This window comes from Amia ocellicauda, chromosome 6, assembly GCF_036373705.1.
Source record: "Amia ocellicauda isolate fAmiCal2 chromosome 6, fAmiCal2.hap1, whole genome shotgun sequence".
In the NCBI taxonomy this organism is placed as follows: Eukaryota; Metazoa; Chordata; class Actinopteri; order Amiiformes; family Amiidae; genus Amia; species Amia ocellicauda.
Genome location: NC_089855.1, coordinates 34,679,522 through 34,751,610, shown reverse-complemented (window position 1 = coordinate 34,751,610; position 72,089 = coordinate 34,679,522). Strand labels below are relative to the sequence as shown.

Here is a 72,089-nt window from a genome sequence, read left to right as displayed (position 1 = left end):
ACCGTCAACTGGAGGGGAGAGAGAAACCATGTTCAGTACTGTTACATAATTAACAATCGGTGCCATTGAAGTTTAATATTGCTTATAAGGGGGAATTGCTTGTTGCTGACATTTGTGGGTGGGGTTGGATTAAGGGAGATTTTTAAGCTTTTTATAGTGGCCAGTTATTTTTATTAATTTATTTTAGGGGTAATCTAGGCTTTTATTTAGTATTAATACATACCCAAGCTATTAAAAGTATTTTAGTGTTCTTAATTAGAATAATTAATTATGTCCTTCAGACTTGTTGTATTTGTATTGTGGTGTATTGTGGTCTCCATTTCCTGCCCATCTGTTTAATTGTGGTGCTAATAAACTTACCTGTCCTTGTTGTGATGCCCTGGGGTCCTGAGCCGAACCTGTGTGAGGAAAGAGTTGTGTCAAGCCCCTCACTCATAAACTCGAGGTGGTGTAGTCATTTGGAAGAGTGTCAAGCTATACACCCATAGAGTGTGACACCAACACAGAGGTACATACACATAATTTAGTAGAAAGTCACTAGTAGACTATGCTGCTGCAGCCTGGCCTGTGTCTGGTCTACCACTACAATCCCAGTGACTCTCAGCCAGTTGGGTGCTGTCACAGTTGGGTGCTGCCGCATGTTTCGTATGACACGTTTTTGATTCTAGAAACTATTCTCCAGAATGTAGGGCACTTCTTGGGATCTGGGGCTAGCTAAAGTTTGGTTTAATGTGCAATTCTTCACAGCCTTACAGCCCAAAGTCTGCATCTTGAATCTTGACTCAGTCATTGACATGCTAGTATACTATCTATAGTAGTAATGTTGATTCATCTCCATTTAAGTTACTTGTTTGATGCCTGCTAGTGTGGTAGACTTGATCATTTCTGCATATCAGCCACAATAAGAGGGAGGGATCAGTTGATACTGATGAGAAGGGAATGCAAGGAATTTGTGACCATGAAGGTTATACATTACAAAAATGTGTTGTGTTGAAAGTTGGTGAAAATGCAGAAAAAGTCAAACTGGAGAAACTACAGCTATATATATTCTTCATACTAATATTTTCACTATTTGAACAACACCCTCAGCTGCACACACAAGGTAAGTGTATATTTTTGATACACCCATGACACATTGTATAGATTGCCTGCGATATTACTGCTGTCATGCAATGTTTCAGGATTTTCCACATCTTATGACCTCTCCCAGTCATACAGGTAACACTCACCCAACTCCTGTACGTTACATAACCATAGCTAATTGAACACCTGTTCTGTATGAAACCTACAGTGATGATTACCCATTTCCTATTGAGTGGAGCACCTCTGTTTTCTTGGACTGGTTGTGATTGAAATTATGTACATTCAGAGTTATTGTGTGTCCTTGCTTTACATTTGGATTATCTTGTTCTTAAGGACTGGTGGCCCTTATCTTTAAGTTTGTAGGCAAAAGCAATGAGCATCGGACCTTTTCCCTAACCCACCCCGGCCATCCTGCAACATTGTGAAATGTTGTAAAGAGTCTGTAGAGAACACAAGTGTTCTCCATCGGTAAGGAGAAACTCTGTAAGCCAGTGCACCTAATTTTGTGAAACTGGAAGCATTACCATTAAAACAGAATGTCATTAGTGTGACTGGAATATACAATGTTCAACATATACAAAATATTGCAGGGGCTGCTTGTATCGAACATTGTATAATAGAGATCACATTCAAATGGCTTGTGAAACCTAGTTGACATGGGTTAAGTACCTGCTAACTAAGTACTACTAATAAAGATATGAATAAATAATAATAATAATAATAGTTGATATTCCTTGCCACAGAGTAACAGAGAGTTCAATACACATACAAGTAAAGAGTGATCATGCACACATGACTGACTCAAAAAAACCAAGTGCTTTCTGTTCGGTGATAAATGTGTGGTTTATACTTCAGAAGATATCAAATTTTGAAATGGGGGAAACTGACATCCTAAACTTAGCTACACATTAATGAATGCCTCGTGATCCACAGCCACCTCAAGGCTCTCAAGCTGTCTCTGTGATGTACTTTTACACTGTATAAATGGCTCCCTTTCTTCCTGGAGACCAAGCGTCTGTGGTGACATCCATAGGGACTGACCACAAGCCCAGCAACAGACCACTTCTATATGGTCACATTGATCTTGCATGGCATTCATTATGCATTTTTCAGATAAGAAGATGAACTGAGGTCCTGACAACCCCGTGGTCTTTATAAGAACATAAGAAAGTTTACAAACGAAAGGAGGCCATTCAACCTATTGTGCTCATTTGTTGTCCATTAGAATCTAAGTGATCAAGAATCTTATCTAGTCTAATTTTAAATGTTCCCAAATTTTAGCTTGAACCACATCGTTTGTTCCAGATTGTAACAACTCTCTGTGTGAAAAGTGTCTCCTGTTTTCCGTCTTGAATGCTGTGAAGCCCAATTTCCATTTGTGTCCCCGGGTCCGTGTGTCCCTGCTGATCTGGAAAAGCTCTTCTGGTTTTATGTGGTTAATGCCCTTCATGATTTTGAAGACTTCAATCAAGTTCCCACGTAGATATTACATTGTATCTGTAGGATGGCTAAGAGAGCAAACCCTGGGATCCTGACTAAATTCCAAATCAGGCTTTCTCAATCTGACCTACCTAGGGGGGCAGGCCAGGGGGACTTGTCCCCCCCAATTTTGAGAAACCATCAATGTGTCCCCCGCTTTATGAAAGACGCAATAATTCTAAAACATTATTTACGAGGTGTGCAACTGAAATTGTTCCCCCTCACTCTTTGACATACCCCCTCACTCCTCTGCTCAACATCTTAGCAGTACTCCCACCCCTACCATTGGACTCACAATAAATGCACCCCCACTTCTGAAACAAAATGTATGCCTGTGCCTACCTATCACCTTTAGTTTACTTGGCTAAATCACTCCTAATTTTTCCAACTTTTTGACATTGGGGTGAGATCGTGGCATAGAATGGCTGATGTGCATGACCTAAGTGGGTGCTACAGCTCAGTGGCAGATTAAGTGAGACCCATGTCATTTTGCAAAGTGATGTGGCATCTGTCTATATACAGTGCAAGATATGAATGTGCCCTGCTTGCATGTGTTACAAAAGAGGTTGGATGCATGCAGCAGTGCAACAAGTTTGTCTGTGGAACTACACATCTCAGGGCTGCTTGTAAATTGGTGTTTCATGTGATGTTTTTGTATCATGTTTCTTGTGCTTTGTATGTAAAGTAGCAAAATTTTGTATCATGCTGTACTGAAGACAATTTCCACTGGCTTGGTTGTGTGGCAATAAAATAAATAAAATGAATGAGATTAAATTAAATGATCAGGGTTTCCAAACCCATTATACTTACACTTTGCTTTTTTTTTTTTAACTGGTCTCCTTTGTGCATTCTTTCACACTTAAAAGCAAGCTTAGATCTGACTCAACAATCTGGTTTGTTTTCACTGCTCTGAGGGCACTATCTGGTAGGGGCACTGCATGAGCCACTTCCTGAAGAATTCTCATTTGTTTACCCAGGTCTATAACCATCTTCCATTCTTGAGCTGTTGGCAGAGCTCCCTTAGCAGCTGATACTTTGCTTTGCTCTGAAGTTCCAATCTTAACAAAGCAATCTAAGACTCTCAGTTGAATTGACCTGGCTTCATATCTACATTCACTGCTTTATCCTTCAAAAAATGTGTGCCAAATCTTTTCTTTTCTTTTTAGAGTTTGAGGGGTATAGAGATTTACAAAGTATCGAGAATGTGTTTACTACAAATTAAAAAGTACTCTGCATAATGAGAAAATGTGAACCATTTTTCCACTGTGTGAATGGAACAGTAGAATTATATACTGTATTAGATTGTGTTTTATTGCATCTCAAGAGGCAATAAAACAACAGATCTTTTAAACAATCATTACAATCAGTTCAATAGAGGTGAAAATGCTTGGTATCTCATTAAATTGTGTCTATATTTGTATCAATGTTTCTATAAAAGATTAATGTGATGAAGTGTGTTGGCTCACTTTACCTTTTCAGAAAATGTGGATGTGATTTTGGTAAGGGTGTTTTTTGATATACATACTAAAAGTATGATGTAATTCTTGCATGTTTTTTTATTTAATGTTTGTGTGCTAGTTCCGATGTCACAGTGGAAATTAATGGTAACTGCATTTTCTAAAACATTTCCCAGTTGATTTATGGTCCAGGGAATAAAACATCAAAGCATTCATGACTATTTTGACAAATATATATAGCAAGATGGTTAGAGCAACAGTAAGAGTTGTGACACAACTGCATAAACTGGTATGTCCACTTCAAAGTGAATAAATTGGACATGGTTGTTAACTGAAAATAAAGGAAGATAAAACATAGATTGTATTGCCTTCCTGATAAATGTGCTCTTAAATGCAAAAATCAAAAATAAAATCAAAAACAAAAAAACAAGAACAAAATGCATATTTGAGGCCTTGACTGTGTTTTCACATAGTCTTATGTTATAAGAGGTTATCTGTCTTGGACATTACACTGTTTAAAAACAACAACTTCTGAGCTGTACATTTCAAATGTATTGGCTGCAAATCTTTTCCTTAAGCCCAGGTAATGTATAAGACATTATTTCAACACTTCAATAAAAGCACAAAGAAAATACCTCAATTGATGTCAAATCTCACATTTGTCTGCAAGAATTACACAGCAAGTATTGTGTTGGGAAACAAGATTTGTTGAATTTGGAGACATTGAAGCAGTTCAACCCTATTTGTTTTTCCTTTACTTTGGCTGGCTTGGCAAAGGACCTTTCAATCTTTATTAAATTAGCAGAAAATGGGGGTACCCCAAACCAATTTGACTGTTTAGCTCTTCAAGCCATGTTCCAAAATGTTTAGGGTGGCTATTAGAGACATTGTTTGTAAGGGATAAGAATCTGCCAACAAACAATAAACAGATAATATATATATGTACAATACATTAATGTACCATTCCAGTCTAATAGGATTACAACCCCAATTCCGAAAAAGTTGGTACAGTATGTAAAATGCATAGAAACAAACAAAAAGAGTAATTTGAAAATGCAATTCACCCTGTACTATATTGAAAACACATTATTAACATATTATTTGACGTTTTACTTTGTGAATTTAATTTATTTTTGAAAATATACACTCATTTCAAATCTGATGACTGCAACACACTCCAAAATAGTTGACTGTTTACCACTGTATAACATCACCTTTTCCTTTAATAACACTTATTAAGCGTTTGGGCACTGAAGACACCAGTTAGTTCAGTTTAGCAAGTGGAATTTTTCCCCATTCATCCATTATGCATTTCTTCAGCTGCGCAACTGTACGGGGCCTTCGTTGCCTTTTTTGCACTTCATAATGCACCACACATTCTCAGGTCAGGACTGCAGACAGGCCATGCTAGCACCCGCACTCTCTGCTTACGCAACCATGCGCTTGTAATCCGGGCAGAATGTGGTTTGGCGTTGTCCTGCTGGAAAATGCAGGGACGTTCCTGGAAAAGATGATGTCTGGATGGCAGCATATGTTGCTCCAAAATGTGTACATATCTTTCTGCATTAATGGTGCCCTCACAGATGAACAAGTTACCCATGCCATGGGCACTGACACACCCCCATACCATGACAGACGCTGGCTTTTGGACCTGACGCTGATAACAGCTTGGATGGTCCTTTTCCTCTTCGAGAGGAATTCGAGAATTCGAGCCAGGGGCAGGAATTGAACATCTGTGTGACTTTTTCTATCTTCCTTAGTATAATCTGTTTCCTTAGAAACGCAGTAAGTGGCAGCACTATGAATAAGCACAATAAGAAGTGGAAAACCAACAACGCATCTCCTATATATACATAATAATATGAGCAGGTAAACTATTGCTTACGATAAACAATGTAAAGAATGTATATGACTATGATATTGGCTATAAATAAAAAATTGCTGTCAACAATGTAAATATACAATGCCTGGAAAAAGTATTCATGCCCTTCCCTTAAAGGGTAATATACATTACAGTGAATATCAGCAGAAATATGTTGATTGCATAAGTATTCAGAACCACTTACTATGCTCCAAATCCAAATAACTTTACAGATCTTTATATTAAAGTGTTTAAACCAGGGGTTCCCAAATTGCGGCCCGGGGGCCAAATGTGGCCCTTGAAGATGTTTGGTGCGGCCCATAATTTTCTGAAGGTTAACTATATTTTTACACTTAATGAACATTTTCTGTTACAAATTGCACATGTAACTCGGGGGAAAATAATAAAACAACAATTAAAGTTAAGAAATGTTCCCTAACAGAAATGTATAGGAAATAAAAGTTAATTTTGTACGGCAACCCCCCCATCCCATGCAACCTCAGGAAATTGGCTCTCCATCACCAGACATTGGGAACCCCTGGTTTAAACAATGTTTTCCATGCTTGTTCAATTAACCATAAACAATTAATGAACATGCATCTGTGGAACGGTCTTTAAGAAAATAACAGCTTACATACGGTAGGCAATTAAGGTCACAGTTATAAAAACGTAGGACACTAAAGTGACCTTTCTAGTGACTCTGAAAAACACCAAACGAAAGATGCCCAGGGTCCCTGCTCATCTGTGGGAACGTGCCTTAGGCATGCTGCAAGGAGGCATGAGGACTGCAGATGTGCCCAGGGCAATAAATTGCAATGTCCGTACTGTTATACGTCTAAGACAGCACTACAGGGAGACAGGAAGGACAGTTAATCATCCTCGCAGTGGCAGACCACGTGTAACAACAACTGCACAGGATCGGTACATCCTGTGTCCATTCAGGACATTCAGTTTCTAATTTTTAAGCCACTCCAGTGTAGCTTTGGCCTTGTGCTTTGGATAGTTGTCCAGCTAAAAGGTGTAAAAAAAAATCTACTATTTTTTGATTATTTTAAAATCTAGGTTAGCAGACTGAAACAGGTTTTCCTCTAGTATTTACTCATTACATTTTCCCTTCAATCCTAACAAGCTTTCGTCATAGACCTGCTTGTCTAGCTGCCCAGTTTGGAGGGACAGCCTGATCTAGACAATGTCTGGGTGTTAAAATGCACCCTCCAATTCTTGTTGATTGAGTAGACTGTGCTCACAAGGATATTCAAATACTTCGATATTTTTGTACCCTTCTCTTTGAATGTTCTTTTGTCTTTTCTTGAAATTCACTATCTCACCAAGGAACCTCATAGAGACAGATGTTTTTATTCTAAAATCATGAGAACCACTATTATTGCACACAGACAGACTGATAGTGTGGCTCATTAAGGTAATTTTGTGCACCTGAAATAATTTAGGTTTACATGTATCAAAGAGTTTGAATACGTGAATATTTAAGCACTTTTGATGATGATCAGACATGATTGTAGAATGCTCAAAAAAAAAAGGGAACATCGGATCTTGATGAATGAGATATATTAAAGATCAAAATCTTTACTGTAAATTGTGTAATTTGTTGAGAACAAAATGATGTAATAACAACAATGGAAACCAAAATCACCAACCAATTGAGGGCTGGATTCAAACTCACACAACGAAAAACAAAGTAAACAATTGAAATCACAGGCTGTTCCAACTTGCGTGAATTTCATCACGGCAACTCATAATGTGACTCAGTAGTGTGTATGGCCCCCACATGCCTGATGCACTCACGACAACATCTGGACATGCTCCTGATGAGACGGCAGATGGTGTCCTGGGGATCTCCTCCCAGACCTGGATCAGGGCATCAGTGAGCTCCTGGACAGTCTGTGCCGCTACTTGGTGGCGTAAGATGCACCGATGCATAACATCCCAAAGGTTCACAATTGGATTCAGGTCTGGAGACCGTGAGGGCCAGTCAATGGCATCAATGCCTTAGTCATACAGGAACTGCCTTCACACTTTGGCCACATAAGGCCAGGCATTGTCCTGCATCAGGAGGAACCCAGGGCCCACTGCACTAGTGTAAGGTCTGACGATGGGTCTGAGGATTTCATCCCGGTACCTAACAGCAGTCAGAGTACTGATGGCTAGCTTGTGGAGGTCTGTGCGACCCTCCAAGGATATGACTCCCCAGACCATCACTGATCCACCACCAAACCAGTAATGCTGGATGATGTTGCAGGCAGCATAATGTTCACCACGGTGTCTCCAGACTCTTTCACGTCTGTCACATGTGCTCAGTGTGAACCTGCTCTCATTTGTGAAGAGAATGGGGCACCAATGGCGGACCTGCCAATTCTGGTGTTCTCTGGCGAATGCCAATCGAGCTGCACAGTGCTGGGCTGTGAGCACAGGTCCCACTAGAGGATGTCAGGCCCTCATGCCACCCTCATGGAGTCTGTTTCTGACAGTTTGCACACCAGTAGCTATTGACCAGGAGGTAATTTTGTAGGACTCTGGCAGTGCTCCTCTTGTTCCTCCTCACACAAAGGAGCAGATACCAGTCCTGCTGCTGGGTTGATGCCCTTCTACAGTCCTGTCCAGCTCTCCTCGTGTAATGGCCCATCTCTTGGTATCTCCTCCATACTCTTGAGACTGTACTGGGAGACACAGCAAACCTTCTTGTGATGGCACGTATGGATATGCAATCCTGGAGGAGCTGGACTACCTGTGCAACCTGAATGGGCTGCAGGTACCCTTAATTTTTTTGAGCAGTGTATATACAGTGAGGGGAAAAAGTATTTGATCCCCTGCTGATTTTGTACGTTTGCCCACTGACAAAGAAATTATCAGTCTATCATTTAATTGGTAGGTGTATTTTAACAGTGAGAGACAGAATAACAACAAAGCATTTCAAAAAAGTTATAAATTGATTTGCATGTTAATGAGGGAAATAAGTATTTGATCCCCTATCAATCAGAAAGATTTCTGGCTCCCAGGTGTCTTTTATACAGGTAACGAGCTGAGATTAGGAGCACTCTCTTAAAGGGACTGCTCCTAATCTCAGATCGTTACCTGTATAAAAGACACCTGTCCACAGAAGCAATCAATAAATCAGATTCCAAACTCTCCACCATGGCCAAGACCAAAGAGCTGTCCAAGGATGTCAAGGACAAGATTGTAGACCTACACAAGGCTGGATTGGGCTACAAGACCATCGCCAATCAGCTTGGTGAGAAGGTGACAACAGTTGGTGCGATTATTCACAAATGGAAGAAACACAAAATAAATGTCAGTCTCCCTCAGTCTGGGGCTCCATGCAAGATCTCACCTCGTGGAGTTTCCTCACCATTCTCATGATCATTGAATCAGCCCAGAACTACACGGGAGGATCTTGTTAATGATCTCAAGGCAGCTGGGACCATAGTCACCAAGAAAACAATTGGTAACACACTACGCTGTGAAGGACTGAAATCCTGCAGCACCCGCAAGGCCCCCCTGCTCAAGAAAGCACATGTACAGGCCCGTCTGAAGTTTGCCAATGAACATCTGAATGATTCAGAGGAGAACTGGGTGAAAGTGGTCTCAGATGAGACCAAAATCAAGCTCTTTGGCATCAACTCAACTCTCCGTGTTTGGAGGAGGAGGAGGAGGAATGACCCCAAGAACACCATCCCCACCGTCAAACATGGAGGTGGAAACATTATGCTTTGGGGGTGTTTTTCTGCTAAGGGGACAAGACAACTGCACCGCATCAAAGGGACGATGGACGGGGCCATGTACTGTCAAATCTTGGGTGAGAACCTCCTTCCCTCAGCCAGGGCATTGAAAATGGGTCGTGGATGGGTATTCCAGCATGACAATGACCCAAAACACACAGCCAAGGCAACAAAGGAGTGGCTCAAGAAGAAGCACGTTAAGGTCCTGGAGTGGCCTAGCCAGTCTCCAGACCTTAATCCCATAGAAAATCTGTGGAGGGAGCTGAAGGTTCGAGTTGCCAAACGTCAGCCTCGAAACCTTAATGACTTGGAGAGGATCTGCAAAGAGGAGTGGGACAAAATCCCTCCTGAGATGTGTGCAAACCTCGTGGCCAACTACAAGAAACATCTGACCTCTGTGATTACCAACAAGGGTTTTGCCACGAAGTACTAAGTCGAAGGGGTCAAATACTTATTTCCCTCATTAACATGCAAATCAATTTATAACTTTTTTGAAATGCATTTTTCTGGATTTGTTTGTTGTTATTCTGTCTCTCACTGTTAAAATACACCTACCATTAAAATTATAGACTGATCATTTCTTTGTCAGTGGGCAAACGTACAAAATCAGCAGGGGATCAAATACTTTTTTCCCCCACTGTAACTTAGGGCCAGTGGCATAGCCAGGAATTAGTGTGTGTGGAGGGGGTCAAAATGATGGCAACTAGGAATGAGAAATTTGTCACCAGTGGTGAGGGCACCCCCAGAAAATGTAATTCAATTAAATACCTGAAATGCGCAATTCGGAGTCATTCCGGAGTCTAAAAACTTCTCAAAATCTCCATGAAACCCATGAAATCAGGCAAATTTTGATTCAAACATATCTTTGCTTCACAAACACACATCACTATGGCACACATCCAGTGAAAAATCACACATCAGCCGTCATTATGCAGGAAAACTGGATGTGGTTTCTGGTGCTCTTCAATCAAAGCGAAGTATTCAGTAGAGCTCTGTAATTGAAACGGGTGAGGATGCACAACTTTCAATTTGTGGGTCTGCTAGAAATATACATCTTCGTTGGAAAAAAAGCTGTTTCTGCTGCTGATGTAGGAGTTTCTAGGTGAATGCAAGTCTCCTGTTGTGAAGCGCAAATTCATCACTAACATAAAATAGTTTGAGGTCCTTATACAGGTGCGTGAGCCCATAAAGTCTTCTGTCATAGTGGAGCGCCAATTATGTTTTGAGTAGTGTTAGCGAGAGTTTGAATTTTGAATCCCGAGAGGTGGGGCTCCATTAGCACTTTATTTTTTAATTGCCATGGTCCCAAGTGGACTTCAACCTTAGTCCTGGAGAGCCCATAACCAGTAGGTTTTGGAGGTCGCCCTTCTATCACCAATACACCTGAAAGTATTTAATTAACGATTAACAATTAAGCAGGTGGTTTGAACAATTCAGTCATTTAGAAACCATTGGAGTAATCATCTGAATACCTTCGGATTACAAGAATTCCCTTGGTTGAGTTGCTTAATTGATTAGTAACTCCCATGTGTTACCAGTATGGTGATTTAAGGTGACCTGTAAGATTGGATTGGGGCTCTCTAGGACTAGGGTTGGAATCCACTGGCTTAGGTGTTTGTTTCTGTTCATGGCTATTTACTTTTCATTAATTAAAACATAATTGTGCACAGCCTATACACACTTTTGTGTAGAGAAGTGGAATTCTGGATTCCATTTGCAATAAAAATAGTGTATTGACTAAAATTAATCTGATGTTTGTTTCCATTCTTCTTTTTAATTATTGAACTACTACAAACAATAGATCTAACAATAGGCTACAGTAAACGGGAGTGGGAATTTCCTGCTGGTTTTGAAGAAAATTATTAAACACTTCCTATGCCATCTTTGTTATCTAGACGGGAGGTTATCATGTCTGAGTCCATGTTGTACCCATATGCAATCTTAAGACCCACGTCACATAAGTAGTACGGAATCCATTGTGTGGCTTTGAACTTTGTCATCAGTGCTCAAGTATCAGAACTGCCCGGCTAAAATCTCAAATATCACTCCAATCTGATATCAGGTGTCATCCACATTAAGCTTTAGAATTTGTTGACTTTCTATTTGTCAGATATTAAGCACATCCACTTTTTGCTGTTTTGCATGATAGTCATTGAAGGCATTCTCTATGTATCAAGCCATTCCATTAAACATTGGTGAGTCTCTAATTGGACACCGGGATATGTCTATAGCAATGTCTGGTGACAAATCATATAAGAGGTGGATACCTGTTAAGGCAGAGGGTCCTGGAGAGGAAACACTCCAGTAGGTTTTCCAGTTCCACCAATGAGCAATGAGCAATGTCAATGAGTAAGGACAGGCTCCATACTGTACAGGTGCACCCACTAAGGATAGATGAGAGATAGTTAGTGATATGTTACATGTGAGCTTCAACTCATATCATCAAAGTGATGTCTGGACTTCAAGGTATTCTGGATAGCAAATGAAAATCAGGACAGTTTTTTGTCTATTAAAATATCTTGTGTCAGTCAAATAGACTGACCTCACAGTTCCATTTTGACTGATTTAATTAATCTTCCAGTGACTCCTTTGAAGAACTATGAAATGTATTGATAGATTTCAGAATGGTGCTAAAGTAACAATCTCATTGTGCTATTCAGTACAATGAAGGCAGGAAACCGAACAGCCTTTTTAACAGCCTTGTGAAAAGGAAATCAAATTATTTGTAAAATTATATTAGATTCTTTATAATCTGGAATAAGAGCATACATTATTTGGTGATATAAATTGTCCTCTATGAATGATTAAATGTGTGTGATCTGTTATGTACCGTGGGGCACGGGAACAGGGGAACCCAATTGCGGTGCGTAGATGAGGTGGTCAGACAGGCGTGGGTCAGATACCGGCAGGACAGGGCAAACAAGGGCAAGGCAAGGTCGGGGAGACCAGGCGGAGACCAGGTGGATACCAGGTATGGGGAGAATGCTTGTAATTGTAGACAGAGCTGACAAAACTTGACGAAGTGTGATAGACAGTGAGTGGTTTATATGTGTAAAAGAGGGCAGCAAGAAACCAAGTTTGGAGGTGCAGGGCGAATAGGTGCAGAGGGTGATTGAGCAAGTGCACATGATGTTCAGGAATGTTGATTGACTGATTGAGTGAGGGTAAGGATGACATCTAGTGTGGGAAAGTGGAAGTGCTTAGACAGATGGAGAATGCTGTCCTCTAGCTGTGACAGTGATCAACACAACAGTCAGTCATTCTTGAATATAAGCTATAAACCCCCTTGGACTTGTTGCAACCTGAAATCTTGATGCATTTAAAACAGGATTTTGTATTTCTGATCTACACAACCTACTGCACACTTTCAATGTGGGTAAAAGGGGAATGGGGGGAAAAGGGAAACAACCCAATTCAAAATAAAAAAAACTGAGGAGTCTTACTTAGATAATAATTCAGCCCCTTTGCTATGAAACTACTAAATAAGCTCAGGTGCAACCGACTGTCTTCGGAATTCACACAATAAGTTGAATGGTGTCCGTCTGTGTGCAATAAAAGCAGTTCACATGATTTCAAATTAAATTCACCTAAGATCCTATCCGCAATGATACTACCATGAAGACCAAGAAGCTTTGAATATTATGACTTGTAATATTATTACAAGTTATTGGTTGTTGTGTGGGGGTTTATTGTCTTTATTTTCATTAATAACTTAATTGTTTGGGTTTGTTTTGAGGTTATTGGTTATTCCCCAGTTAACTTAGATAGCCGTTTGCCCTTATCCCTGTATCTGAGCCGACATGGTATCAGCTGCATGGCTTCTCCCCTCTTCTGTGCTGCTTGTGTTCTCTCTGCTCCTTTGTGGGTTGTCCACTGGACTGTGGAACTTGGAATCTGATCTACCGTGTTGTATCCCAACACACTTTTTATAGGGCTAGTTTGCTTATCTTGAACCTCAGGCAACAGGTGAGCTCATTAACTATCCATGGGGAGTAGGCAATGACATATTAGGTGCAGGGTGTCTCTGACCAATGAATCGGCTCAGAAAAGAAAAATACACACATGACAATAATTAAATAAACCAAACAAACCATAATATCCCTCAAATCCAAATTAAAACAACCATAATAATAAAGGCAATAATAATAAAGGCAATAATAATAATAATAATAATAATAATAATAATAATAATAATAATAAACATACCACATGGTAATATTTGTGAACAAAAAAGAAGAAAAGTGTAAAACAAGTGATTCAACGATTAGTGAATAATGAGCCTTATCATGTCCGTGACACTCCCCCCCATCAAGTCGGTTGTCATCCCCACAATCCCTTCCACCCTGCCTAGAAGGAAAAAGGGCTCCCATTATTCTCTATAGCGAGGGGGACTCACACCCAAATTTTGCCATTGTTACTGTCTCACTTCCCCTGGGCAATCTAGGGGTCCAACACCTCCCTGTCCTACTTCTAGCCCTATGGCCCCCAGGTCTGGTTCCCCCACTATTTGCAGTTGTGCTCCATCCTTACCGTGCACTATTGAAAAGGCCACCACCCATACCCTTCCCCGGTGATGCGGACTACAATATCAGGCTCGACCCATGATTAGCCCGATGAGGAAGGGGCGGCCGATCACTGGATGGCCCTAACAGGGCTATCCCATCCTTTAAGTGTTAAACGTTGATAGGTGCATTCGTAGCCATCTCTGCCTTTGGGTCTCACTTGATATGCGAATATACCCTTGCCCAAGGGGACTACTACTATAAAAGGCTCAGGGGACCAATGCAGTGCCAGTTTACCCCTTGCCAGCCGGCAAAAATGTCCCACATACACCCTCTCACCTGGCAACAAGGGATGTACATGCTGGTTTCGAAGCCATGTTGTTGTCTCGTCACTTCTTGCATTTCCGGAGCGTTTCTCTGTATTTTAAATATTGAGTATTTTGGTACTCTCAAAGTGCTAACACACATACAACATGTTTTCTATGGGATATGAACTTTTATCTGATCCAAGACTTGTGGATTGCTGTCCACCAACAATCCCCATCCTACTTGACAGAGCTTGAACAATTTTGCCAAGAAGAAAGGGACAAATACCATGAAAGACTCACAGCTGTAATTGCTGACAGTGGTTCAACCAAGTATTGACTCATGAGGGTGAATACAGTTTATTTTTTCAATAACTTGTGTTTAACAATCAAAATGATCTTGCTTCTTCAAAGTGTTGAGTAGGTTGTATAAATCAAAGGAGAAAAAAGTTGTACCGACGTGCTCAAATGTGTTGGTACCCTTACAGCTCATGGAAATAATGCTTCATTCCTCCTGAAAAGTGATTAAATTAAAAGCTATTACATCATGTATACTTGCATGAAAATTGACACCAGATTGAACAGAAGGATAGTGCGAAGGGCAGAAAAAGAACCAAGGATAACTGCCAGAGAGATATAAGCTGAACTCCAAAGTGAAGGTATGTCAGTTTCTGATCGTACCATCTGTCGCTTTTTGAGCGAAAGTGGCCTCCATGGAAGAAGACCAAGGAGGACTCCACTTTTGAAAGAAAAACATAAAAAAGCCAGACTGGAATTTGCTAAAATGCATATTGACAAGCCACAATACTTCTGGGAGAATGTCCTTTGGACAGATGAGTCAAAACTAAAGCTTTTTGGCAAGTTACATCAGCTCTATGTTCGCAGATGAAAAACTGAAGCTTTCAAAGAAAATAACACCATAACTACAGTGAAACATGGAGGTGGCTCAGTTATGTTTTGAGGCTGCTTTGTTGCTCCTGGCACAGAGTGCCTTGAATCTGTGCAGGGCACAATGAAATCTCAAGTCTATCAAGGCATTCTGGAGCAAAATGTACTGCCCAGTGTCAGAAAGCTCTGTCTCAGGTTGCAGGTCATGGGTCCTCCAACAGGATAATGACCCAAAACACACTGCTATAAGCACCCAAGAATGGATAAGAACAAAACATTGGACTGTTCTGAAGTGGCCTTCTATGATTCCTGATCTGAATCCTATCGAACATCTATGGAAAGAGCTGAAACTTGCAGTCTGGAGAAGGCATCCATCAAACCTGAGACAGCTGGAGCAGTTTGCTCAGGAAGAGTGGGCCAAACTACTTGTTAATATGTGCAGAAGTCTCATTGCTTTTGTCAGTTTCAAGTTATTTCAGAGGAAATTGTGCATTCTTCATTTTTTTTGGAGGGGTACCAACAAATTTGAGCACGTGTGTATAATGTGCAAAAAAGTGGGGTGACTACTTCGTTTGGGCATTGTATATGAATAAAATAAATATTGTGGTTATTAACACTAATAATAATTATATTTTTTTCTTCTTTAATACTGAAATATGTACAATATGTATTTAACTTTATTTTGGGAAAATGTAGGCCCATATCCATAAACTTTTAATTTGACTGTCACCACCTATGGGTGCTAGGGGTGACCATGTGAATGTGACTACGCCACCTCATTTACATAGGGTGAGGAACTACCTACACCCACTCATTTTTCCCTCTGGGCAGGCTCAAAGCACCATGACACAGATGGGTAAGGTAAGAACAAGAGTTTTTAAAGAGTTCAATATTGAAACAGGGCAAGAAGACTGTTCAGTTAGGTGCACACAATAATGATTATAATGATAATAAACACACAGGAGTATATGACAATAATAAATGGTAACACTAAATAAAATGCCTTTAATAGCTCCAGGCAGTAAAATCCTAAAACCCTAACTAAAGGAGATACAGAAAAATGATCCAAGAATTTATAAGGAAGCTAAGAAAAAGTCCTATGCTAAAAGATTTAATAAACAGAGCATCAAAACTCATTAATCAGTAGGTTTTCCTACTGATGGCACCGCACATGAACCACCCAGGTAAGTATATGACGCTGTCAATTCGGTGGACCCTATGTCTTCTTCTCTCTTTGCAGGTGCAGCAGCACTACCCGTTAAAACCAAGGGGGGGTGGGACAGTCTCTACGACAACACTTTGCAAAACAAGGTAACAATTTTTTCTTCCTCTTCTTCTCCTTCTTCATACTTATCATCGTTGTCAATCACTAGCACTGATATTAATACTCATTATCATTGTACTATTATTACTGAATATAATATTATAATCATTGCTACACCTACAACCAAGATTTTATGTTTAACTTCTTGCAATGTTATAATACAGATTTCCCAAACAACCCAGAGCAAATCCAGTCAATCATCCTCACAACAGGCTTATGTAAAAACTGCAGAGTAATCATTTCTGATACAAATCTCTACTGGAGTGTGACTTTCCCAGGTCCCTTTTGCTCTAATGGAGAGAGTGTTTTTTTTTCCTCACTAGGTCAAATACAATGAATCAGTCACCCTGAATCCCATATCACTGTTCGTTCTCAAGCACATAAATTCCTGTAAATGATAGCATAAAAGTGCTTCGCATTGCTAGGAACATAGTAAATCACAAATAGAGCAGGGAAGAAAGATCGATTGTTCCTTCCAATGTGCCAGGAAATGGAAACAGGGCTTCCTTTGTGCTCGGTGGGATAAAGTCACTTTGAGAGGAAAGCAGAGCCCATGAAACACAATAGAGGTACAAGAGGAGGAAGAATGTTCACTTGTTTTGGGGGAGGGGGGCGCCGAGGTGGAAGGCCTGTGAACACAGCCCAACCATTCCATTTAAACTGTATTCCAATTATGATTTCACTCACAGACTCCCTGCCAACCCCTGTACACAATGTTATCAGCGGATACCCAACACAATGCTTCGCCTGCAGCTTTCACACAGTTGCCACTTGCTGGCCTCTCTGAACTCCCATTTTTTTATGACCTGAATAAGAGCAGAATCCTTTCAATCGCCAGATCCAGACGCTCTTTGGTCCATGTGTCAAAGGAGCTCACTTTGCTCAACGATAAACTCCGCCACCGAGGTGTTGTTATCACAAGCACGGACAATATAAAGCCCAGTGTCGCTTACTGCAGTTTTAAAAATAGGGATGTGCTGTGAGGTCAAGTGCTCCTCATTTATTTCATTTTCCAAACACACACACACGCGCACGCCAAAGACACATACTCACACAGTAACAGCTGATTCGTTTCGCAGAGCTCTATCTTTTCTTTCTGTGCCCATCTGGGGCCTGAGCTATGAATTCCTGATTTCATAAATGGATGAGATAAATGGATGGGGACAATCTGTGCTGGAACAACTATAGTGAAACAATAACTGCATTTTCAATTTAGACTTAATTGTGCCAACTGTGTAAAGCACTGTAGCAGAGTTGCCTTGGGCTGTGATGGGTGCCCCTTAGATGGTATCACTTGGCGTTACAACGATAGATCTGCTAAGGCACATTCACCTGGGTGACAAACTGTCAGCTGCAGCAAATTTGAAAGCCCTGCATGCATGTTCTGTTACCTTGAGGTACAGAATTTCTGATAAAGGGTTTTACCTAATGTATTTCATTCATGCTTTCTAGTTTATCTGTATAGCATTTTAATATTCAGCTTTTGTACTCTTGCCCATTTTTCCAATGGCATGCTCTACCCAGATCAACCCAGGATACAACCTGGGATCAGGCAGGCCTGGTACACACTTTCCCCCTACAATTTCCATAAGAAAGACCTAGACCTAAAGGTCACTTAAGGAAGAACACAATGCCATTCATCTCACCCTGCTCGAGTCATCACCTCCTGAGGCGGATTTCTCTTGAGCCGAGTCAACCCACTGTCTTCTCACTGTCATGAGAAAGTGGGTTATATCCTGGGTTGATGTGATTGTGTGAAAGCTAGTTTGAAACATCTGTTGTGATGTACTGCCTTTTAAAACAATGTATTGAGGTGTATTTATATATACAAAAACAAATCATATAATAAAGCCGAGCCTGTTTTTTGTTGTTCTTGTTGTAGTTTTTTTTTTTTAACTAATGCCGATTCTTTCTCAAGGTGCTTTCACACTGCACGCCCGCTAAGCGCGACAGAGCGACTCGCTCCCATTCATTTCCAATGAGAGCCAGTGACTCTCGGCGACAGGGGGCGGGGCTCCGCGCACAGACAAAATCTGCTGGCGACAGCGACAGTGGAGAGTTGAGCAATGTTCAACTTTATACAAATTAGCAGCGAGCGCGCAGTGACGGAGTTCGGCGACAACCAATGGGAGGCAGATGTGCTCTGCATATTGAAGTTCCTTCTCTTTTCTACTGGCTAGTTTAAAAATAAGACCCGCCCCCAGCGAGCGGGCAGTGTGCACACAGTGCAGGGCTCAGCGACAGCGCGCCGGCGACTGAGCGACTTGCGAGTTTAGCGAGCGGGCAGAGTGAACGTAGGGTTACACAACACCAGCCCCGACCAGGCAAATGGGTGAGGAAGACTATTAAAATCTTTAGATTTGAGATCAGTGTTTTACGGCTCAAGATTTTCAATGCTTTATTTGTCAGAGCCACCCCATTACTCCAAAAGAACATTGGAAGCTTCCCAGGTCTGAAGACTGTAATGAGAAGACATTAAACAGGATTCTAAATGGCAGAAGAAGAAGAAGATCTGACCCCATCCAGATTCTAATTGTTTAACCAATGTTTAAATTGTTTGGGTTATAATTTTGTCTTACTACTACAAATCAGACTGGGTTTTTTCTAAGCTTCCTTTACTCAGTGTCCAGGCTGGCAGCCACAAGCAGACCTTTTTGGTTTGTACACAAAATGTAGGATGTGTTTGGTTGTTGAAATCACCACTGGGTCTCCTGATTCATAACATAACATCCCTTTCTGGTTGGAAAAGGAAAAAATAACTTCAATAGAATGGAAGCTTACAATAACACGACAGGGTAAAATACTAATTGCAGAATCAGACAAAGTTAAGGCGTGCTGGAACAATAAAAAAAAAAAAAAAAGTGGTTTGTTTGTTTCAGTGCTAATGCAGTATTTTGCTGGCTTTGTTTTATTTATAGTCATAGTCAAGTGCACGGGCGTCACTAGACCCCTTTTCCTGGGGTACGTGCCCCAGTATAAATCTGCTGTGCCCCAGTAAAATCTGAAGTTTGAGTTTTAACAATTTACTTTATTTTTCAGTGCATTCATTTAGATTGATAATGCCGGAAAAAAAGAAATGGATCTAAATGCAACGCAGTAACCCAATCAACACTTGTAAAAGCAATGCAGTTTAACCGAAAACACAAACTGATGCGTGCGCGCCTGTGTGCTGCTATAATAGCCACTGCAGCGCGCACACAGAGTCCAGGTGTCGGCACACAAGTCAGAATTGAGGTAGATTTTGTTACTTGCATATACAATGTATGCCCGTAAAACATTTTGAGAATGTTCATGTACGGTATGAAGATACTTAAATATTTTCATAAAGATTAATATCTCTACATGTTTACCTTTCCCCAGTACTTGTTGTAGTGTAGAAATAGTGGGTTAAGCAAGGGAAGTTTGTATAGTGCATTGTGTTGCACACTTCTTGCACGCAGCAGGCTTTCAAGAAAAAAAAAAAAAAGTGATACGAGTAATGGGCCTGTGCCCCAGTAGATCTTTATGTCTAGCAACACCCCTGGTGAAGTGGATTAAAAAGTAGCAGAACTTTAGACTTGTCTTGCTGAAAAGGGTCAAAGGTTTGAGTCTAGACTCTGTCGAAGAATTGTCGAATTTAGTCTATTTTGAGATTTTACGTCAATGTTGATTTGGTGGGGTATCCTTCTGAAAAAAAACAGTTGAACAACCAACCAAAAAATTAAACATGAACATGTTTAATACACTCACAAAATGGGGGTCAGTGATAGCGCCCAACTTGTTGGACAACAACTGATAAAAGCTAAAAAATTATGTATGTGTATATATATATATATATACACACACACACGTAAACGTTTGTTATATTAATATTGAAGGTATGTAGGGTACATGTCCCTGTCAGTAAAGTGGGCACATAGGCAGCTGTTATACACAGTGAACATCAATGAATAAAACTTTTTTTACTTTGAAGTATCTTGTTCTCTGTATGCTTGCAGCTTTAAACCTCACACAATAACCCCACGGCCATTTGCTATAATTATATGTTTTGAATAAGTGGATAAGAAGGATCCAAAAAGGCCTTGATAATAATGCAACCCACAATTAATTAAGTTATGTATGACATTGTAAAAAGATCAAAGGGACATGTGGTTACTACATGATGTACAATAAGCAAAATAGGCAAAGGGAATCATAAGGTCTTTAATTTGCCTAGCAATGACACAGTAGCATATGGAAAGTAATTTGTAATAGCTCTTACAGACGTGGCCAAAAGTATTTTACCCTTGCATTTTATTCAAATAATGCACCACTTGTCCTGAAAAGTGTTGAAATTAAAATATCTTTTGTCATCCATACATGCATGTCCTTGGTTTGCAGTGGAATGAAGCAAAAAACCTGAAAAGAACTGAATTTCTGCTTATTCAATAAAGACATTCTATAATGGCCTGGACAATATTATGGATACCCTTTAGAAGTTATAGGAAATAATTGGTCTGCTTGAGGTATCATTACAATACATTCTCTTTTAATTAGTATCACAGGTGTCTTCAATCACATTATCACTCATTCAGCCAGTTTAAATGGAGAAAAGTTCCCACTCTGCTGTTTTGTGACACTGTGTGCATCACACTGAATATGGAAAAGAGAAGGAAAGCCAGAGAGTTGTCTGAGGAGGTTAGAAAGAAGGTAATAGCCAAGCATGGTCCTACAAGACCATCTCTAAAGAGTTTGATGTACCTGATCCAACATTCAAGCTCAAGGTGCAACAGCTTCAAGTCGCACCATCCGTCGCGGTCTGAATGGAAATGGACTCCATGGTAGAAGACCTCTCTCTAAGAGAGAAACATAAAAAAGCCAGTCTGGAGTTTGCTAAAATGCATGTGGACAAGCCACAGTCCTTCTGGGAGAATGTCCTTTGGACAGACAGAACAAAAGTAGAGTTTTTTTGGTAAATCACAACTCCATGTTTACAGGAAATTAAGCTTTCAAAGAAAAGAACACCATCCCTACCGTGAAACACAAAGGCTCAGTGATGTTTTGGGGTTGCATTGCTGCCTCTGGCACTGGGTGCCATGAATCTGTGCAGGGCACAACGAAATCAAAAGACTATCAAGGCATTTTGGAGTGTAACATACCCCAGTGTCAGAAGCTGTGTCTCAGTCGCAGGTCATTTGTCCTCCAGCAGGATAATGACCTGAAATATACCTCAAAAAGCAGAAATATTGGACTGTTCCGAAGTGGTCTTCTAGGAGTCCAGATCTAAATCCCATTGAACATCTGTGGAAAGAGCTGTAACTCGCAGTTGGGAAAAAGCACTCATCAAACCGGAGAGAACTGGAGCAGTTTGCTCAAGAAGAGTGGGCCAAACTACCAGTCGAGAAGTGTAGAAATCTCATTCAGAGCTAGACAGCACATGATTGCAGTTATGGTCTCTAAAGGCTGTACAATGAAATTGTCATGCCCACAAATGTCATCCCCACGACCATCGCTAGATGCCTCCCCAGTCCCAGTTCAACCTTGTTTCCCTTACCTTTGTCCCCATTATTGAATCATTACTTTCACCAGTCTCCCTACCCATCAGCTCTGTCTATTTAAACCTCTTCCAGCCACATCATTATTGCAGTCTTGTCTGCAGTTTGCAACATTTCCGAGCTTGTTTTTTGTTTGACCTTTGTATTTACTGACCCTTGCCTGTTTTTTTGAGACCACGCTTTCTGGATTCCGTTTGTAATACTGTCTGCCCAATCGAACGACCCTATGTGTGATACTTTGACCACACTCTCCAGTTTTGCCTACATTGCCCAGATAACCGGTATCCAACCCACGCCTGTTTTCAACTTGCCTTTTCCTGCACCCGAGTCCTCCAGTCCCCTCCACGGCCACTGTGACCAGAGTGCTTAGAGAAAGATTAGGTTAAGGGTGTCAATATTTTTGTCTGTGCCATTTTAATTTGTTTTACCATTTAAAGTAATATGTTACATAATAAATCAAAAGCAAAGTTTGTTCTATTGAAGGTGAAATAAAGAATGGTGGATACCAAATACTTTAATATTTCTACTTAGTTCAGAGAAAATTGTGTTGTGTGTTTTTGCCATGTCTGTATACGTTTACTTCTAGTCTTTAAAGAAATAAGCTTCCTGTGGCACATTCACAATTGTATTATGGTTGGTCTCTGGGGATCTGCACAATTATGCAGACATGGCCAGCGCTGAAGACTTGCCAGTACTGAGGCATACCTTGAAGTGAGCTGTATTTAAACAGCCTAGTCTGCCCCGGTGGTAAGGGAGGCCTGGGAAGGAGTGTCACACCCTAATGCGTGCTTGGGGGCGACTACGCTACCCGACCACGCCACCTCCATTGTTATACGAGGGAGGAGCTCGTCTACCTACTCCAATGCTTTCCCCGGCAGGCTCGACGCAACCCCAAGACACTCACACATGCAGTTAAAATATTATTTAACAAGCTCCAGACAGGGCATGAAGACTGTCCTGGATAAAGGTACAGAATTATATAAAAAGTAATTATATAAAACCCAACTACAACTGCCTTTAATTAGTAGGGGCAATAAAACACTAAAAACCCTATCCAAACAAATAACCAAAAAAGAAAGAAGGAAACTAATAAAATCCTATAAAACTACCATTTCTTATACAATTATATCTCCTGTACAAAATACACTAATAACTCTTCTTCCTCTCGCAGATATGATCAGCACTCCAATAACACAAGTAAGTCGGTTCGAACTCCTCATCCTCTCTCGCAGCCTGACAGCAAACCGCTGACCAGGCGGACAGCCGCAGACTGGAAATGGAAGACCTCAGGTAAGGAGAAAAACTATTAATGTTCACAGTCCATTCCTTGCCATGACTCTGCAATATGATCAACAATAATATTCTCTTTTCTCTAGATATAGCTGAACGTGGCGAATACCAGGGGAGAGGGGATACACCAAGTTCCAAATAAAGCGGAGTTCAACAGTACTAATGCGCAGGTCTCTTAATTTCCGTGTTCCAAGTCGCTTCACTCATGCTCTCACTAATTACCACTGTTACACATACAGTCAATAAAAACCCATGGACTTAGCTGCTCACTGCTCTGCTGCCAAGTCCTTAATATATCTCATCGCCGTCTCCCCGCAAAAGTCTCCTCTGCTCCCCTCTCCAGCACCGGCTTTATTTCCATGTCCCGCTGTTCACTACCTCGCAAGCCATTCTGTCTGTGAACCTCTGTGTGCCTCTGGATTGAAGGATCCCTCTCAGTTTATATTCTCCAAAGCAGAGACCCAGGTTGCAGGTGAAGGTGATTGGGAGAGATTATGGAGGTAGGTCCAGGTGAGAATGTATCTGGTGGCGTGTACTGGGCCGGGCAAACAATAAAACAATTAAAAACCCAATAACCCAATTAAACACAGTAAAACCAATAACCCAGTTAACCCAAAATTAGGAAGTAAAAGAACATACTTCATAAATGAAAATAAACGTAATCAATTTGAAGTGCACACAACAATATAAAAGTGAAAGAAACAAATACAATAATTAACTAATCAGTGATTAAATTGCCTGTCACGCACCACCCGTGACAGGAGCACACAGGGTAAAGGTGGCTGGGGTGGATGGATGATGTATGGAGCTGTGCAATCTTTAGAAACCTCTGTGTAGTTAGTCACTGTCTTATGGGATGTATTGGTCACTAATTTTTCTAGACAGAAGACAAGAAGGCTCTCACCTGGACTGGAGGCAAGCACAAGTCATGCTGGCTTTTATTGTTTTCATTGATATCTTCTAATGAATAGGAGTTATATATATATATATATATATATATATATATATATATATATATATATATATATATGTAAAAACTGCTCATGTACACATACTTCATGTGTTTCCCACTCTAATTATAAAGAAGAAGGCCTTGCTTCCTTGAGGTTGTCTTAGAGGGATGGTAAAATTATCGAATCCAGGGCTGGTGTTATGTATGGGCTTCTAGTTCATGGGCATTATAATTGTGTCAGGGTAGTTCCCATGGGCAGAACATATTTTAACAATGAATATTGACTGGAAAGGAGAGTCAAGGAGCAATCAAGAAACACACAGAATGAGCTGACTGCCAGACTGGTGGGGGAGCTCCATCATCAGTGGGGAATTAGAAGGTCAAGAGAGTGATTATTATTATTATTTTTATTTTTATTTCTTGGCAGATGCCCTTATCCAGGGCGACTAACAAAATAAGCGCAATACAAAGTGATGTCTTGTCCTCCTTTGAAGAGGCCACGGCTAGGGATAGAAGGTGTGATAGGTGGTGGTAAAGTGCTGTCAGCTTTTCCCAGGTAGCAACAGGGAGTCCAGTGTGGCAGCTGCCTGGCCTGAATTGAAACCCTGTCCCAGTGACATAGTCTACCCCTGAATGTGTTACGTAGGTCTAGAAAAGGATTTGCAGCAATGTAACATTAGGTTCAAATACTCTTACTTAAAACTGATATCAGCTCCTCTGGCCTTAGTAAAAGGCACACTTGGATCACGATGTGCTGCTGGAATTTGAAAATCCTCAAAGGAATGTGTAGGAAGGCATAAATGCCTAGAAGAGGACTGTGGTATGCATTCATGTTATGTAAAAATTGATAACTGGTATTTCTCAAAGACCTTCCACTTATGCTTCTGGCTTTAACCTTATAGCATGTAAACAGAGCTAGCATTCATATCCTCATATCTTGGTTAGCTGTCGTGAGCAAGCTGTACTTCAGATACACCTTTTCCTGTGTTTATTTTATTTTTATTTTCTATACCTGGACGGTTTCAGGCTGCTTTGCTGTAGAAAAATACTTTATTATACTATGAGTTTCCTTGCTTTATAATCTGATATGCTGCCCCCCACCCCCGTTTTCAATGGGGTGTGGTAGGAGCTGACTAGGGTCAATGTAAAATTCTCTTTGCCAATAGTTCTGGACAACCTCCACTTTTACCACAAAGGATAATTAAACCAAAACAATGTAGTGTTTTTTTTTTGGGGGGGGGGGTTGTGGGCCAACAGATACACGCACACACATATGTAAATATACAAAAAAAACATTGTTCATACAACTTGACAAACAACTTGTCATACATGCTTCTTAGAAATCTACACTGGTTATATATATAAAGACATTTTACAAGTATATGAACATATTAGGTTTCCTGAAATGTGCAGACTATCTAGACATAAGGAAATGAAAACAGTCAGTGCTGACAGATCAACAGGATGTGTCTAGTCTTGTTTAGGAGGCTCTTTTCTCTTTGTTCTCAAAGAATCAACCTAGAAACAATACATCCTTTTACAATTCATAAATGTATACAAACCAACCTAGATCATGTTATTTATGCTTAGGGTTGGATTTTTGATGCAGGCATGAATCAGGATACATTCAATAGGGTTTTGTGCTTTTTGTAAATAAGCTATTAATGTAATAATTAAAAGGTTACACATTTCAGTAATTGCGAGAATGTTAACATGCAGTTGCAAATTGAATTGTCTTTGGTGAATTAGTTACAAATAATTGATATATGAATGTAAAATTCATGCTTAATGTTTCCCTGTAGCTTTTAATTTTCTCAGCATTGTTTCTTATTTAGTTAAATTTGGCTTAGTTTGTTTTTTCACTCATGTGAAGGCTGTCATGTTGTTTGAAAATGAACCGATTCTTTATTTGCAGTAGACATACACTCACCTAAATGATTATTAGGAACACCATACTAATACTGTGTTTGACCCCCTTTCACCTTCAGAACTGCCTTAATTCTACATGGCATTGATTCAACAAGGTGCTGAAAGCATTCTTTAGAAATGTTGGCCCATATTGATAGGATAGCATCTTGCAGTTGATGGAGATTTGTGGGATGCACATCCAGGGCACGAATCTCCCGTTCCACCACATCCCAAAGATGCTCTATTGGATTGAGATCTGGTGACTGTGGGGGCCAGTTTAGTACAGTGAACTCATTGTCATGTTCAAGAAACCAATTTGAAATGATTCGACCTTTGTGACATGGTGCATTATCCTGCTGGAAGTAGCCATCAGAGGATGGGTACATGGTGGTCATAAAGGGATGGACATGTTCAGAAACAATGCTCAGGTAGGCTGTGGCATTTAAACGATGCCCAATTTGCACTAAGGGGCCTAAAGTGTGCCAAGAAAACATCCCCCACACCATTACACCACCACCACCAGCCTGCACAGTGGTAACAAGGCATGATGGATCCATGTTCTCATTCTGTTTATGCCAAATTCTGACTCTACCATCTGAATGTCTCAACAGAAATCGAGATTCATCAGACCAGGCAACATTTTTCCAGTCTTCAACTGTCCAGTTTTGGTGAGCTTGTGCAAATTGTAGCCTCTTTTTCCTATTTGTAGTGTAGATGAGTGGTACCCGGTGGGGTCTTCTGCTGTTGTAGCCCATCCGCCTCAAGGTTGTACGTGTTGTGGCTTCACAAATGCTTTGCTGCATACCTCGGTTGTAACGAGTGGTTATTTCAGTCAAAGTTGCTCTTCTATCAGCTTGAATCAGTCGGCCCATTCTCCTCTGACCTCTAGCATCAACAAGGCATTTTCGCCCCCACAGGACTGCTGCATACTGGATGTTTTTCCCTTTTCACACCATTCTTTGTAAACCCTAGAAATGGTTGTGCGTGAAAATCCCAGTAACTGAGCAGATTGTGAAATACTCAGACCGGCCCGTCTGGTACCAACAACTATGCCACGCTCAAAATTGCTTAAATCACCTTTCTTTCCCATTCAGACATTCAGTTTGGAGTTCAGGAGATTGTCTTGACCAGGACCACACCCCTAAATGCATTGAAGCAACTGCCATGTGATTGGTTGGTTAGATAATTGCATTAATGAGAAATTGAACAGGTGTTCCTAATAATCCTTTAGGTGAGTGTAGATACCAAAAAATCTGTATTGATAGTCATAATAAAGCACAGGAAACAAATCAAGTGTCTGATTTACTTATAAAAACATAATATCAGCGTGTATTAGTTGTGTTTTGTATGTTTTTTATAGGTAAAGCCTATGCCATTAATATCTATTCATAGCAGTTTATGTGCTACACAGTTCATAGGCTGGTGGTGCTGACAATTAGGAGACTTTTCCTGTTCCAGTTGCTGCTCCCTCACGAGGCATTTAGATGCTTCTGATGTTTTTGGAGAGAACAGCTGAGAAGATCATGACTTCTCATATCCTAAGGGGAAGCCATTAAGAACACCCCCTCTGTCAGCAGGGCATGATATAATTATATATATATATATATATATATATATATATATATATATATATATATATATATATATATATATATATATAATGTAAGCATGCCAGCGATCATATGGCAGACAGCCTGCAGCTCTCACATTTTATTTTATATCATATTCAGGAGCTGCTGACTTCTGTTCATACATCAACCAGCATTGCATTTGCTGCAGATGCTAGTAATGGGACTGAACCAAGAGACACATGTAATTCAAGATCCACTGAAGTGTGATTTGTATGAAAAGTGGTTTGTGAGAAGCAGGGACAATACATTAATGACTTTAAGTTCTCAGTCACCCTAATTCTTAAAAAAAAAACTGATATTAAGGAAGACATAAAAATGCTTGTTATTTATTGAGGAAAATTACAATATTTTTTCAATAGGACACAGATCAGTTTTAAACTATAGTGAAATATGGAAAACTGATATGTTTTTGTGTAGTAAGTGTGGTGCAGTGCTGAGTGGGGCACAAAATGGGCATCGGAATGGCTACATTCCCCAGAAGCCTTGGGGGATGAATCAGCTTAGTGGAGCATCTGATTCAGGACTCTCCTGATTGGTCTGGCTCATGCATAAAGTGGGGGAGTGGGTTGTTAGTTAGTTAGTTAATTAGTTAGTGATCTGTTTGTATAGAGGGACCTGTAGAGAATGAGTTTAGTTTTGCTCAAAGAAGAGCTAGGTGTTTGTTTAGGGTTTTGTGCGTTCCCCCTGGCACTGTAAATAATACAAGCATCATCCCTTGCACCATATTTCCCTGCCCTTCCCTGTGTCAAGATCCCACCTATATCAAGAGCCCAGCACTGATCCCCTTATGGTGCCACATAATATTTTTCTTTGACAAATGAAGTCTGAGTCAAAAATCAGCTGTTTGTTTGTTATAAAGGCCTGTGGATTCTATCATTCAGCAGTCATTTTAAGTTTGGTGAATAACCACTCCACATAAGGACACTTGCAAGCAGAGCAAGATAACACAAAAACTGTACACTTCTGCTTTTAGACTAGAATTGATTATTGTGTAAAATATCAGATATATGTAAATCAAGTACTCGGCATGTGTGAATTGTGTATTTCCAAAGCTGCATAATTGGAAATGGAGCCCAAGCATAATGCTTTACTATACAGCATGGTTCAAAACTAATATACTGGCCTTTCTGTTTTCAAGTAATAAGCTTTGAGAATACGTTTTGTTATGTAAACAGGGTTAAAGATTTTTTTATTTAATTCTATAATTTGTGTTTTTATATTATTTTTATTTTACAATAATTCCTTTTTGATTCATGAGCATTCCTAAGTCAGACACAAATAGAACAGCTTTGTATTAACACATTTACCATGCCATTTGTGTGCTTGAATCCAGCTGGGATATGACAGCCATTGAATCAAAATAAAAAGCAAAACAGTAAAATCTTTGTAGGAACTGGCTCTGAGTTGCAATAAGACCTAGACCAAATATCAACTTTTGCCCTAAACACAAATTGCAAATTACAAACTTGGTTTATTGTGATTTATTTAATAGTAGAAAAAGTGACTTCTGATAATTAACTGAACTGGGATTGTGTACACATCTGTAATCTGCAAATGGTGGGGAGTGCAATTCTGATATGGTGTAGGCCTACGCTTCTCAGTCTGTGAATGGTGTGGTTTGTGATCACAGAACTATCAGTATAGTATAACAGAATATATCAATGTATATCAATGGGATTTTTACTTATGCTCACAAGTTGTCTTAAGATTAAATTTTATTTTGTACATATAAGACAATCAAATACTAACCCTAACCCTAACCCTAATCAGATACCTTTGTAGCAACATCGCAATACAGTGAACACAGTATCAGAGGACATTGATATACAACTCATTTGTAGACTCCAGTGGATGTTGTCAAAATGAACATAATTAATGAAAAGTATCTTCTTGGGGGTAATAAGTTGTGAGTTGGTGGCAGTTCCAATGCTTTGAATCAATTCCAATGCCTTCTGGGTAACGAGGGCCTTTCCTTATCCACCGGATCAACTAGACCTCCACTACACATAAGATAATTACATAGCTAACAACAAGAATCATGTTGCAGCACTATCAGAAGGACCTATCTGTTTGTGTTGGTATTCCAGATGTAGTCAGCAGCCCATTACAACCCAAGGTGAGTTGTATCCCTCTCCTGGAGCATTCAGCTGGTGTGATGAGTGCATGGCTAAAAAAGGGGGAAACTATTTTATCGAGGCCCTCATGAGGCAAGGGAAGATTTAGATTAGAAGGTGTTAGGAGTCAGTGAGGTGCCGTTGACAGAAAGGAGAACTCCAGTCACACTTGCAGAAACCATGTGATCTGCCTCTAAGCCCTTACAGTAATAGCAATACAAATATTTTTTTTAAAGTTCCATAAAACCACGTTAATGAATATTGTTTATACACATAATATTAAGAAATTATAACTTTGGGTCAAGTCATGTTAGGTTGATCTGTTTAGAAGCTATTTTGAATTGTATATTTGATATCTTTATTGGAAAACAAATGTTGGGGATTTGGTTAGGAGGCTTTGGAATAGTTCTGATACACAGTAAGACACAGTTCATTTTATGCAAAGAACTCAATATAGACTAAAGGCTGGTTTCTTGGCACTAGTTGTCAATCTTGTCATGAATGAAACTCTAAGTGACCCTACGGCACATACAGTTGTTGCCTTTGGTGCAAACTGTACTAATCCAAGTATAAAATGCATATTTTTAACACAATCAAATATTTCCATTGAAATCATCATGCTGTGTTTTTGCATTTGATTTTATATAATGATTTTCACACAATCTGTTTTGCAAGATTTACTTGAAAGGGACTTTCAGGAAGAAGAGTAGTGTGAACAAATTGACAAATCCACAAAAAAAGAAGATATAAGAAGGCAGACAGTGTGTCCAGTCTTGCCCAGAGCTCTTCTTGAAATAAGACATATATTTTCATAAAGGGGTGATGTAAGACATTCTTTAACATCATTCAGATCATGCAAAAATCCTTTCCCACGGTTTTCAGTACATGTATCATATGTACCATATCCTATTTCTGCAAAATGTTACTCGACCACTGCATATAAAATAGAACATGTATCTATAAGAAATTACTATTAAGTACTATTTAGTACTCTTTTGAACAAAAATGAGCATGACAATTTAGCAGTAACCCCTAATATTAACTTCAGGTAGTCTGATTTATTATCTGTGGTGTGTTTAATTCTTTACTATATCTCTTCATACTTTAGCATGATTTAAATTTTCTTTTCTGAGGTATACTACTGTACTATACAACTCCTATAGGGGATACATTATCAATTAATCTATTCAGTACGGGATGTTTATTGGGAAACATAAATTAAAAAGCAACAGATTTCATTTTTGCCATCTATAGGATATGGTACCTTACAATGTTTGTTTAATTTGGAAAAAAAAAGACATAGTATGTTTTCTGTCTTGGAAAAGAAAACAGACTGGAAATGGATTACAGAATGATGAGCAATGTATTTTTCAAATAATGAGTTAGTTAAGGAAAGGTACCAGAAGCTGTTTATCAGATAATACCCCAGACTTCAATATAATTTTGGGGCTTTCTCTTTGAGTTATTATTTGAACTGATATGTATATGCCTCAACAGTCACAACTGCACAAATCTATGTGTGATACCTGATGTCAGCCATACAGTAACATTTTGTATCACTTTGTGCTCTTCGAAATTTTCTCCAGTAAAGAAGTTTAAATAGTAATGGTTTACACTAGCATTTTGACCCTGTTTGGTGCTGAATGTTTCCTATACATTCTTAAGTAAGAGGCATACAATTATTCCGGGTATATTATATATCTGTTCATTTTGATGTCATGTCATAACTTCCTGCATAGCTGAAAATCTGCGAGAATCACCAGATTTGTCTTCCCCATGGCAACTATTATCAGGTCAACCAAGTGTAAGTGTTTTGTGGTCTTACTCCTTGATAGTAATTATAAATGCCTTGGACAACATGAAATGCTACTGTGTCCACGGTTATGGGAAAAACAGTGAATACAGTGTTATTCTTTTTTAAATTTCCAACCACAGAGAAGATTAATTTGCAGGGAAGAATGTTTGTGCAAGTGATATCCCACATCAAAAGGAGAAAAAAGTAAATGGCAATCTGCCATTTACATCACTTCAACATGCCACTTTTTAAAAACTTAATAAATAAAAACCCCTCCTACTTTCCCTGTTTTGGGCTGGTGGGGGGGGGTGCAGGATTTGTAATACAAAGTATTTTCTATTATGTGTTGGTGTTTTAGAAGTCATGGGGTTGTCTGACCTGCTGCAGATGTTCTGTTAATAAACAATTTGCTTATTCTGCATTAAAGACCAAGCCAAATTGCTCAGGAATTGTATGCAATTCGTCAAATGCATATGACTGCAATGGTAATAATAAAATTTGAACACTGCATGAATATAGGTCTTTGTGTTAACATGATGCCAGAGACCTACTTAATAAAAATGACATATCATATATCAAATATATATATTAGGAAAATTACACCAGACACTGTTAAATTGCAATATTTGGAAAAAGTTTAGAAATAACAGACCTGCTTTTGTGTTCAGTAGTTACTAGGACTATTAGGAGATAGATAAGTCAAGTTTAAAGAGGGATAAATCTCCAGTGGAAAGCTATACTACTATAATATCAATGTGTGTTCAGGTTGGATTAATTTACAAAACTGTTGACCAATTCAGAAGCCATTTGGCTTTTATGGTTGGTTCAGGAGTTAACGCCAAGTATACGCTAATACTGTTTTTACATAAAACCAAACCAAAAGATAGTGCACTCTTCAAAATGGTCCTTTAGCCTGAGGCTTCAGATGGAAGTTTCATTATTAACTAACTTTTTAATGACGTCTTAGTCCTCTTGAAGGGATGTCACAGTGCTTAAGGTGTTTATCAGCAAGAGTGCCTTTTCTTTATGTTTCTGCGTGTGTCGAATGCATTTGACCTTGTTTTGACTGGACTTAAAATAATCAGTCGTGTGTTTGTTTTGGGGAATTTGTATTGCAGAATTCCTGAAATTATTCAGGTTAAATTTCTCTGTAGATAACTGAAATTCAACATTCAGACCAAAACAGATGAGAGAACAAATTTTCCCGCAATAATACATGTTTTATTAATTCTTTTTTTATTATTATTATTATGAGTAGTAGACATATTAGTTGTAGTAGTAGTATTGTGACACATATTTGGATATACTAATTAAAAACTTGCGGTAGTTGCAATTTATTCTTGCATAAATACAAATGTATGTATATTTACAGAAGGGATATATAAAGAAATGTTTTTAAAATAGCACCTAAAAAATAATACAGTGCTCCAAGCAACAAAATAAAACTAGCATGATCTTTCAACTGATGCATCAAATAATTGGCAACACCATGTTTGATTGTTTCAATCTACCTATAAAATAGAAGGCACAGATAAGGAATAGTTCAATCCAGAATATTGTGTCTTGGCTATGTGTGTATGCTCAACATGGAGTTCAAAGTTACAACAGAAATGTTTATTGGTGTTCCAGTCTACCCTTGCAGAATCAAAAGCCAACTTCATGCCAGGCTCCTCCTTTGAAAGCATTTGACAGTCTTATTTTAATATTATTATTACGGGGACTCTTAATTCAGATTGAAAGCCTGTCTTTTTTACCATCTCAGAAATCCTGAATGACTTTAAGAGCCCAGCATTTTCAGTGCTGTTGTTCATCACAGTTCTATTGCTGAACTGTATAAATGCAGATTTGGCAAGGAATTCCCATCAACAGGCAGCACTTTAAATCCATTGTTTTATTATATGATTGTTTTTTGTAAAAGATAGCCTGAATGTCCAGACAACATGGGAAGACAGTATGGTTCTGGTTTCTGTGGCTATTGTGGCTCATATTGTTAGTTGTGGGCCTGAGACAGGGGAGCTGCAAGCTAGCTGTAGAATTCCCATTGTTTTCCAAATACAATCTCACTTCCCTTCCGATGCAGATGTATTCTTCTAACGAAAATAGAGTACCAGGGAGCCAAGTAGGGGGCGAATGGTCGTGGTGGTGTGTGTGTGTGTGTGTGTGTTGGGGGGGGGGGGTTGCTGAAAGGAAGTGCTGAAGCAATGCCAGGCATTTCTTACAATGCACCCTGCGTAAGATTACATTTATATCCTAATCTGTAGGCGCTCCTTTAAATAAAAGTTACCCACAGACAGCTGCTACTGTTTGTCAGCCCAGAGGTCTCCCCCTAGCCTCTCAGGTTCGAAGAAGGCTCTTTGCCTCCCTGTTTCTTCTAAGGATCTTCTATTTATCTTTTCCAGCAGGACCACAGACAGGACTAGCCTTCTATGTGCTGCAGCCAAACAGGTAATTAACATTTTGTACCTTCATATGACCTCTATTTCACAGCACTCCAACTGGGGCGCTGAAAAGTAAATGTGGCTTACACACACCAGACAGCGATTTAGATGCCTTGGTACATTTACACTGACTTATCTCCCTATAGAGCTGATATGCCATGCTTGCTCACTTTCTGTGCAACTGAATAGTAAGAAAGAAAAGAATGGTTAGCACTGCCATGAACACCACACTTGACAATTATTTTTGTTTTAAAGCAGCAAGGGCAGCCTGATTTTTACAAAGCCATTTGTTTGATAGAAAAATACACTTGTTGGCAACTGTTATCTCTTCTGGAACAAACTTGTTTTAATTATTGATGGTAGACAGGTATTTTCATTAAAGTATTCAAAATTGTACCCTTTTTGTAAATCTGAAATATATGGGATATATTTAAAATATATATTTAGTCCTTAATCCATATGTGTCTTTCATATATTGAAAATATATGCTAGAATATTAGGTTGTTATTATAAGTATATTACATTTCTACCCGATAGTAAAAATATGTTTTTTCCATATTGGATTTTGGGCTTATTTTTCTACATATATCAGATATATGTTTAAAAGTCACCAAAAAGGAAAGGATTGGTAAAATATACAAATCATTGTATATACTGTATCAATTATAAATTTACCACTTCTTGAAAACAATTAAATATATGGTATATAACATTAATGTATTGGTCTATGTTTTTGGTCTGTGTTAAACAATATATAAAAAAAAAAATATTTTACATGTTATATTAAAATACATTTTTGAAAAAACAAGAGGCCTGTAACAAAATGTTATTCCTTTGAAATGCTTTAAAAGTGTATTTACATAATTTCTCTCAAAAGCAGGCTATTTTGTTAAATTATTTTCTGAGATTATTCCATTGAACTGGAAGATACTGTCTGTCTGTGAAGTCGCTGTCATTTTTTTCATTTTATGATAAATAACTGGTTTGAGTTAATGTTCTTTCATCGAAGCAAATGATAAAAGGAAATAGGTATTTAAACCATTAGCATTAAATGGGGTAACAGCAATGCTGACAAGTTATTTATACAGAAAACAGGTGTTTGTGAACTCTGGGGTTAGTCTATAAATCATGTTTTTCAACCTGTTCTATAGACAGATCAAAAAAATACAAATCAAATAAACATAAACATTATTTTTGGGAGTAACCCTCTTTTATCTTACAAAGTCCATCTGTGTTTCAGTTGTGACTGTGAGTACACTAATATGAGACAGGGTCAATGTAACAAAAACAGTGCCTCAGTGAACAAATATTATTTTTTTGGAATGTAATAAAACATTGGCACCCAATGTATTTTTGTGATTAAAGTAACACGTACTTGTCTTCACGGCTTAACTTATAAAAATACAGGAAACATCTAAACTAACACACAGGTCAGTCACATATTTTATAGAGCTTTAGGTTTCCTGGACTGTTAGTGCATACTCAGCGTGATTTTACTTATCTCAGCACACAAGCAGTGCCTTAGGAAAATACTTGTGACAAGTACAGCCTTTCCCCTGCATCTTTCAAATTCTGCATTTGGAAGGTGAATTTTCTTCACCGTGGCAAGCATTTTTCTCCACCTACAACACACAGCATAATTAGTAATCAGCAGATGTGAACCAGAGAGGTGTCTGTACACAGTAGAGTTTTGCAAGGCTGTGTAATATGCTCAGCATATTACCTGTCAGTTGTGCCTCCATAAACATGCAAGTGCAGGAGATAAATGCTGGCATTAGGTTCTTCAAAGACTGTGAGCAATTATTGATCAGATATGATAGAAATGTGTGATCCGAACAAACATTGCCTAAAAAAGATTTGGAATATATTTGAAATACATTTGTGTCTGTAAAATTGATGATCAATACGTAATCAATGTATTAATTGTAATTGTAAACTAGATGGTGAGGTTAAGCTCTAGAGTATTTTCTACATATAAAATAAAGATATGGAATACAGACTGGTATTTCAGATATATCCCATATATTTTAAATGTACCAAAAATGGAATATTAAAAATATAAGGATCACACATTTCTACTATGGGTCATGTAGCAGATAATTATTATTTTTATATTTTTTGACAAAGGATGACAGGAGCCACAGTCTAGATTACAAGAATTTGTGCCCTAGTGTAAGCCTTCCCCCTGATCTATACCCCCAGATCTCACAGTCTGCCATGCTTTGTCTACCCACATCTTCCTGGCTGCCCCAGCTGTGTTGCAAGGGGCTGTATTGCCTTCATACTGATCTGAGTGGCCCCTACCCAGTCTTCCCTGCTGCAGTGCTGATGCCTCCTATCTTTGTCTACTGATTAAGGAGATAAAGCTGAGATAAACTATAATGTATTGACCTGGCCATACAAGTGGAGCAGTTTTCTGATCTAGGTTTAATGGTGGAGTTATTTAACAAGATAGGAAGCATGATATTCACCAAAGTAATTCAAATTGTGTTGGTGCTCTAATGGTGCTCTCCTAATAACAATGAAATAAATGTACCTTAATAGAAGGGAGACCCTGCTTTTTAGTGAAGTTATTGAATTACAAACTTAATTGGAGATGCTGACAAAAAAACACTCTGGATGTTACCTCATGCACTAACCACCCCCCATCGTGGACTGCTCTATGCTCCACCCATACACACACACTGATAAATTTTGCAATCACTACCCTGCCTTAAATGTATATGTTTATTGCAAAGATCTACATGGAAACAGTTTGACAAAGAGTGGCCCAGTGCAGCAATGAGAATATTTGCATTTTGACAAAGTGTTGTTGAAAGCAAAAAGTTGTGTTTGGGTGTTCTGGGAGGTGGTAGGCAGTTATTCTACTCCTGTGAAATCAAAGTAGCTCTCCCACAGGATTACAAGCCATTAGAATACACATAATATTTATTCAATTGCTGAATGAGAAAAAACACACAGCCCTGTGCTTCTTTGTATTTTAACAGCATGCCAGCAAGGTTTACCATTCCTCTCCTGTTTCAGTGGTTCCAATGGACCATTAAACATTAATCCCCAGCACAAATTACATGTGTGGAAGTGGTACAGGAAAATCTGCTCCCAATCATTGTAGAGCTACTGTGCCTTTCTTTTCACTCAATTTTTAAAAAGAAAGTTACCAAATAGGTTTTTTGGACATTTGATTCCTAAGGAGAAAGGGCCCTTCACCTGTGTTTGCATCCTTAGTATGTTCCTTGAATTGACCGCCCAGTCAGTTCACATTTTTTATCATAGCCACCCTTTCAGGGACATCGAGACCATTAACTGTATTTCTGCAGAAAGACTGTATCTCTCTTATAAGGCATGTGAGCTCAAAAACTAAATGAAGTCCGGACATCTGCTTAATCACAGTCCAATCTGACTTTAATGAACAATGGCCCAATCTCTCCACGCTCGCAGGAATAAACTTAATGTAATATTACTGTAAATACTTGCCATTTTCTCAAAGGTGCATTGGTCAAATGCTTGGAACAAATGAATCGACTTTCTAAATATTTATAGTGAGGGGTCCTTGTTAAGAGCTTTGCAGAGTACATAGAAGCAATCAAGGCCTGGCAGAAAGTTGGCAGAACCGGAGCAGAGTTAAGGCATATACGAGCTCTTCTGAGAAAACCCAGCAAAGTAGGGTGACAACACAAGTCTCACTGGTCCAAAGCAGAGTCTTAACATACCTCAATCCCACCAGAAACATCCATTAAGACACACACAGACACAATCCTGACTAGGAGACCCATGGTAGGGAAGCACAAGATACACCACAATAATCAAATTCAAAAGACATTAATAAAATAAGAATCACTCACAGCGCACACAAACATAACTTAGCTTAACAGACTTGAGTTATCAGGCAGCTTTGAGACAGTCCTGTGATGTGGCATCCACAGATACCCAGTCCTTGGCTGCTGAAACACCAATGATGGCCAAAAACCCATGGATACCCTGGACACTTCTCACTTAAGTGGACTATTTAAAGTTTATACAATGCATATGAAACCTGTTATTAAAGTTGCCTATTATTAAAGCTGAACAGCTACTGATGTGTCCTCTTCGTTACGTGTTAAAGAAGTACCTGCTTAATGACTGCAGTTAGTGCCCTACACATGACAAATAGAGCAAGATTTGATTCAGGAGGGTGAGAGTTCTCCACATACATTGTGAGTTTAATAACTTTTGTCAGTCTTACTGGAACAAAAAAGCTGCCTCTTTTCAGCTGTGTTATTTAACAACTTTTTATTTCAAACTTTTCCATAATATCTAAAACACACCCCTGAAGAGAACAGTGTTCTGTTTTTCATTGAGAGTCCCAGGGAAATGCAGGTTCTGTAAATACACAGACTGACTTTGAAGTTCACAAAGCTGAGTTTCAATTTGTAAATCAACCATGCCCCCTACTGATGTTATCAGCTATCCACTTTTGAAGGATTAAAACACCAGCAGAAAGATGTCATTAGCTATCAAATGTTAGATCCCCTAGAAAAGATATACACTATGTACAAGTGTTATCTGTTTTGCACTGTATACATAGTAGAATTATATAACACATAACACACAAGTGGCAAAGCTTGCCAGTCTTGGATCTTGGTGTTTTGCTGTATTTTTTACCTATAGGAGCAAGACATATTATGTTGCATACAGAAGTCTGGTAAACATGTTTTTGTCAAACTTGTAAATTGTTGATGTATAGATCACAAACAGTATACCAATTATGTAACTGTCTGTAGGTGATATGGAAGAGAAATTTAGAAATGTATTCTGAAAGTGTATATACATATACAGCATAATTGCCATATACATGTTCATAATAATATATATATATATATATATATATATATATATATATATATATATATAAAAAGACATTTTTAAAATGACATAAATTTGCTTAAAGTTTTCTTGGGATTGTTTTCTTTCACTACATGAAGGATGTGACCATTAAACTGTAGTGTCTATCAAAACATACATACAAATGTAATTCAAAGTATTCACATCTTTCATTCAACACAGCTATTCTATTAATCATTTTGTTTAGTCAATTTTGATAATTTTTTACTCTATGTTATTAACTTTTTGGGGTTATTTAACACAGCCATGAATTGAGTTAACAGATGGGAGTGTAAACTGTGGCGTTCCCATAAGAAGTTGGATGTCAGGATGGTAACTATGGAAATATACATTTAAAACAATTATAACAGCAAGTGGGGAAGTGCAGCTTTAACTTTCAGAATCTGAAACACATGATTTTTATTTTTGTGAACTGTAAATTCACTTTTGCTTCTGTGCATTTTCCCCTGCAGTAAAAACAAATTTCTTTGAAGTTAATTTTATGGTAATTTTGAACGTTAAAAAACAAAAAGAACGTTTGTAAAGATTGAAAGTCTGATTACAATGCATGTCAAACAAAACGCTAGTCACACAGTCTACTATTTTGGTCTTGGTAGATTTATTGGCATTCTCCCCAGTTTTTGAGAACTGCTTGCATCTTTATGAGACTCTTTAGACCTAAGAAAGTGGATTCACCTTCATGCTTCAAAATTCAAAATTCAGAATTCTCACAGTGTCCCCCCCCGCATGCCAAATTAAAGGTTTTTGACCGATCATCCCTAAATCATGTCTTCTCCTTACTACGCAAGTTTACCACAGGAGTGTTGCATTTTTACCATGGTTTCACTATTGTAATTGTACAAACTTTTACAGTGATTTGTGTTCTAAAGTAATGTGCTTTCACTGTGTTATTATACTATGGTATGCCATAGTAAATATGCCTTTTGAAATATTTATCATGGTATTCCCATAGTCCAGTGTAGTAAACAACAGTGAACAGTGCAGAACAGTGAACGCACCTTGAACCCATATGAAAACACTGCATAAATATGGTAAAATGTTAAATGTCTGAAAAAAAAATGAAAGTGTTGACTGCAATGTATTGTCCTCAGTTTGCCCTACCTCCATTCAGTTAGGTGCATTGTATTGGACTCACTGAGCTGCACTTTTCATGCCCTGTTTAAGTGTTCTGTCAAGCTGGAGCTTCTTATGAGGGCGATTTCCTTTTTGGAGCTGGTCACTAGGAAATCATATTGTTTAAAATTACTTCCTTAAAAAAAAAAAGAACCAAGATGCCAAATAAACCTTTCTGCTTTGAACAGATGGAGATTTTCTACTTCCCCTTAAAATGCACATACGGTCCTGTTCCCACAATGCACACCCATTAGTGTTTAAGATAGTCAAAGAGGGGTCTTTAGGTAGGAAGCTGGAGTTAGATGATATAACGTCTACCACTCGAGAAATGTTTAAACAAACAGCAATTTATTATAGTGGTAGAGTTTGACTTATTACAAAGGTAAAAAAGCTGGTCTAAGCCATCAATGAAGAAGCTATTAATATCCAAAATCGAGACTATTCTGTTGTATTTGTATTCGGGTTTTAGTTTTGTTTATAAAAAACATACATATTCAAATTTGAACAACCAGCCCACTCCAGTGTCAGTTGTGGTAAGTGATGTATGTTGTTCTTGGCCTAGGAAGATTAATTGTACTATCTATGACTGACAAGATTCCTTTTTCCCATAGCACATCATTTAATCCACACAACTCACTCGCTTCTGCACACCTATCTAATTCATTTTATTAGATAGATTTAATTCATTTCAAAATTACACAATTTTGGAATTTTAGCTTGACAGAAATCATGGATAGAACATGTGCAGCAAAGTTTGCTTAAGGGGAAACATTAATCAGCTTGTTTATTGTTTATTGAGATTATTGTTGCATTTGAACCGACAGTAGGTTATTCCTTCTTGACTTTTGTTTTGCCACTTGAATTTGAAATCCCTTAATGAGTCATACACCACCCAGAATGGTGTTCTATGGTGCAATAACTGATTATAGTCTACACCTTTTCCTTGCTGGAGACAACCCAATGCAAGCAGACACCTAATTTCCTTCACTATTGTTGTTGCCTCTGTTTCTTGGCATGTCAATTTGGTTAAACTGATGGGATAACTGTATGCCACAAGATGACTGGACATACACAACAATGATAAATGTATGTTTTGTTGGGACTGGCATCAAGATTTATGTGAAACTGGTAATTGTCTTCAGATGTAATTAATATGACTTATATGATGTAGATATATTAATGCAGATTAATAAAACGTTAGTATCAATGATGCAGTAGTATCCCTCCCTGTCATGAAAGAAGTTAAGTCGGTCATTTTCTATGTTGTAACATCAAATTAGTGAATCGGAATCTGAAATCACATTATCAGCAAAGACAATCTGCCCTGCAATGTATTTGCAATTCTATGAAATCTGATATAAATCTAATCAGAAATATGAAAAAAGTGAAAGCAGTACATTCAGTCTAATGGGAATATTGTATTTTGGTGGTAGGAGTGTGAACTTGGAATGGAACCGCTAGTGACATTTAACAGTTATTGCTTTAAGCTGCATATTATTTAGATTTTATGCCATCGCTTCACTAACCAGAGCAAACATGGGAACACATTTAAAAAAATCAGCTCATTGTGTAGGGTGCATGAGATTGACAAGAGCTGAAATAAAAAAGTCATTCATCATGCAATAAAAACTGATTTAAACATGTGACCTGATTAAATTTATATAACTGCATATAAGCTATTATTAGATATTTTAAAATAATCATCATCATCAATTGATTTTTGATTTTATCAATTAAAGTATAAATGTTTTAAATGACTAGAAAATTATTGATATGATAAAGACAGTAGGAGAAGACTGCTCTATATTTATATTATTTTTACCACATAAAAGATGAGAAGATTAAAGTATAAACTTTGCAGGCATGGCATGGAAAAGCTGAAGCTGAAGATTGATGCAAGTGTAAACATCTTGATTGTGATGATGATGATTAAGCTCTAGTAGACCTAATACCTTTCCTACAGTTATATAAATGTAATCAGGTCACATGTATAAATCTGTTTTTATTGCATACATGTTTTTTGTATTCTGACTGTTGTCAATGCCATATATATATATATATTTATTATTATTATTTATATATATATATATATATATATACACACACACACACACACACAGTACTGTGCAAAAGATTTAGGCAGGTGTGAAAAAATACTGTAAAGTAAGAATGCTTTCAGAAATAGACATATTAATAGATTATACTTGATTATATCTATTAACAAAATGCTAAGTGAGTGAATACAAGAAAAATCTACATCAAATCAATATTTGGTGTGACAACCCTTTGCCTTCAAAACAGCAATTCAATTCTTCTAGGTACACTTGCACACAGTTTTTGAAGGAACTCGGCAGGTAGGTTGGATCAAACATCTTGGAGAACTAACCACAGTTCTCCTGTGGATTTAGGCAGCCTCAGTTGCTTCTCTCTCTTCATGTACTCCCAGGCAGACTCGAAGATATTGAGATCAGGGCTCTGTGGGGGCCATACCATCACTTCCAGGACTTATTCTTCTTCCTGCTGAAGATAGTTCTTAATGACTTTCGCTGTATATTTGAGGTCGTTGTTATGCTGCAGAATAACTTTGGGTCCAATCAGATGCCTCCCTAATGGTATTGCATGATGGATAATTATCTGCCTGTACTTCTCAGCATTGAAGACCATTCATTCTGACCAAATCCCCAACTCCATTTGCAGAAATGCAGCTACAAACTTGCAAGGAACCTCCACCATGCTTCACTGTTGCCTGCAGACACTCATTCATGCACTGCTCTCCAGCAGCCCTTCGTCGAACAAACTGCCTTCTGCTACAGCCAAATATTTCAAATTTTGACTCATCAGTCCAGAGCACCTGCTGCCATTTTTCTGCACCCCAGTTCCTGTGTTTTCATGCATAGTTGAGTCACTTGGCCTTGTTGCCACGTCAGAGGTATGGCTTTTTGGCCGCAAGTCTTCCATGAAGGCCACTTCTGACCAGACTTCTCCGGACAGTAGATGGGTGTACCAGGGTCCCACTGTTTTCTGCCAATTCTGATGGCACTGCTGGACACTCCAACTGTAATGATGATGTGTCTCATCTGCTACAGTAAGTGTCCTTGGCCGACCACTGCGTCAACGGACCACAACGTTGCCCGTCTCTTTGTGCTTCTTCAAAAGAGAAATTTCTGCCTGGGAGAGACCTTGCTGATGCAGTATAACTACCTTGTGTCTTGTTGCTGTGCTCAGTCTTGCCATGGTGTATGACTTTTGAAAGTAAACTGTCTTCAGCAACCTCACCTTGCTAGCTTGCAAGTTTGGCTGTTCCTCACCCGTTTGTTCACCAGTTTTATTCCTCCTACACAGCTGTTTCTGTTTCAGTTAATGATTGTGTTTCAACCTACATATTGACTTGATGATCATTAGCACCTGTTTGGTATAATTGTATAATCATACACCTGACTATATGCCTACAAAATCCCTGACTTTGTGCATGTGAACCTAGAAGAAATGATACTGTTTTGAAGGCAAAGGGTGGTAACACCAAATATGAATTTGATTTAGATTTTTCTTCTGTTCACTCACTTTGCATTTAGTTAATTGATAAATATAATCTATAAACATGTATATTTTTGAAAGCATTCTTACTTTACAGCATTTTTTTACACCTGCCTAAAACTTTTGCACAGTACTGTACATTTATATACATCTCTGTAAACAATTAAGAGACCACTTCAAATTTTTCTTAAATCAACATCTCTACATGTATGGCAGCCATTCCATTCCAGTGTCTGTTGAATTCCAACATAGGCACACTTAATTCTACTGAATGAGGTACTGATTAGGTGATCACCTGAACCAAATCTTGATGAGGAAAAGTATAAAAACCACTGCTGTGGTCATCACTATCCTCTTGCAATAGGACCTGCTGGATGGCAAAAACAGTGAACATAAAGAACATAAGAATGTTTACAAATGAGAGGAGGGCACTCGACCCATTGTGCTCGTTTGGTGTCCATTAATAACTAAGTGATCCAAGGATCATATCCAGTCTATTTTTAAATGTTCCCAAATTTTCAGATTCAACCACATCACTGGGGAGTTTGTTCCAGATTGTAACAACTCTCTGTGTGAAGAAGTGTGTTTTTTTTTTAATACCTTGAAGCCCAATTTCCATTTGTGTCCCCGGGTGCGTGTGTCCCTGCAGATCTGCAAAAGTTCATCTGCCAGGTGTCGGCCCACAACTGAATATTATCTAAGTCCCTTTGAATAACCTGTGCTGCCGAGATTGTATCTGCCAAGCCACCTATTTTATCATCTATCATCTGCAAATATGACAAGTTTGCTAACTATCCCAGAGTCCAGATCATTAATATAGATTAGAAACAGCAAAGGCCCTAGTACTGATCCCTGTGGAACTCCACTAACAACCTCACTCCAGTTAGAAGCAACACCTCTAATTGACACCCTCTTTTTCCTATACATCAACCAGTTCATAATCCATCTACTTCACCCTGAATACCTACAGCTTCCAATTTGAGGATCAGTCTTTGGTGTGGAACCTTGTCAAAAGCTTTTTGAAAATCTAAGTACATCATATCATATGCTTTCACATGGTCTACAGCTGCAGTTAAAAAAACTCCAAAAAATTTGTAAGACATGATCTGCCTCGTCTAAACTCATGTTGACTATCTCCAAGAATATGGTTTTCATTAAGATGCTCCTCTATTTTCTGTCTAATCATTTTTTCCAATATTTTACAAGTGATGCAGGTGAGACTGATTGGTCTGTAATTTCCTGGCTCAGTTTTGTCCCCTTTCTTGTGGATTGGTATGACATTTGCTGTCTTCCAGTCAGTTGGCACATCCCCTGTTCTAAGTGTCTTTTGGAATATTTGAGTAAGCGGCCTAAAAATAATTTCCATTATTTCTTTAAGTACTGTTGGAAATATACCATCTGGCCCAGGTGATTTGTTTGTTTTTAATTCTGCTAGTCCCTTTAGTACCCCCTCCTCATTTATCTTGATCTATTTTTGGGTTTGACTGGACTGATTGTTAACCTGTGGCATGTTATCAGTTTTTTCTTTTGTAAAAACCTATGTGAAATACTAATTTAGAACATTTGCCACATCTTGTTTGTTTTCCAAGATACTTCAATTTTTGCCCTTTAGCTGTTTCACTTCCTCCTTTATTGACCTCTTATTGAAACTCTTTGCATTAGTTTTAGCTACAAGAGCTATGTTTCTTTCTATTTCCCTCTTTGCTTTCCTGATCCCTTTCTTAAGATCTCTTTGCAGCTCAACATTCTTTGTGTTTTGTTTAATCTCTATCTTTTGTATGTGCTATACAACATTTTCTTTCTTTTGATATTTTTTTGTATACCTCTATTAAACCATTTTGGCCAATGTTTTTTGGTCCTCAATTTGCTACGTTTTGGTACAAATTTCTCCTGGGCCTCCAGTAGTATATTCTTAAAATATAACCATCCATTTTCAACTGAATCTATATCCAGAGTGCTCCAGTCTACGTCTTCTAAGTGTCGCCTCAGGGTTTGCTTTTCTAAAATTGTAGACCATTGTTTTAGACTTGGTCCTTGTTTATTTGAAAGAATGCCTCAAAGCTAACCATATTGTGATCACAGTTTGCCATTGGTTCTCTAACTAATGTCCCTCTGACTATATCTTGGTCATTTGAAAATATCAAGTCAATGTATGCACTCTCCCTGGTTGGTTCCCTGACAAATTGAGTTAGAAAGCAGTCATTTACCATCTCAACCATTTCTATTTCTGCTTCTGTAGTCCCAACTGGGCTTTCCCAGTCTATGTTTGGGAAATTGAAATACCCCATGATAACAGCCACATCCTACATACAGTCCTGATTACATTGTACAATGCAACATCTTTCTGAATATCTGAGTTTAAATATTCTGTTTCGTTACTAGGATCTAATTTGTAATTTGTAATGTAATTTCTGACATATAATGCTACCCCACCACCTCTTCGATTTTACCTGTCTCTCCTAAACTGTGTGTATCTTTTCAACTTGTATTCATCCCCATCATTTTCTGTAAGCCATGTTTCCATCACTCCTACAACATCATAGTCACCTGCCAGCACTGTGGCTTCTAGGTCTAACATCTTGTTTCTTATACTCCTGGCATTGAGGTACAAACACTTCAGGACTTTCCTACTAGCAGTTTTCCTTGGTTTTCTTTCCTTAGTGGAACATCTCCCATTGTCAGAGCTCCCTGCCCACCTGGTCCCTAGTTTAAAAGATTCTCAATTACTCTGCACATATGCTCTCCCAATGCATTAGCCCCCCTTCTGTTGAGATGTAGACCATCCGGTTTGTACAGGTCCCACCTATCCCAGAAGAAAGACCAATTAAGAAAACTACTGTGAAGTTTCTGCTGTTTAGTTTAATTCATAAGTCTTTAAATTTGTCTTGCAAAACCTCTGTCTTACCTTTACCAATGTCATTGGTTCCAGTGTGGACCATGACCAGTGGATTTCCCCCGGCTTTGGCTAGTAGCCCGCATACTAGTTTAGGGAGACTGCAACCTGAGCACCAGGCAGGCAAGATACCATGCGGTTCTCCTTATCACTTATAAACCTCTAAGAATTGAGTCTCCTACTATAACTACCTCCCTGTTCTGGGGGGGGATTGGGCACCATGGTGCTCTGGTGCTCAACTGCCCTCCCGTCACCCTTGGAGATGTCTCTGTCCACACTCAGTGTCCAGCAGTTGGAACCTGTTGGGCATTTCTAGCTCTTGAGATGTCTCTAAGGGTTGTGTGCGCCCTTTTCTGCGGTTACGACCTACTGTAACCCAGCAGTTCTCTACACTTTCCTGCTCTAAGGTCTCAACTCTCCTAGGTTTTGGTGTGCACACCATCTCTCTCATGATCTTATTGACTAATTCTTCTATATTACTAATATAGTGCAGATCAACAAGCTGGGCCTCAAGATCATGGACCTTGATCTCTAGGACTTCAACATGCAGACAATGTTCACAAATGAAATCTTCTTGAATTAGTTCATCCAGGAAGGCAATCATTCTGCAAACCTGACACTGTAGTGGCCACATGCTTCTAAATTTAGTAACTTGTTAGTGCCCTAAAGACTGTCTCTTGGTTTTAGTCCCCTAATTCAAGTGCTTGCCTTTTTATTTTGTTATCAAGAAAGAGCGCAGCTGTTTCACTGTAGCTGCTTAAATACAGCTTAAATACAGTGTTCAGCTTCTGGCCACCAATTGACACCTCACTGACTAAGTGACTCCACCTCCAGATTCCCAAACTAGGTCACCTTTCCTTCAATCTAGTCTAACCACACAACAGCTGGACCAAATGAACTACAATTAAGGCAAACTAGGAATAAGATTTACTTCAATTAAGGCAAATCTAAAGGCAAGGGGCCGGATTAAATCAAAACTTTGACCCACCCGCTAATAGAAAACTACAGAATTGTACTCAGTTGCAGCTTCATTTTTAGTAAGATTACACTTTCTTCTAATCATTAATGTAACCACTATGATGAACAGGTTTGTAGTTTTCTATTAGCGGATGGGTCAAAGTTTTTGATTTAATCTGGCCCAAGATTAGGAATGCTAAGACTTTCTGAAAGTAAAAACACAACAAAAAAGCTCTCTCTCTAATCACACCTGTCCTGTGTCTGACTTGGGTAACTCCCAAACACTTCTTGTACTAATAGTAGTACCTCTATTGGTACTATTGACCATGCCAAAAGAGTTGAAAAGGAAAGTTTTGAGTGAGGAAAAGAAGGGTTATATTCTGGCTTTACTGGCAGAGGGATAAAGTGAGCGTCGGGTTGCTTCCATCCTTAAAATTTCAAAGATGGTGGTTCAAAAGAACAAGGTCAAGCATCAGACATTGGGGACAACAAAGCTACAGACCGGCAGAGGGCGAAAACTACTCTCCACTGACCGGGATGACCGCCAACTCATTTGAATGTCACTCAACAACTGTAGGATGACATCAAGTGACCTACAGAAAGAATGGCAAATGGCAGCTAGAGTGAAGTGCATGGTGAGGACGGTTTGAAACAGGCTCCTAGGAGTAGGGCTGAAGTCATGCAAAGCTAGAAAAAGACCTTCATCAATGAGAAGCATAGAAGAGCCAGACTTAGGTTTGCAAAAGACCATAAGGATTGGACCGTAGAGGACTGGAGTAAGGTCATCTTCTCTGATGAGTCAAATTTTCAGCTTTGCCCAACACCTGGTCTTGTAATGGTTAGACAGGGACCTGGAGAGGCCTACAAGCCACAATGTCTCACACCCACTGTGAAATTTGGTGGAGGATCGGTGATAATCTGGGGGTGCTTCAGCAATGCTGGAATCGGGCAGATTTGTCTTTGTGAAGGACACATCAATCAAGCCAGGTACAAGGTTGTCCTGGAAGAAAACTTGCTTCCTTCGGCTCTGACAATGTTCCCCAACTCTGAGGATTGTTTTTTCCAGCAGGACAATGATCCATGCCACACAGCCAGATCAATCAAGGTGTGGATGGAGGACCACCAGATCAAAACCCTGTCATGGCCAGCCCAATCTTCAGACCTGAACCCCTTTGCAAACCTCTGGAATGTGATCAAGAGGAAGATGGATGGTCACCAGGCATCAAACAGAGCTGAGCTGCTTGAATTTTTGCGCCAAGAGTGGCATAAAGTCAGCCAACATCAATGTGAAAGACTGGTGGAGAGCATGTCAAGATGCATGAAAGCTGTGATTGAAAATCAGGGTTATTCCACCAAATATTGATTTCTGAACTCTTCCTAAGTTAAAAAAAATAATATTGTGTTGTTTAAAAATGAATATTAACTTATTTTCTTTGCATTATTCGAGGTCTGACAACACTGCATCTTTTTTTAATTTTGACCAGTTGTCATTTTCAGCAAATAAATGCTCTAAATGACAATATTTTTATTTTGAATTTTGGAGAAATGCTGTCAGTAGTTTATAGAGTAAAATAAAAATGTAAATTTTACCTAAACACATACCTATAAATAGTAAAACCAGAGAAACTGATAATTTTGCAGTGGTCTCTTAATTTTTTCCAGAGCTGTATATATGTACTTTTTCACAAAGTGTCTTGAAATAAACAAAATATCAGATAAATGGAACAATGCAACCATCATTCTCCTTCACAAGAAAGGAGACCAAGAAGATCTGAAGAACTACAGTGGCTCTCAAAAGTATTCACCCCCTTGGACTTTTCCACATATCATTGTGTTACAATATGACATCAGAATGGATTTAATCATTAGTTTTTGCCATTGATAAACACAGAAAATGTCCATATTGTCAAAGTGAAAAATATAATCTGCAAATTGTTCTAAATTAATTACAAATACAACACAGAAAATAATTGAATGCATAAGTAATCACCCCCTTTGCCATGACACACCTGATTGAGCTGTGGTGAAACCAATTGTCTTTAGGGAGGTTCCACAGTTGGTTAGTACAATTCCTAACAAAAATGACATCATGAAGACAAAGAAACATTCTAGTCAAATCCAGAATAAAGTTCTTCAAAAGCACCAATCAGGGGTAGGATATATAAACATTTCCAAGGCACTGAATATCCCCCAGATTACAGTAAAGTCTATTATTAAGAAATAAAGAGAATATGGCAGAACTTTGAATCTACCTAGATCAGGCTGTCCAAAAAACAGAGTATCCGTGCGAGGGATTCCATGAAGAGATCTATGGCAACAGTAGCTCGGGTGCTTCACAAAAGTGGCCTTTATGGGAGAGAAAAAAACTCACATCAAATCTCGGCTAGAGTTTGCCAGAAGGCACTCTGAGACCAAGTGGAGGAAGATTATATGGTCTGATGAGACCAAAATAGAGCTTTTTGCCCTCAGCATTAACCGCTACATTTGGCGCAAGGCTAACAAAGCACATCATCCTGAGAACACCATCCCTACCATGAAGCATGGTGGTGGCAGCATCATGCTATGGGAATGCTTCTCTGTGTCAGGGCCTGGAAACCTTGTAAAGATAGGGGGCAAAATGAATGCAGCAAAGTACAGAGAAATCCTGGAAGAAAACCTGCCGATGTCTGCAAGAGACCTGGGACTTGGGAGAAGCCACACTGTGGCTTAAAAACAAAAAGGTGAATGTCCTGGAGTGGCCCCATTAAAACCCAGACCTCAATCCAATTGAGAATACGTGGAAAGAGTTGAAAAATTCTGTTCACCAAAGGTCCTCTTCCAACTTGATGGAGCTTGAGCAATTTTGAAAAGAAGAATGGGCAAAAATTGCTGTGTCCAGATGTGCAAATCTGGTAGAGACTTATCCAAATAGACTCATGGCTGTAATTGCTACCAAGGGTGCCTCTACCAAATATTGACTGAAGGGGGTGATTACTTATGCATTCAATTATTTTCTGTTTTGTATTTGTAATTCATTTAGAACAATTTGGAAATTATATTTTTCACTTTGACATTATGGACATTTTCTATGTGAATTAGTGGAAAGAACTCCTGATTAAATCCATTCTGATTGTTGTAACACAATGAAATGTGGAAAAGTACAAAGGGGATTAATACTTTTGAGAGCCACTGTATAGGCCCATTAGTCTACTTCCCAAGTATTTACAAAGATGTTAACACATTGCTTTCAAGACACACTGGACAATGCAGAGAACAAACAGGATTCAGAAGTGGATATAACATAATGGATCATATAGAAGTTGTCAGAGAAATGTTGGAAAGATGCAGAGAATATGAGCTTACTCTGTGACTGGGCTTTGTTGACTATAAGAAAGCATTTGATTCAATATATACAATCTAAGTCATCAGAGCTCTAAGAAATAAAAACATTGAGGAAACCTACATAACTCTTATTTAATATATCTGCAACAATGCTACATAAACAATCTGACACCACTAAGACACTGACAAGATCAAGATTTGTAAAGGAGTACATCAAAGAGACATGATCTCTCCATAAATGTTCACAACAACAGAAGAAGTGTTCAAGACTTTGGATTGGGAAGAAATAGGAATCAAGTTACAGAGCTCATTTGAACAATTTACGTTTTGCAGATGACATTTATGGGTGTGAAACCTGGTCACTTAATGCCAAAATGTTACAAAAACTGCAGACAACACAAAGAAGCAAGGAAAGATGTATGTTTGGAATAACAAGAGGAGATGGAAAAATACATTAATGGATCCAAGAACATCCAAAATATGTGTGAAAATGCGAGAATGTCAATGGGCGGGACACATTGCAAGAAGAACAGATTGAAGATACACAAACGAAGATATTGAATGGATTCCAAGAGATGAAAACAGACATAGAAGATGACCACATAAAAGATGGGAAGGCATTACATGGAAAATAGGAGTTGTAGATCAAAGCAAGTGGAAACATCTTGGGGAGGCTTTCATTTAGATGTGAATAAATATAAGGTTATGGTGATATATATATATATATATATATATATATATATATAGTGAGGCGTGGTGAGGATCTGCCCCAATCTGCGGTATACTTCCCCAGATCCGGGGAAGGGCTGACTCAGCTGACTCAATGTTCCCACCATGACTGGCTACCTACCTCTATAAAACAGGGAAGCAATCAGCTTCCTGTTGTTGGGAAGGCAGGAGGTGAACCTAGGAGGAGGGTGCATTGGAGAACAAGCACGTGTGAGTGAAGGATTGCTGATAGAAGGATTGCTTTGGTTATTGGGAATTTGTTTTTGGATTACAGATTAAGACTTGGATCACAGACTTGTTTGCCAGTGTTTGTGTTTTATTAGTTGTGTTTAGTGAGGGACTTGATTTACATGTTTAGGTAGGCTCGAGAGGAGCTAGGTTTTGATTTGGTTGTGTGTATGTCCTTTTGGTTTTCACAATGAGCACTGTACATAATAAATACGCACTTACTTCCCCACATCCCTGTCTTGTTGTTTCTCGAACCCCGATTTTAGATCCCTGGCAGTGTGGGCAAAACGCACCACGCTGTCACACACACACATACATACATACATATATATATATATATATATATATATATATATATATATATATATGTGTGTGTGTGTGTGTGTGTGTGTGTGAGTGAGAGAGAGTTAACTTAATAATATTAAAGTTCGAAGCTCATTCACATTTCATGACTGTGAAATACATTTACAAATCCATTATATGATTATGTAAGAAAAATAGATAAACTGATTATGTGTGCAAAATTAACTGTTCTGGACTGACCCTCCTTATTTTCATTATTACGTTTTTTCCCAGACCCCTAAGCCCCACCTTCATAAGCACAAAGTCCCCTGTGGATAAGTAGTAAGGCCCTTCCCATTTTACATCTCTCCCAGAGAGTATAGTGCAAGAAGCTCAGATTTTCCAGAGATAGTGTCTGTCACTACTGATGTTCCATGGATTACAGTGAAGCTGAATTGTGCTCCTGCTCTGTCAAAACTGGTAGGAATGTTCACCCACTTGTTTTCTGTCTATTTAATTTGTAATTAAATACATAAAGTGCAGGTTCATATTCATGAACACCTCTTTAATACAGGCTTAAGTAATGAACTGCCATGTTACAAAAGGGGTGATTTCTCTTCTGGCATTTTTTCAACTGTAGCTTTCTTGGAATGTGATTTTTGTTTCTGTATTAAAAAAGCATCTTTCTACACTTGTTTCTACCAGGGAGGGCATTTATCTTTCCATCTCCTAATTATATTAATGCAATTGACAGGAAGAGGAAAAAATAAAAGGATTTAAAGTATCTTCTGACCTTTATAATATAATTTTGTCCAATATTTTTAACTTGATTGGGGCATATTGCAGGCAAACCTAACTTTATCAAAAGTTTTTTTATTTTCATTAAATGGTGGTCCTGGATCAGCTGTAATGTGCTGTGATGAGTCAGGGTGCCTAACAACCTTACATTAGTTTAGTTTAATCAAAGTTAAACTTTTTGGAAAACTTTTGAAAAAAGCCAACGAGTACTAAAGGCATTGCCTGTAAATGTATTTAAATGAAAGTCTTTCGTATAGAGTTCCAAAGTTTACTCATATAGAAAACACATTTAGCCATTGACTAAACTCCTGGGTGAAATACATGTGCATGAGTCAGCTTTGTTCAGCACACTGGTTTCATTTCTGTACCCATAGCATCTGTTCATAACTAAACTGCACACTTAACCAGATAGCACGATTAGCAAATAGTGTGATACATACAATATGGATAAGTAAATGTTTGTAGGCAGGTAATCGTTCTCTATGGGATCATCTCACCTAAGCTCACTGCAAGAATTCTGGGTGACATCTTTGTCATCATTGCTGGCCTGTGGCCCATAGGCACAATCAGTGGAGCCAAAACTCTGTGATGCAGTTTCCGAGAAACTCCTAATGTTTGGCCAACCTGAGGGGAAGTTACCATGAAACCCCACTGCTGAATTTTGTTTCTCAGAACTTAGAACTGAACGTCTAGCAATTGAATGGAACACATTGACCCACGAATAGATAAAGAGCTGTCTCTTTGAAATGTCAAGTAACTACTTTTCGGATGAACATTTTTGTTTAATATATATATATATTTTTTTATAACAAAGCCTTCACATCTCCATGAAAGTGTTATCCTTGTTAATATGTTTGCTCTACATTTGAATTTGGTAAGATATATTTAAGATAAAATGTACTGGCAAGCAAAGCAGGGATTGTGTTTCCATTGGAACGTGATGTGGGAACTGCCTTTTTTCTTATAATTGTTTCTTCCTTCCCAATTAATTGTGACATTAAGAAAAAAAACAAAATGCATTCACTAGTCTTGAGCAAATTTCAAGCAGGGATGTATCATACAATATATACAAAATGAAATATGCCATTACTAAGAGAGCTAACATTAAAGGAAGATATATATCCTAGGAATAAAATTAAAACAAATACAAATCAGAAGCAAACACTTCTTGTTTATTTGGTCTTCATCAACTGGGACATTTTGGAGTATTTCATATTATCTACTTTTCCCAGTTATTTAATTTCCTTCTTCTTGTGTATCTTATTGTAAGAATTATGAACAAAAAAAGCTGTTATTTTTCCTTAGATAGTTAATTGCTTTGGGCAATATGTAATGCTGCAAAACAACAGACAATAGTATCAGCACATTAATAGGCCAGGCAAATGAAATGCGGCAACATGCTAAGTTGCCCATAGGGAAAACTGTAAAGTGTCACACAGACATACCAGGATGTTGTGAGAAATTCTCAGCCAAATATAGAAAGCATAACCGGAGACGGCTACTGCTGAGTTTACCCAGACAAGCCAAATCACTATCTTTTGTCTGCCTTGTGTTTCATTTATGCCCTGTCTTTTGCAGGTACAACACAATTGGACTTGGTTGTTTGATTATACATAAGATTGTCTGTAACCAGCTACAGCAGCTAGGTTTTCCTTATGAGAATGGCTTATGTATAGATTGTAATATATTGTGAGACAGAGAGAGAGAGAGAGAGAGAGAGAGAGAGAGAGAGAGAGAGAGACATTATAAGTGCAGCAGAATAATGTCAAACAGAGCACAGTGCAAAGGAGATATACAAGAAGAAAGCATGCAATAAATTCAAAGAACAAACAAGGGGGAGATGAATAAAGAAACGATAATAATATGGGCTAGTTAAGGATGTTATGGGTTACACTGTGGTTAAAAATCAACAACAAACAGACAACTGCTAACTTATTAAATTAGGTCTAGAGCAGGGGTTCCCAATGTCTGGTGATGGAGGGCTAATTTCCCAACGTTGCATGGGATGGGGGGCCGCAGTAGAAAATGAACCACCGATGAAAACTATATATATCCCAAATCATACCTTTTTATTTCCTATACATTTCTGTTAGGGAACATTTGTTAACTTTAATTGTTGTTTTATTATTGTAACCCAAATTACAAGTGTAATTTGTAACAGAAAATGTTAATAAAATGTAAAAATATAGTACAGCTTCAGAAAAGTGGTTGTTGAAGGTTGGCTTTGGGGGGCCGCACCAAACATCGCATTTGGCCCCCGGGTCGCACTTTGGGAACCCCTGGTCTAGAGGTTAGGGTGCAGAGCATGTATTCCCAGGCCCAAAGGCTGCCACACTGACCATTCCTCCATAGCCATCTCCCACCACAAAGTGAAGAATTACAGTTCGATATTTTTAATTATTATTATTATTATTATACTATTTTTGTTTCCCAGCCTGCTTTCAGTTTCCATTGACCCTGCTCTAAATGGCTGCTATGGCTGTGTTGTGGGAAAGGTTGCTGTCACAGGCCTGTGTCACTCTTTTCCCCTAGCTCTCACAGAGACAAGATGCTATTTATAAGCTTGTGACATGCTGTCAGAATTCCCCCGGTGAACTGCAGCTGAACTTTTCCCACTCCCTCCGATCACTGTGTTATAAAAACTTTGTTGAGAAGTTCTCAGAGAAGCTTATGATTTATGGCCAGGCACGGCACGACAACACGGCTCCATGGTCCTGGGATGCTTCTGCCATCATCATATTCCTTAACAGACCTCTAACTTGAGAAGGTAGTGACTGTAGCATTTGCTTATATCTCAGCCCAGGGGGTGGAAATTGTTTGAAGAAAGTCCTGCATGACATGTTTTTTTTTTTTTTTAGTTCTGAAAACATGTCTGAGCTTTTTTTATGTTCCCCTAGATAATTTCCACCTTTTTTTACCAAGTGTACTGGAATTTTCTAATCATTAAATTCAAAGGTGAAAGAAAGCGTGGGCCTCCACTAAATAAAATGTTCCTACAGGGTAAATAAATAAATAAATTAATTAATTAAAAAACAAAAATATATATATATAGCAGTGGCTTGAGGGAGCATTAGAAAACCTCAATGTGTCTATGTAATATAGTTAACCTTTTCGCCAGCTCCATAAACTGTATTTGCTTCTGGAAATGTATTTTTTTTCATTTTAAGTCTGTGAAGGAAATACTTCAATAACTATTGAGAATAATTGTTTTAGTGGAACTCTGGGTGGTGATTCAGGTCCTGAAATGAGAGCCAGCAGAGTCATTGCAAGAGTTACATGCACAAACTGCAATAGTTTCACAAGATGCATACCAGTAATGCCAAGTATAGTTGTTATATACTATGTACTAATGCACTATTATGATACTGAGCATAAAACAAAACAATAAAATAAACACTCAGGCACAATTATCATAGGCCTTTGTGGCCAGTAGAGGTCTCTGTTTCAACATATCATAATTGCTATGATTGCAGCTGACTACAATTATTCAGAATCATTGGTGCTGTGATTGGACATCGTGTTCCAGTCCGTACCGAAAAAAAAAAAAAAAAAAGTTTCCCTAAATAGTAAAAGTAAAGCCATTAAAGCACATGTTTGCTTTCAAAAGGTAACCAGTTAGTTGTTACGTTTTTTCTCCAAAGTTTAACATTTTACCAATGTGTTAACTGTATAACTAAATGCAAAACTAGTTTGTCACATTTATGTCAATGAGATCTTTCCATATTACTGCAGCACAATGTATTCTATTATTTTAAGGCTTTACATAATTATTATCACTATTATTAATAATAATTATTATTAGTAATAATACATAATAATAATTACTATTATTATTATCATTAATAATAATAATAATAATACATAATAATAATTACTATTATTATCATTAATAATAATAATAATAATAATAATAATAATAATAATAATAATAATAATAATAATAATAATAATAATACAATTCCCTCTCCCTATCTTTCCCTTTCCTTTTTGGCAGGCTCCATCAAGAGAAGGTACAAGCAGTGATGGGTGATTGGAGTCTTCTTGGGAACATCCTTGAAGAAGTACAAGAACACTCAACATCAGTGGGGAAAGTTTGGCTCACCGTTATCTTCATCTTCCGCATTCTAGTGCTTGGCACAGCTGCTGAGTCCTCCTGGGGAGATGAGCAATCTGACTTCGAGTGCGACACCCTACAGCCCGGCTGCACCAATGTGTGTTACGACAAAGCATTCCCCATTTCGCACATCCGCTACTGGGTCCTGCAGATTGTATTTGTTTCAACCCCCTCCCTCGTGTACATGGGACATGCTCTGCACACGGTACGGATGGAGGAGAAGAGGAGACAGAGGGAGCAGGAGGAGAATCCCCCTGGGGCTGGGGAGAAGGAGTACCTAGAAGAGAAGGTGGAGGACTCGGCCAAGGATGAATCGGGCAAGATTAAGCTGAAGGGGGCTTTGCTACAGACATATGTGTTCAGTATCCTCATTCGGACTATCATTGAGGTGACTTTCATCGTTGGCCAGTACCTTATATATGGCATTTTCCTCAAGGCCCTCTACACCTGCCAGAACTGGCCGTGTCCTCACAAAGTAAACTGTTACATGTCCAGGCCAACTGAGAAGAACATATTCATCATCTTCATGTTGGTGGTGGCGTGTGTCTCACTCTTCCTCAGCATTTTAGAGCTTTTCCATCTGGGCTGGAAGAATTTCAAACAGTGCCTGAGGGTCTACGCCGCCGCCCACATCTCTGACACCTCCGGCGCTGCTGCCTCATCCAAAGAGACTGAGCTCCCGCCCAAGGCAACACTCCCCTGCACGCCCCCTCCAGAATTTAGTCAGTGCGTGGAGGCCCCAGACTCCCGCTGCAACCCTTTCAACAACAAAATGGCTCTCCAGCAGAACTCTGCCAACATGGCCACAGAGCGCCATCGCAGCCGGGACAACCTTGGAGGGGAAGACTTCCTCCAAATGAGCTACACACAAGGGAGCGAAACCTCCAACACTTCGGTGCCCCCTCCCTTGCACGACAGCTTCTTCAAGGACAAACGCAGGCTAAGTAAAACCAGCGGATCCAGCAACAGGATCAGAACAGATGACTTGGCAGTTTAAGGTCCCACAGGTTTGGCTACTAAGTGAACAAAGCAAGTGGATCCTAGCTCTGAGATAAAATAAACCAGTGATGCTTTTAAATGTGTATTATTATTATTTATTTCTTAACAGGTGCCCTTATCCAGGAAATTAAATATTATGAAATGTGATTCTAAAAGCATGTTAAAGAAGATCCTTATGAAATCATAAAAAGTTAAGATTTGTAATAGCTTTTCAAGGTCTTGGCTAGAAAAAAGCCTAAGATGTTGAACTAGAGGACCCCCTTGGATACAAAAGTGATGAGCTAAAAACAATGTCACAGCACTGTATAATACTTCAAAGCATTTGCAAGTCAGTTTAAAGGATACACACACTTGCAGAGTTATTGTTGAATGATGTATAGAATCAGGAGCTTTTACAAATTTGGAAAAAAGGTGATGCTGATGCTATATTAAAGTACAGAAAAACATGGTTTCATTTTATTAAATGAAACACTTGACTGTTAATGAGACCTCTAGACCATCCCTTAAAACAACACCATTAGCTCCTCTACTACTGACATTGATTTCTGTCATTTTTTAGTTTTTCTAAGCAGGCGAATGGAACAAACTATGTGGTTCTATTTTGAAATATGGGAATGCATATGGGAACAAAAGCTTTAATAGTTTCATTTGACACAAAAAACATAACATACAACACAACCAGCTTTGGTAGCTGTGACAAAACCCCCAATCTTGATTCTGTTGTACATGGAAAGGCAGAGACATGTGGATCACATGAAAGAGCTTTGGTTGGTATAGTGAGTCAGGAGATGAAGTCAACTGTACACAGCATTTTGTAAAACTTGAATATAGGGGTAACCCACAAACCCACAAATCCAATGGTAATTAGTGAGTAGAGCTGGATAAAGAGCAAATTAGCCATATTTTTTATTTTTTATCTATAATTTGTGTATTCTACTTCATACGCCATACTTGATTGATTATCATTATTTATTCGTAATGTTTCATGTATTAATCACATTAAGAGATGGGGTCTGTAGGCTACAGGGGACACAAAATGTGTGTTGCACAGGGCTGAAATATCCACAAGTGAGAAGTAGTAAATTGCAGAGGATAAAAGTTCATAATCTTTTTAGTCTTAGGCAACAGAAAAAAGTGATGTATTGAATGTGGAATGATAACACTAGTGTAGTGAAATAGTAGAGCTTGTGTTTTAATGTCCAGGTGGCCCACTGACTCTAAAGCACAGTGCTTCAGCTTCATATCTTCCTATCTGTGACTGGTTCTCTAATACAATAATGTAAGTATTGCTTTGCTTGTTTCCATTACAGAGATGCATATATGTGGTTGTTATTTCAAAAAGTCATTGAGTAAACAAGAAAAATGTGGCCTGCAGTGTATCACTTAAATGCTGTTGTCTAGATACTCCAGAAACATTTGCTGTAATGCTGAACTGTAATTGGTTGTTGTTTTTCTTTTTTTTTCTAACTGATACCAAAGCCATGCAATGAAAATATATATGTGTCTGCCAGGATGCTAATGTAAGGATCCCCCAAACACGACAGAGGTCTTGCTAATTATTTTTGTAATGCTGAAGACTTTAGTTTGGCAGAAATTGCTTTATATGTTTATGCTGTGAATTTGCCCTGTATATCTTGAGGAAACATAAAACATTCTACATGTCAAAGGTCCTGGGATCACCATCTCAACATTAACAAATAACTATTTTCTTGTGCTCTGGTCCTCAATGCCACAATCTCACTGAACTGTGTTCTGTAAAAAAAAATGATATGGTGGCAGATGTTGAACAGAATAGTCTAAATTAAACTTCACAGTCTATCTCTTTAAATATAGCACAATCGTTTTGAGAATAGATTATATGACACACATTATGCCTTACTTTATTACTAACAGGCACTTGGTATGAAAATCAGAGTTATTATATCAAACACTGGTAGTTACGTACTATACTCCATTATATTCCACAGTGATATTCTCTCAATTCAAAATGAAATATGTTTATAAAGCAGCATATTACTCCCAATACTGCCATTTTACATACTTGTACATATGATGTTAATGAAAATCTACTCATAGACCTGGATAAACTGGGTGCAAGCTGCATTTTTGAACATCTTTACATTTCACTATCACGACACATATATCCATCCATCTTAAATTACTATATAAATGTTTCACTTGTTACTGTGAATCTGCAAGTCTTTAAGGGCTTTTTGTGAAGATTTTGACTAAATGCAAATTGAACTGTGATGCATATTTCTTGGCAAATATATACTTGATGTGAGCTCAATCGCATCATAGGAAAAGAGGTTAATTGTGTATGTCCTGAGAATGGCAAGGGACAGATTTCCTGTATGAAGTGAAAAGGAGTGTACAGTAGGACTGAATTTAGCAAGCAGAGAGCAGTTTTTAAAGGGAGGTGTTAAACAGTGATAGTGGTGTACAGTACAACAGGAACATTGTACTAGTGAGGCTTGGCATTGTGAGCCTTTTATGCAATTTTAAAAGTAACTTTAATATTTGAATGCATTATATATACTTAAATATGCATTATTCAATGTTATTATAACTGATACACTTTCACCACAGAGTTAATTGTACTCATTATTTTTGTAGGGCTTCAAGTTTCTCTTCAGTTGTGTAAAGAGTGGTCCTCCTAATTCTTAGAGCTGACAAAATAGACTGCTCTCCATCCCACATGAGATCGTGTGCACTTAATTTTGATGGTAATATTATTATTATTTATTATTTTTACATGCTATTGTTTTTTGTTACAGAGTAGAATAGGCTTCTAATGCCTGGATTAACAAAATCTACTGCCCATACATATATTAAACACACATATTAAAATATGTAGCCTTCAGGTCAAAGGATGAGTCATGTGTCAAACAAAAGTTGTCATTAAGTACTGGAATGGTAATTTTTAATTGCCAAGTGAATCAGGGTTTTCAGTTCGTTGGGGTCTTAGTTCTGTTTGTCCACATGGATACTATAATTTCACTTACAATGGTCTAGATATTTTTAAGCCAAACATCTACAGATTTCACGAGAAGAAGAAAGTCATAGATTGTGCTCCCACTGGCCAACTTGGAGAAATGCAATTTCAATTAGGTGATATAAAAAAGGGAATTATACCTTAACTTTTTAAATTTCAATGATCCTTATATAAGCTTTTATTTTACTGCATTATCAAATTATTTCCCCTTTTTTGTTGGTTTGTTTATTTAATTGATTGTTTCAATTGTAAAGTGAACTTTAACTTCAGAATCTGATATCTGGGTCATGGCTATTCAAAAGTGAAAATTTTAATTCAACAGTGAGGTCATAATTTAGATGTGTTACAGTAACTTCAAATATATAGTTTAATACATATGCACTATCCACTGGATTTCCAATAAAATATCACAGTACAGCATCAATCTGGAATAGATTCACTTAGAATACAGCCTTAAAAATAAAGGCTTGATATTCATTCACTTTAAAATCATATTAAAGTATTGTGCTTGTTCTCATTGAGTTCATTTATGTTTTAAACTAGCTGAACATAATATACTCATACGTAATCATTGCAATATGATTTTTTCTTTTATTTTAAGCAGACATGATATTCAAATTAATTAAAAATACACATTACGACATTTTAAAACTGCCAACTGCTGTTTGGTGACACAGTAATGAATGTTGTTATTGGTTTTTACTCACACTCATTTTATGTCATTTTATGTGACAATTATGTTCCCACCTTTAAAGAATGTTGTCCCCCATTTTGGGAAGTTACTTTTATTTTCCCCAAGATTAAACTATGCATTGATTTTCTAAAGCTTCAACTATGGTTTAAGGATAATCTTTTTCCTTAACTATAATTTCACTAGGCTTTACCACACTCAATTGTGTCTTTATCTTTGGACTACTACAGTAAACTTAAGTAAGGGCACATTTTCTAACTACAGAAGTTATTCAAGATTTTATTCTCAAAATAATATATTATGCTATTTAATGGGATGGATACATTTGTTCTATTCCTACTCACAAGTGCGAATATTTTAAACAGCCTCTTGATAGAGACTATTTTCTTTTTCTGTTAAAAGTTTTTTTCTTGTTTTTCTTTTCGTTTCTTTTTTCTACATAAACTATGCCTTCTGCTTGTTTGTATTTTTATGGTTTTTATATCTGTTTTATAACTTGATTGATAACATGTCGTTAAATATGGAGAAACGCTGATTTATTAATGTAAGGAACAAATCATTTTTGCACTACTTACCTTTTTTTATATATACATACAATGTTATATATACAATGTTAATTGGAAGGCTGAGTTCCTATGTGAAATGTTCCTTTGATTCTGTTCAAGGAGTTAGATTGTTAGTCTTGCACAGCCATTCACTAGAGATTCTTACTATTCATCTTCACTTCCAAGACTTGAATTTTCCTAAAATGCATTGTTTTCCCTTTTTTGGTGTGCTGCATTTACATTTAAAGTATTTTCCCCCTAATACTCTGTGTAATTAAAAAATAAAGTTGTGCACATACTAAACTGGTCATGTTCTTATTTGTACATTGAACAGAGAAGCAGATTGGTCAGTGGTATTATTGTTTTTACACAATCATTGTAGTCTAACTGAACTTGTACAATCTTTTTTTTCTCATTTGCGAAAAGTCCATTCTATGAACTGTTATTTTTCAGTTGTCAGTTCTTATACTCGACTGTCAGTGTAGCATGCCACCTCCCCATGAGGGGTTAATGGGGTAAAGGTTGTGCGTTGGGGTGGAGCATAGTAAGAGGGGATAAAGGGTGAAAGGAAATGGAAGGAATTGGCAGAATGTTTAGAGTTTAGAGTTACTTTAATTCATAGTTTCTTAAAGCATTTTGGTCTGTAGTTTCATACCAACTACTCAGGATGCTACAAAGATCTACCAAATTAAGTTACCCTGTCTCTGTCTTAGGTTAATTGTTCCTTGGATTGTATATAGCAATTGTCTTTTGGTTATTTAACTACTGGCTTTAGAATGATTGAATCAGCTAATGCCTTCTAGGATATTCAATCAACTAAAACATTTAAACAGTATAAAGATTGTGTGTTTTGGGACAAGTATTTGGTTGAGGACTTAAAACAATGTCTTTGATAAACATCTGTTGCCAGAAAAATGCTGACCAGCACCAATCAACACTTCAACAATAGTAACAAACTTAGCACTGATTCTTGAGACATGGGAGAAATATTTAAAAAATAAAACCTTGTGCTCAGACAAATTAAACTACATGTGTGTATCTAACATGTACTAAGCTGCTGAGCTACACTTTGATACAACCTCCCAACTTTTCTCTTTTTTATCAAAATCTGCTTTTTACCTTGCCATCAGTTATTTTGTGTCAACACCATCAGACACCAATAATGCAAATACATTTTTACTCACATTATGCTAGACCTTTAAGAAGTATAGTAAACATTAATTTTCACCAAGGCTGACAGAGGCCCCCACAAAATTACTTTCAATATATATATATATATAGATTTCCATTTTAATTGGGCTGTGTAATAGAATGTTAACTTTACCTTTAACAGCAATCAAGATGTTTTTAAGATTTCAAAACACATTCTCATGTTACATTACATACAGATTACATTTTTACATGTGACCAACAATTCCTCGACAAATATGAAATATTTTAATGAAATATATACGCTCCTCCAATGAGAGATGCTACCTAGCCATGCTGGACTGAAACACATGACAGCACTCTGAATATCTTTAATCATACTTGCCTATACTATGCTAGAGGGGGAGTTTGTCTATGTTCCCTCAGCCTTATGTTCCTTAAGCCCTATGTTCCCTCAGCCTTATGTTCCCTCAACCCTAACTCAGCTAGAGTTGATGACTATCAATCCAAAAAAAGCAATATATGCTGTCATGCCACATATTTAGTATTTATACATTATTAGAAAAACTAAACACTATTTCTATATTTAATATAATTAAAATGTACTTGAAAACCACAAAAACATGATGACTTCACATTGAATGTCAACTCCATCATTGGCCCGTCACCACCTTCAGACAGAAAATCTTTGAGTTGACATCTGACGGTGTTGTCACATTAGGTATTTCTTTCACAAAACAAATGGAGTTCATGTAGTAGCCATTTTGTTTTTTTCTGTTGATGCTAGATGCTAATATAACCTACTTCAGGAGAATAAAAGTATCTAAACATTTCAAATAATTTTGATGCACTCTGCAGAGGTGGAAGGTGGCATGGGGTCTTTCAGAGTGACAGCTGCCCCTGATACTGGCTGATTTCAATACATTTTAATGAATGTCTGACACTTGACAAAAAGTGGGGACACAACTTTGAAACCTTATGAAACATGCATGTGTTGTTGATAAACAACCTTGCTCTGATAAGAGATAGTATTAAGTGTGGCTTTTGATGAAACAAGCTCTTTTTAATCATTAAAAAAACATTTTTATCCATTTTATTGCAGATAAATGATTGAACCCCTCTCTGTGGACACACTGTTTTAGATGTAGTGAGAAGACAATAAGTGCCATAGATTTGATATAATAATCATTAAATGAAATTGAAGGGGAAAATTGTGTTAAATACATTCTATTATTAATCCCTCATAACATCTACAATTTAAAATAATTTTATTTTTAAACCTAATAGCAGTTACAATTTACAAGGACTACAAGTTAACCTGTATTTATGTTTCTTCATAATAAACTTGTTACTTTTTCATCAGTGTATCCTGAGAATGTACTGAAACCACTACAGTTTAAAGTGCATATTGTGAACTACTTTAGAAATATAACAGGGTTTGAGGAAAATGTTTAATACTTTCTTCGGAGTACATTGTACAGTTGACAGATTCTAAAACTATGGTTCTTATTTTAATAGGATAAGATTTAATTATTCTTATATCAAAGCTAAAGCCAATGTCGATTAAAAAGGGATGAAAATGAACCTGCTGTTTTTTTAAGTATTGTTTCCATGTATTAGCATTTTGAACCCACCATGGTTCTTTCTGGAAGGACACGTACTATACTGGTTTTGTAAAAGTGGGAATTCTTTGGATTTATTTAATGTATTTTGCCTTCTAATTACCATACATTTTAAAATATTATTAACCCTGTTTAGGATATTTGAATGAGTACTTTATTGATTTGTAATGCGCTCCTTATAGCCTGTGACCTGTGGAAGGGTGGAGCCAATTTCACAAAGGAAATGGTATTGTGAAAGAATCTGAGACCATAAAAGGAAACTTAAAACACCAAGCTTGGAGGAAGTCATTTCTAATTTTTAATCACAGCGGTTACAAAACACAGTGACGGAAAAGTATTTGAAAAGTGGTCATTATTTTGATTTCTCTTATGCTCCTTTACATGGTTCCATTTTGTAGTGCAACATGGTCGTAACAGGAAAAAAGTGCAACACCCAAGATCACTTTGTGACGTCATCAGACTGGTTGCACAGTGCTCTGTAGTCTGCTGAATCCAATGTGTAGGTTGACAGTGCTTTCTTAAATTCCTGCAGGGGACAATAGATGTCACTGCAGCCTTTCACTAACTGGTCCTGACCAAAGAAAAAGATGTTGGGTGACTTTATGCCACTCCTGGCACAAAACATCAAGCAGCTCGGCTTTGTTTGATGGCTTGTGACCATCCATCTTCCTCTTGATCACATTCCAGAGGTTTTCAATGGGGTTCGGGTCTGGAGATTGGGCTGGCCATGACAGGGTCTTGATCTAGTGGTCCTCCATCCACACCTTGACTGACCTGGCTGTGTGGCATGGAGCATTGTCCTGGAAAATCCAATCCTCAGAGCTGGGGAACGGGTTGGTGATAGACTAAGAAGTTGAAGTCCTACAGGGCGAGATACCACCAAGTGATGCGGTGGTTGGAGTCCTTCATGCAGTGCAGCCACTGCAGGGGTGTGTGGTCCATTTCCAGGGAGAAAGGATGCCCCAGTAGGTAGTAGCAGAGCATCTAGACAGCCCATTTGATGGCAAAACACTCCTTTTCGATCGTGCTATATTTACGCTCCTGGGGGGATAGTTTCTTGCTAAGATAGATTATGGGGTGTTCCTGGCCCCCAAAAATCTAGGAAAGGACTGCGCCCAACTTCCGAGGCATCAGTCTGTAAAATAAAGGGGAGAGAGAAGTCAGGACATTTCAATACAGGTTGTTGGCAGAGGTGGTCCTTAATAGCCTGGAAAGTCACCTGGCACTGCTCCGTCCACTGGACCGTATCTGGAGCACCTTTCCATGTTAGTTTGGTCAGGGGATAAAGGAGGTGGACAGGAGGCGATAGCGGTTATGTGAGGAAGTTATCCCCTATAATAATCGGGATGAGCAGCCCAGGTGTAATTAGGTGGCAAGTTCAGTTCACAACAAAACAAAACAAAACATGGCTGAAAGCTGATGAAAACAACACATTTTATTTGTAGTCCATGTATATCAATCAAGTCTCCTATACACATAGCAAAACATATCCAATTTGCTTGGGAGCTCAACCACCCCATAATGATCAGTCTAGAGTAAAAACCACACCTTTATAGCTTTGGATCAAACCAATCAATCTATAGTAAGGAGAGCCCAGTTGCTATTAACAACAAGGCAATAAATAAATAACCCACATTATGTAAAATACACTGGGTTAAACTGTAGAATTACAAACTACATACATAAAACCAACATCCTTATTCCCATTAATGAGAGTTGGGTATGATTCTATTATATAAAACACACATCAACACGATACCTCCCCCCCACACACATATGGAAGTGGAGCATTGCATTTAAACAGGAAATAGTCCTTGCGCGAGATCCAAATCGCCCTCGTATCAAAGGACACTAGAAGCCCTTCACCGCAACAAAATAACAAAGAAACAACCAAGAGGAAACATTAGCAAACAAAAGAAAATACACACACCAGCAAAGAAAAACTAAAACAAACCAAACAAATGCCCTACGAGATTCAACGCTGCAAGAAAAGAGAACGCCGCTCAAGACGTGATGCTCATATGGTTTCCAGGCAGGAAAACTTCTCCCACGTAACCAAACTAGATAAGTATTGATTATGTAAAATACCATACCGCTATCATAGTGATGTATAATGCTAACAACACTTTCAGTAGATTGAACAGTCAAACAAATCAAAAACAACAGTAAAACAAATAACAAATGAAAACAATAACAATAAGAATAGTATGCACGGACATTTCCTGCTTAAGGGATGAGAGGCAAAGCCGTTTCATCACAGGTTACCTTGTCAACTACTGGCCATACCTGTCTCCCCCTAAGACGTACCCCAGATACTTGGTCTCCCTCCTCCCAACTGGACACTTGCCCGGGTTTGCCGTGAGCCCTGCCTGCTGAAGGGACCACAGCACAGCTGCTACGTGGATGAGGTGGCTATTCCAGTCCTTACTGAAAATCAGCACGTCGTCCAAATAAGCAGAGGCATATCGTTGGTGCAGCTTGGAGTACACAGTCCAATCAGCCTTTGGAAAGTGGCTGGGGCTCCGTGCAGCCCAAAAGGCATAGTGCGGAATTGGTATAAACTATGAGGAGTGGAGAAAGTGGTTTTCTCTCGGGATGCTGGACTGAGCTCCCTATAATCAATGCAGAATCTAGTGCTGCCATCAGGCTTTGGCACTGAAACTATAGGGCTCTCTGACTCCCAGCTGCAACATCTTTTGCACTTCTGCATTAACAGCCTGCTTTTTATAATAGGGGGTGCGATAGGGTTTTATACACACACAGGTGTCAGGTGCTGTGTGGATATGATGTTTGATGAGAGGTGTGAGCCCAGGTCGGTGAGAAAAGACATGCTGGAAGCAGGTTAATAAAGAGTGGACTTGCTGTTTCTGGGCGTTTGTTAAATTGAGATCAATGCGAACCTCAGAAACAGCGGGTTCAGTCTCTTTATTTTGAGAGGAACTAGGAGCATATAATGCTTCCTTCTCTCACCACTTCTTCAGCATGTTGAGGTGGTAGATCTGCTTTTCTCTCTGACAGTCCGGGCAACACACCTCATAATCGACCTCACCTAAGCGGCGTGTGACTACAAAGGGTCCTTGCCTCTTAACCAGCAGCTTAGAGGTTGAAGTTGGGAGTAACACCAATACCTTGTCCCCTGGTGTGGACGATCGTAACCGGGCTCCCCTGTTGTACAAACATTGTTGTCGCTCCTGGGCCTGTAAGAGATTCGATTGTGCAATTTTCTCCAGTGCCGATAATCGATCTCTCAGGTCCAGGATGTGCTGTACCATAGAAGTAGTAGCCTCCCAATCCTCCTTTATTAAATCGAGGATTCCCCTTGGCCGCCTCCCGTATAATAGCTCGAAGGGAGAGAAGCCAGCGGAAGCCTTGGGAACCTCGTGTACAGTGAACAGCAAGGCAGTAATAACTTATATATACTGATGGATTTTATCCCCAACAGCCTACAGAGGTCACGCATCACACGTGACATGAAGGGAGTGCCCTGATCTGTCAGGATTTCCTTTAGGATCCCCACCTTAGTGAAGATCTTCAACAGCTCCTCAGCAATCCTAGTTGGTGACATTGTCCATAGAGGAATCGCTTCCGCATACCGAGTGGCAAAATCTACTATGACTATCACAAATCGATACCCTGCGGAGCTTTTCTCTAACAGACCGATCAAGTCCATACCAATGCTCTCAAATGGTATTTCAATGAGAGGTTTATAATTCATTTTCACCAGTGGGCATTCGGCCAGGCGATGTCCAGGCTGCCCGCAATGCCAGCACATCACGTAGCTGTTCCAGGGGACCGCACTCTACCGGGCAACAGAGAAAAGGAAGGAGCTAAGGAAACAGATTTGTGTTTGGGACGGACAAGTGGGAAAGGGAAAGCGGGTTGTGGAGAGACAGGTTTTGGGGGCTGGAAACTCTGGGACCACGTCCGTATCTGGGTGAGTCGGGCCAGAGAGATGGTCTTGGGAATGGGTGGGAGGGTGTCCGCCCTCGGGCGTCGGGAGGTGGAATCATCCCTAGCAGCGAGGTGGTTCTCTGCGAGCCTGATGGCCTCCTCCAGGTGTTTGGGCTGGTGGGCCTTCACCCACTCTGCGGAGGGATGTGGGAGACAGCTAAGGAACTGTTCCAGGGCCACCAGGTCCGCAACTTCCGTGGCGGAGTGCTCATCCGGCTTGAGCCAGTGATGGCAGGCGTCCCGCAGCTGTTGCACAAAGGCCCGGGGCTGGGAGCTGGGTTCGAACCAGAGGCTTCTGAGCTTCTGGGTCTGCCTGTCCGTTGTCAGGCCGACCCAGTCCAGGACACTGTCCTTCAGTTTTTTGTAGTTCAGGGCGTCCTCTGGATGGAGCGCTCAGGAGGCAGAATGCGATTCCCCGGTCAACAGGGGGGCCAGGCATACCGCACACTCTGACTCCGGCCAGCCGCAACACTGAGCGGTACACTCAAAGATGGCTAGGAAAGCCTCTGGGTCGTCCCCCGACCCCATCTTTGGAATCCACAGACCTGCCCAAGCCGGGTTCGGTGCGGCCACAGCAGGGTTAGGCGTAGGAGCTGTTGCTCGAAGTTGCTCGACAAGCATCTCAAGAGTTTGGTGTTTTGAGCCTGCAGCTTCACCACTGCGGCCAGCAACTGTTCCACCTGAGACGCCTCCATAGCTGTCCTTCCACCGCACCAGGTAGGGAGTTCAGGGTAAGTATGCCGCGGAACTTCCCCACATCGGCCACCAAATGTAAAAGCCGGTTGCAATTAGCGGAGAGAGAGAGTCTTGGGTTCCGGCGGTATCCGGGCTTTATTGGGGTTCACAATAGTCCAACAAAAAAAACACAAAAAGGGGAAAACAAGGCAATACCAGCACACAAAATGTCCACACAAACGGGGTGCTCCGGGCAGTCAAAAGGTGGGATCTTCAGTTCTCCTTCACCGTGGATAGCTGCCTCCCTCTGGAAAGGAGAGGGAATAAATAGATGAAGCACAGCTGCCGCTGATGTCACAGTCGCCACAGTGCTCATTGCCTGCAGCCGTGAGCTCGCAGGCTGTCTGTGAGGCAGCGGACAACATGGCTGTGCCATGCTGTGACAGACAGCGCCCTGTCACAGCTACATTTCACACAATGTAGGAGAGCTTATATTTTAAGAAGTTTTAACAAAAGGCACCATAGAAATACAGCAAAATGTATTTCCCCCATAGCTGGAAACTGAGTTTACACCTTCTGGTTTCCAGAAATCACAAGGAAACCCTAGCTCTGGTCTTGTACTTCGGTGCAAACTGGACAGGTAGGCCTACAAGAAGGAGAGTGCTGCCCTTACCTCTCTTGCCACCACTTCTTCTCAAATGTGGATGAAATCCAGACCATTCTGTGCCTGGACACCCAACTTATTCAGCATGTTCTTAAGGTCAGCAGCAACATCGGGGAGGAGACAAGAGTCAGCCCACCTTTGGCTGCATAACAACCCCCCAATTATTATTATTATTTTTAAACAAAAACAAAACTAATAGAAAATGCAACATGTTTGAAAAAACACTCCAGCTTGACAGGGGAACCCCTAGGGGGGCAGGCTAAATTCAAGGGGGGCCGTGGCCACCATAAAACCCCCACCCCCCCCGCAAGCTTGAACAAACAAAACACGTATGTGCCGAGCGAGTATGCAATCAGGCAAAAATGCCAAAATACCAAAGTATCCCTTTAAGCACTGCCTCTCTGTTTTTATCTCAGAGCCTTTAAAAAAGTTATCTTGTCTAATGCTGGGTGTTCCATTACTATTCATAACAGACAGCATGCAGTATGTTACCCATAATTCTATACATTGTCTCTGGACTTCCATCATTAAGGTAGATTTGTTTCTGGTTTTAATAGCTCACTGAAAAGCCCAAACAAAATACTGTAAACCTTATCCCATCCCAGTGACCCAACCTTTAAAAATGATAGGTTGCGAATTGTTATCTGAAAAAGGAAGCTCTGCTCAAGGGGGAGGGTTTTCTATGCACTTCCGTTGGAACATGATCGAAATGTCACTATCAAAGCTGCCACTGGTGACCTCTGCCTGTCACCCAAATCGCTCCCTTCCCACTTCCTGTTTGTATAAAAGGGGACATCTGCACAGGAACTTCCTCTCCTGCACAACCTCACAACCCTTGGGTAGTGCTTCCTTTTTCAGATAACCAGGGTTGCATTCACAACCTATCGTTATCTTTCAAGTCGGAAGCACTGCCCAAGGGGGAGGGGTTACTGTATAACCAAACTGTCACAAGGGAAGAGGCAGCGAGCTGGTAAAGGAGCCTACAACATGGCATACCCGCTAGGGGGGCCACAGACCCACTGTATAATTTAAGAAAATATACATAGATGGCTAGTCAGAACACTGGAAAAGCCACATCAGCACAACAGCAAATACAGCCCGGGCAGCAGGAAAATGCCTCCACGCAGCACAGAAGCAATCGCGCTCTGGTCAGCTCCACTGTGCTGTCAAAAAAACAAACCATTTACACCGTGGGCTGTAGGAGGCAGTTCATGCACCCTCCGCGCAACACAGGAGTGGTGGCCGATTGCTCTACTAGCACAGCTAGGAGCAAGGCCACACCAAGCTCTACAATGCTGTAACTAACTATATACATCAGAGGGTGCAGGAGCCAGCTCAGGCACCTCTCATGCAACACAGGAGCAGTTGTCACCTGCCAATTAGCAGCTCTACTGTGTTGTAGCAAACAAACTATGTACACAGCGGGGAACAAAAACCAGCTCAAGTGCCCTTCGCTGAGGACAGCGGGAGTGGTCCCCTGGTCTATGAGCTCACAGCTAGAGCAGGCCACAGACCTGCTGACCAAGAAACTGTATACACAGCAAGTACCAGCTCAAGAGCCATCAGCTGGAAACAGCAGCTGTGGCTCCCTAGTCCACTAGCACAGCTAGAATGGGGCCACAGGCCTGCTGTCTACACATGGTACATATACAGCGGGGTACAGGCAACACACAT

The 72,089-nt window shown here is 39.0% G+C and overlaps 1 protein-coding gene and 1 long non-coding RNA gene across 3 annotated transcripts; both read left to right on the top strand.

The window, feature by feature from the left end:
* The first annotated feature begins 18,880 nt into the window (after positions 1–18,880).
* Positions 18,881–23,595, top strand: LOC136751810 (uncharacterized). Its single transcript, XR_010817079.1, has 3 exons — positions 18,881–18,965; positions 23,318–23,436; positions 23,523–23,595. It is a non-coding gene; the product is annotated as an uncharacterized LOC136751810 (long non-coding RNA).
* A 10,515-nt stretch (positions 23,596–34,110) lies between these two features.
* On the top strand, positions 34,111–62,657 carry gja5a (gap junction protein, alpha 5a). Of its 2 annotated transcripts, none has more exons than XM_066707032.1 (2): positions 34,111–34,281; positions 57,005–62,657. In XM_066707032.1, exon 2 carries the CDS (start codon positions 57,033–57,035, stop codon positions 58,119–58,121), a length of 1,089 nt encoding a protein of 362 aa, XP_066563129.1. In that variant the 5' UTR covers positions 34,111–34,281; positions 57,005–57,032; the 3' UTR covers positions 58,122–62,657. The 2 variants fall into 2 exon arrangements, with proteins under 2 accessions (XP_066563129.1, XP_066563128.1); XM_066707031.1 differs by lacking the exon at positions 34,111–34,281 and adding an exon at positions 52,576–52,692.
* The last annotated feature ends 9,432 nt before the right edge of the window (positions 62,658–72,089 follow it).

Bases quoted from the DNA above. Each gene is read 5' to 3' on its own strand.
- gja5a (XM_066707032.1), top strand. From the start codon at position 57,033: ATGGGTGATTGGAGTCTTCTTGGGAACATCCTTGAAGAAGTACAAGAA.